The 72,089-nt window shown below is 35.3% G+C and overlaps 1 protein-coding gene and 2 long non-coding RNA genes across 3 annotated transcripts; all 3 read left to right on the top strand.

Annotated features, from left to right (window-relative positions):
• Positions 1-45,352: 45,352 nt before the first annotated feature.
• Positions 45,353-47,485, top strand: LOC149222867 (cysteine-rich receptor-like protein kinase 25). Its single transcript, XM_089387701.1, has 7 exons — positions 45,353-45,779; positions 45,900-46,019; positions 46,249-46,388; positions 46,506-46,716; positions 46,834-46,930; positions 47,134-47,361; positions 47,452-47,485. The coding sequence occupies exons 1-7, from the start codon at positions 45,353-45,355 to the stop codon at positions 47,483-47,485; spliced, it is 1,257 nt and encodes a 418-aa protein (XP_089243827.1).
• Positions 47,486-53,676: 6,191 nt separating this feature from the next.
• On the top strand, positions 53,677-54,130 carry LOC149222866 (uncharacterized). Its single transcript, XR_016249669.1, has 2 exons — positions 53,677-53,872; positions 53,956-54,130. It is a non-coding gene; the product is annotated as an uncharacterized LOC149222866 (long non-coding RNA).
• A 59-nt stretch (positions 54,131-54,189) lies between these two features.
• Positions 54,190-54,637, top strand: LOC149222865 (uncharacterized). Its single transcript, XR_016248933.1, has 2 exons — positions 54,190-54,269; positions 54,383-54,637. It is a non-coding gene; the product is annotated as an uncharacterized LOC149222865 (long non-coding RNA).
• The last annotated feature ends 17,452 nt before the right edge of the window (positions 54,638-72,089 follow it).

The following is a 72,089-nucleotide window of genomic DNA, read 5'->3' as shown; positions in this document are numbered from 1 at the left end:
AATGTATCTTCCATCCCATCTTCGTTGACAATACTATAATAGATCTTATTGAAGAGTACCTTGCTTCTGGAGAAAAGGTCTCATCGTAATCAATTCCCTCCACCTGAAAGAATCCTCTGGCCACAAATCTAACCTTGTGTTTCTCCACACTCCCATGTGTTCCTTTCTTTACCTTGTAAAGCCATCTAGAACTCACCACTGACTTGTTTTTTGGTCTTGGACCACTTCTCAAACATTGTCTCTAATAATGGAGTCATACTCCTCAACTATGGCATCAACCCATACTGGTTGTTGCATTGCTTCCTCGAATGAGGATGGCTCAATATCTACACTCTCTCTCATCAAATCCATGTAGCCAGTGTCCCAATTTGGTGACCTCCTCTTCCTGCGTTGTGATGTGGGTGCTCCCACATTCTCTCTAGAATCACGCATCAATATATTAGCCTCTCTAGTGCACTTCCTTCCATCTCTGGAAGTTTTTGCATGAGTGTATTCTTCTACTCTCTGCTCCTCTATATGTGGATGCTCCTATTCTGCATGTAATTTAAGCTCCCTCTCAAGGGAACATATCATGGCCTCCTCTTCATCGAAATTCACATCTCTACGAACCAAGATCATCCTATTGGATGCAGGTACACCTGATAGTTGTGAGGTGTATCAATGTACCCCACAAATATGCCTAACTCAATTGTTGGCTTTAGTTTTTTCTGTGCATCCTTAGTAACATGACAGTAGACGGATGAACCAAATATCCTGAAGTGTGCCACATCTCGTTTCTTACCTGGAAAAAAATTATTTTGGTGCACTCATACTGAGAATTCGATGAGGACTTATGTTCTACAAATGAATAGTTTTGTTCCATGCTTCAACCCAGAAGTACAACGATATGCCCTAATCATGTAACATTACATGTGCAACTCCCACAATACTTCTATTCTTCCTTTCAGCCACCTCATTTTTTCGTGGGTTATGAGGTGAAATTAACTCTCATCGAATGCCTTCTTATGCACAGAAGTTCTTGAATTCATTCAACACATATTCTCCATCGTTATTTCTTCTGAGAGCTTTAACTTTCCTGCCAGTATCTTGTTCCACAAATGCTTTAAATTCACAAAATTTAGCGAACATCTAATCCTTCTTCTGCATGAAGAGAATCTAGCACTTACGAGAAAAATCATCAAGAAATATTACATAATACCTGTGTTTGGCCATGGATGATGTCGAGAATGGTCCACACACATTTGAGTGAACTCTATCAAGGATCCCTTGCGTTCGAATGTCTTTATCAGGAAAGGAATCTTTGGTGTACTTCCCCAATGTACACCCTTTGTATGTGTCTCTTCTCTAGTGTAACCTTAGGAAGTCCTATAGAAATTTGTTGCATGATATTGAAAGCTCCGTGGTGCAAGTGAACCAATCTTAAATGCCGCAACTCGTCGATGTCTCGACTTTGCACCTTCTCTTCTTTTTTTCTCAAAGAAGTATTGTCTTCTACATCAAATTTGTAGAGGTTCTCACCTGAACCTCGATCCACTTCACCTGTCTAGAGGCTATGTGATGCAGGAAATCCTTTCCCTTGCTAAATATCACATCATAGCCATGGTCCTCCAACATGGCAACTGAAACAAAATTCTTCTTCAAGCCCGAAACATGCATGACATCTTTTAATGTGAGAGGAGAACCAAAGTCCCTCTGAAAGGTAACAGTATCAATGTCAGTCACCCTATACTTCCCATAATTTCCCATCTCGATGTGCATCTGGAGGTCCTTCTACTCCAAGTCACTGAAGAACTCTTTGTTGTCTGTCATATGGAATGAAGCTCCACTATCTAGGTACCACACAATACCCATCACTGATGTCACCATGCAAGTGATGAGGGTGAAATCCAGCTCGAATTATGAAGCAATAGCTTCACCTGCCGCTCCTCCCAAGGGCTTCTTACTGGCCTTCTTGTGTGGACACTTTGTAGCATATTGTCACAGCTCCTGATAGTGAAAAAAATTAATATTCAACATGTCCTTCTTCTTACCTCCTTGACTGGAATCTAATTTGGAATGGGATGACTTTCCCTCCCCTTTCTTCGACTTTCCAGCTAAGGCACAATTCTCCTCATCATCATGCTTGGATGAGGATCCATCTCTGGTGTTTCACCGAATCTCTTCTTATACCAAGTCAGACCACAATCGCTCCCACTCTAGTAGATTATCCCTCCCATTAAATGAGTCATGGTTGTTATGACAGCTCTTAGGAAGGCCTAGAAGTGTTAGGCTCACCAGATTTTCTTCAGTAACCATAACACTAATGCTTCCAAGCTCATCTCGATCTTCTCCCTTCTCCATCTTGATCTTTATGAGCTTGTCATTATGTGCCAACTTCCTGTGGTCATTGTTGTTTTGAAACAGGTCTGTCAAGACCTTCCACATTGAAAATGGAGTTTCCTTACCGTGGATTTTTGAGACAATATGATCTCAAACTCCTTCTAGGATAATCCTTCTTATCTTTGCCACACATTTTCTCCACTCTTCTAGATCTTGAGCATCATCTAGCTTAGGAATATCTTTGTATATGAATTCCTTAAGCTTGTTGTCTTCCAACACTGCCTCCATCATGTCCTTCCAAGCAATAAATTTCGAACTACCCTCAAGGGAATATTCAAGTCTCAATCCGTAGAACGACATCATGCTGGATCTGAAGTATGATACTCCAAATTCAATTTCTCCTACAAAAGACAAACTTGTATTCTCCTCTTCTATAGTGATTTCAACTCTGATACCATGTATAAATTCCTTATAGATTCAAACTGCATATTTTAATATCCTAAAACAGTTGACTTGAATCTACTCTACTCATCAGTGGAAACAATAAATGATCGATGAAATCATGAAGCATACAAGAGAAAGAATGTAATCACACATACCACAATAATTTTCTGTGGAAAACCACAACTAAAAACCTTTGTTATCTGTATATTGCATTAATCAAAAAAATATGAGAAGATTATAATGCTTTTCTCAAGCCCGAGCAACCTTTGCATTATCTCTGTCTATCTCACTGCTTCCCAAACAAGCTCAAGCCAATACTTAGCCAATTATGTTGCCTACCAAGCCCCTATTTCTTTGCGCAATTCCCTTAGGAATTAGCCCATGTTTAATTGGGAAATTCCACAATTATGATTTGCACAATCCTCATAGGTCTTCTTCTGATTGCATGCACCACCTGTACAATTCATATGATTATACAACTAATAATACATTGTCCTTGAACTCCAATTTCAACTGGGTAACTCTCATATCTGACATGCATGAGTTATTTATGAGTGAATCATTAGTTAACTGGTTGAACACATGAAGAAACACCCCACTGTCTGACCTCCTACTACTTCCTCCATTAGTTGGAACTAGTTTAACTTACTTTAACTTAGTTAAACTGAATTAATTAATTACAAATAAAAATAAACTCAATCAGGGCTCCTATAATGTAGGGTACGCTCTACATGGCTCAAGTTAGACCCTCAACTCGAATTAATTGAGCCAACTAAGTCAAATTTGTTGAGAATAGCAAAAAGAAATGCTAAAAATAGAATCGCTAAAAATAGCACTGCTATAAATAGCAGTTCAGCTAGTGTTGATCTTAGAAACAATGGATGGAAAAATGGAAGTGCTAAAAATAGAATTCTATAAATATCATTTCAGGATACCTTCCTATTTTAGTCAATCCCTAAACTAAAATAGTGAAGTAAAATTCGAATTTGATCTTAGCAGTTGTTTGTAAAATAATTAATTAATTCATATTAAGTTAATTAGTTAAAGAAAATCAAACATGAAGTCTATGTGGGGACATGCAACAGTTTCTCCATTAATTGAGGAATTTATCAATCAGTTAAAGAGATAAGGATGAGTAGTAATATTGAGTTGTAATTAGTTGGCTCAGTTAACTGAGTCAAGTCTAGTTAGATTAATTCAAATAGTTTGTTGAATTAATGTAAGTTCAGTTAGTTAATGCTTGCATGCATGTAACTATTGCACTTCAGATAACTGAGTATTCTCTCATAAATAACTCATGCATGTCAGTTCAAACAAAGACCCAGTTGAGATCAGATGGAGGGGCAGTGTACTATCAGTTGCTAGAATATTCCATTGTGAATATTCCTTGCATGCAGAAGTAATTCTTTCCTTGAGGATTGCGTAGTTACTTCTTTAGGTTTAGTGACTGTGATGAGGCCAATTCACACATGTGGCTTCACTGGACCCCAAGAAAAATTGTGCAAGGAAATAGGAGGCTTGGATGGCTTGAGGGGGACATATACTATGTCTATCCAGTCTGTGAGCTGTATTGTTTGATTGCAGAGAGAGCATGATAGCTTGAGAGCTGATTCTTTTTGTAACTTGAACAAGATTTCCACTTGTATAATAATATAGAGTTGGGGTTTTAGGCTTAGGCTTTCCTCGGGTTATTTCTTCTGTGTTATGTTGATTGATTTCTCATTCTCAATTATATGTGTTCTCTTGATCTTGCTCAATTTGATTAAGATTCCGCAAAGTGTTGTAGAAGTATATCTTGTATTGTGTTTTAGTATATTGCATAATCTGTTGATCTATAGTGGGAATTTCTACATGGTATCAGAGCAAAGGTGATCAAGGTGAAGAACAGTATACAAGAAGGAGAAGTTCGAAGTTTGTTTCCTAAAGATAGACATTGAGTTCTTATCACATCTCAATTTCACTAATGGCGTTCAGTGGTTTAAGAATCGAGTATGCCCTTAATGGCAGCTCGAATTATATAGCCTGGAAGGATCACATGGAGGCAGTATTAGAGGATGATGGTCTAAAGGACTTCATTGATCAAGAAGTCCCCAAGCAACTGATGCTACTCAACTGGCAGAATGGAAGAGATGTGTGGCTAGAGCAAGGAAAATCCTCCAGGAGGGAGTTTGAGACCACATTGTCTTGAGCCTCCATGGGAAGGAGACACCATTTTCGATGTGGAAAACATTGAAAGATTTATATCAGAACAGCAGCGATCAAAGGAAGCTAGTGTTGAAAGACAAGCTTCATAAGATCAACTGTGAAAAGAGCGACACGATCTCTACATATCTGAACAAGCTCACCACCTACAAGGATGATCTTGGAAGTGTAGGGATCACGACCCCTGATGATGGCATGGTGAGTCTTGCACTCCTCGGTCTTCCTAAGAGCTGGCATAGCTACCAAGACTCGGTTAATGGAAGAGAAAAACTGCCAGATTGGGAACGACTTTGGTCAGATCTGATGCAGGAGGAAATAAGAAGAAGCACCAGAGATGGATCCTCATCAAAGAAAGATGATGAGGAAAATCTAGCCTTAGCGAGTAAGGCAAGGAAAGGGAAAGGGAATGCGTCCCATTCCAAATCCAGTTCTTCCCATGGTGGGAAGAAGATTGACAAATCGAAAGTGCAATTCTTTCATTGTCATGAAGTGGGCCATTATGCTACAAATTGTCCACAGAAGAAATTCAAGAAGGGTTCCCCAAAGGGATCTAATGGTGAGGCACTGGCCTCACAGTTTGAGCTGGATTTCTCTCTTATCGCATGCATGGTTTCATCCATGGTGGGATGTGTGTGGTACCTGGACAGTGGAGCTTCATTCCACATGTCAGGTGACAAGAATATTTTTAGTACCTTGGAGGAGAAGGATATCCAGATGCAGATCAAGATGGGTGATGATGGAAAGTACTATGTTTCAGGTGAAGGTATGGTTGTGTTTCAGAGGGAGCATGGTGCTCCCCTCACCCTGACTGATGTAAAGTATGTACCAGGTCTGAAGAAGAACCTTGTGTATGTCGCTATGCTAGAAGATAAAGGCTGTGATGCAGTATTTAGTAAAGGAAAGGTATTCCTGAGGCATATCAGTACTGGACAGACAAAGCGAATAGGGATTCGAGTTAAGAATCTCTATAAGCTGGAGGTAGACGATTGTGCTGCTTTTAGATCCAAAGCTAAGATGGTGCAGAGCCAAGATGTTGGTGAGCTATGGCATAGAAGACTGGGCCACTTGCACCATGGAGCCCTGAAGATCATGCAGCAAATTTCTTACTGGATTACCCAATGGAAAACTTGAGCAGACGACTACATGCAAAGGTTGTACCTTGGGTAAGTATGCGAAATCTTCCTTTCCGGATGGAGACAGTAGAGCTGGAGCAATCCTGGAGTGAGTTCACTCAGATGTTTGTGGACCTTTCTCTACAACCTCCACCGCTAAACAAAGGTACTATGTTATTCTTATTGATGATTTTTCTCATAGATGCTAGATCTACTTTATGCAAAAGAAGGATCAGACCTTCTTGAGGTTTTGTGAGTTTAAAGCCTTGGCAGAGAAAGAATCTGGAAATAAAAAAAAGCCTTGTGTAATGATAATGGTGGAGAGTATGTCTCCCAACAGTTTAAAGACTTTTGCGCTACAGAAGGAATTAAAGGGGAATTGACGCCACCCCATAACCCACAGCAAAATGGGGTGGCCAAAAGGAAGAACAGATCTTTGTGGGAGCAGCTCGAGCGATGCTACACGACCAAAGCCTACCACTTCATTTGTGGGTTGAGGCATGCAATATAGCAGTATACTTGCAGAACAGAAGCCCGCACCGTATACTGGGAATGAAGACACCTGTGGAGGCCTATTCTGGGAAGCGAATTGATGTAAGTCACTTTTGAATCTTTGGATCATCAGTTTGCTGCCATGTGACCAAAGATGCCAGGAAGAAGCCAGACCCAACAGCTGAGTTGGAAATACTTGTGGGGTACACAGATACACCCCACAACTATCGAGTGTACCTGCCTTCCACTCAGAGGACTGTGGTACGCAGGGATCTGAAGTTTGACGAGTAGAAATCCATGCAAGTGTCACTTGAGAGGGAGCTCAAGTTGCATGCAGAGGAGGAACCTTCAGCTCCTAAGGAGGAGGAGCCTCAAATTGATGCGGAGCAGCCGCATGTAGAGGATCTGGGAATGGAGACATCCACTCATGCTGATACTTCGAGAGATGGGCGGAAACGCTCAAGGGAAGCTGACAGGTTGATGTTGGATGCTTGGGAGAATGTGGGACAGCCATCTTCTCAGCGCAGATAGAGGAGGTCTCTCGAGCAGTACACTGGGTACATGGCCTTGGTTGGGGAGTGTGTAGATACCGCACCTTCTTCATTTGAGGAGGTAGTGCAGCAACTAGTCTAGGTTGATGCAATGGTAGAGGATTACAACTCTATCATTCGAAACAGTGTGTGGGATGTTGTCCCAAGGCCTCAGGGCAAGTCAGTGGTGAGTTCCAGATGGCTTTACAAGGTAAAGTAGGCAGCTGATGGCAGTGTTGAGAAACATAAGGCAAGGTTTGTTGCCCGGGGTTTCTCACAGGTCGAGGGGATCAACTACGATGAGACTTTTGCTCCCGTAGCAAGGTACTCATCGATTAGATCGATGTTGGCACTATCAGCTTAGATGGGGTGGAAGATCCACCAGATGGATGTGAAGACAACATTCCTCAATGGGAAGATTGAGGAGGAGGTGTACATTGAGCAGCCAGAAGGTTTCGAAACCTTTGATCGTGAGTCGCATGTGTGCAGACTCAAGAGGGCTTTGTATGGGCTAAAGAAAGCACCCCGTGCTTGGTACACCAGGATTGACAACTATTTCACCGATTTGGGCTTCACCAAGAGTGAAGCAGATGTGAACCTTTACCACATCATGGTAGAAGGTAAACCATTGATCATTGTTCTTTATGTCGTTGATCTGTTTTTGACAGGTGATGATCAGCTAATACAGTCTTGCAGGGAGGACCTTGCAAGAGAGTTCGAGATGAAGGACATGGGCTTTATGCTCTACTTTCTAGGCATGGAGGTGTGGTAGAAATATGGTGAAGTATTTGTGTCTTAAGGCAAGTATGCCAATGAGATACTCAAGCACTTTCACATGGAGAAGTGCAAGCCCATGCAGACTCCTCTAATTGGGAACTGGAGGAAGGAGGATGCTACTTCAGGTGAGGTAGTAGCTACTACTGTTTATCGGCATCTGGTGGGTTCACTTATGTATCTGGTCAACACACAACCCGACTTATGCTTTGCGGTGAACCAACTGAGTCAAGCTATGGTTCAGCCTACCAAGCTGTTTTGGAAGGCAGTGAAGCATGTGCTGAGATACCTTAGAGGCACATCTCAGTTCAGATTGTGGTATAGATAGATAGAGGGAGTGAAGCTTCAGGGCTTCACAGATGCGGATTGGGCAGGGAGTCCATCAGATCGGAAGAGCACTTCTAGAGGAATATTCAACCTTGGTTCAGCTGCGGTTTCTTGGTACAGAAGGAAATAGAGATCAGTTGCACTTAGATCATCAGAGGCTCAATACAGGGCTGCTAGTCAAGCTGCATGTGAGGCCATTTGGATGCGAAATATTCTAGTGGGATTGTTTGGTTAGATGATGGATCCTACAGTGATCTACTGTGATAATCAAAGTTGTATCAAACTCTCTGAGAATCCAGTTTTTCATGACAGGTCCAAGCACATTGATATCCGGTATCACCATCTTCGAGACTGTGTGGTCAAGAGGATCATGTTGTTGTTGTATGTTTCGACCGAGGATAGGATGCAGATATTTTGACGAAGGCATTGTAAAAATGCAAGTTCGAGTTCCATAGAGACAGGATTGGGGTTACTGATAACCCCTTTCTTGTTGAGAGGGAGTGTTGAAAATAGCAACAAGAAATGCTAAAAATAGAATTTCTAAAAATAGCACTGCTATAAATAGCATTTAGCGAGTGTTGATCTTAGCAACAATGGATGGAAAAATGGAAGTACTAAAAATAACATTCTATAAATAACATTTCGTGATACCTTCCTATTTTAGTCAGTCCCTAAACTAAAATAGTGAAGTAAAATTCGAATTTGATCTTAGCAGTTGTTTGTAAAATATTTAATTAATTCATCTTAAGTTAATTAGTTAAGGAAAATCAAACATGAAGTCTGTGTGGGGACATGCAACAGTTTCTCCATTAATTGAGGAATTTATCCATTAGTTAAAGAGATAAGGATGAGTTGTAATTAGTTGGCTCAGTTAACTGATTCAAGTCTAGTTAGATTAATTCAAATAGTTTGTTGAATTAATGTAAGTTCAGTTAGTTAATGCTTGCATGCATGTAACTTTTGCACTTCAGATAACTGAGTATTCTCTCATAAATAACTCATGCATGTCAGTTCAGACAGAGACCCAGTTGAGATCAGATGGAGGGGCAATGTAATATCAGTTGCTAGAATATTCCATTTTGAATATTCCTTGCATGCAAAAGGAATTCTTTCCTTGAGGATTGTGCAGTTACTTCTTCAGGTTTAGTGAGTGTGATGAGGCCAATTCACACATGTGGCTTCACTGGACCCCAAAAAAAACTGCACAAGGAAATAAGAGGCTTGGAGGGCTTGAGGAGGACATATACTATGTTTGTTCAGTCTATGAGATGTATTGTTTGATTGCAAAGAGAGCAGGATAGCTTGAGAGCTGATTCTTTTTGTAACTTGAATAAGATTTCCACTTGTATGATAATACAGAGTTGGGGTTTTAGGCTGAGGCTTTTCCCGGGTTATTTCTTCGGTGTTATGTGTGATTGATTTCTCATTCCCAGTTATATGTGTTCTCTTGATCTTTCTCAATTCGATTAAGCTTCCGCAAAGTGTTGTAGAAGTAGATCTTGTATTATGTTTTAGTATATTGCATAATCTGTTGATCTACAATGGGAATTCTACAAAATTAACTTAGTTAAATATTACAAGTTGTCATGAGATGTGAAATTACAATTCAATTCCTAATTTAATTCAAGGACAAAAATAAATTAGGATTTTCTTGTTGCATTTTCAACATTATGTATGCTTTATTAATGTTTATGGCCTGCTAACTAATAGGGTCAATTTATGGAATTTGATTTAAAAAAAAAAAAAAATGTAAGGGTAATATTATAATTGGGGGTGACTAGAATTTTTCTTTGGGTCCGTCTGAATCATGGGGATTAAAAGCCAAGCCTGATCCATAGGTGGATTTCTTAAGAATCCATCTGCCTTTATTTTCTCTTGTGGATATTGAACCAATTAAATCAGCACCGACCTAGAGGAATTATTGAGTAGGGGAGGAGTGGATTGCAAAGAGAATTTATAGATTTCTAATTTTTGAAGCCCTATTGGATGTTTTACCTATGGTTAGACAATGGATTGGGGAAGGGGATAATTCTGATCATTCTCCCATTTTTTTGAGATCATAGGTTTCCCTATGAAACCTCCTTTCCTTTTCACACTGAATTATGGTTAGTTAGTTGATGAGGATTTTAAATAACAAATTAAATCATTATGGATTCATTATGACTCGTTAATGGATAATTCTATTGTGAAACATTTTGAAGTAAATTTAAAAAATACCAAACTTAAAATCAAGGAATGGGTTAAGATGAATAAATCGAAGGAGCTTGGGGATGTTGTTTTGATTGAGAAGGAACTTGAATCTATTTCCTCCTCCCCTATGGAGGGTTATATGTCCCATAGTTCCTATAATTATCTTAAATCCTTAGAAAGAAAAAGGATAGGTGTTTTAAAATCTAGAGAAGAGGAATGACACCTTAAGGGTCGAGTAATTTGGCTCAAGAATGGTGACAAGAATATGAAGTTTTTTAAAGCCTTTGTGAAGGGTAAAAAAGTTATGAACACTATATGGATTTTAAAGGATGACCAGGGTGTTGAAATTTCATCTTTTAATAGTTTAGCTAATGTGGGTAGAAGGCTTTTAAAGATCATTATAGAGCTCTCCAGACTTTTTCTATTATTGAAGTTATAAAAATCTCTCAGGTCTTTCCTCGTATGGTTGAAGATCAGGAACGAAATGTTTTAATGGATGTGTTTTCTATTGGTGACCTTAAGGTAGTGTTGCAATATTTTCAACAAGATAAAATCTTGGTCCAGATGGTTGGGGCATAATTGTTTCTTGATATTTTTGATATATTGCTACTTTTGAGCGCACAAAGCATAAGCAAGAGCTGAAGAGAAGCCCTATCCCGTGGCCAATCTCAAGGAGCCATATAGAATTTTTATATTGGATTAGGATTTGGTTTTTGTATTTTGAAGAATCTTGAAAGCAGAGTTTAATTTAACCAGCTTTCAATTTCTCCTTTACATCTCTAATTCCTAAAATTGATCATCCTTCCTCTTTTTTTTTATTTCCGTCCAATTTCCCTGAGTAATGCAGTCTATGAGGTGATTGCAAAAAATATTGCATGTAGAATTAAACATATCCTTTCTAAATATATATTAGCAGAGTAGTTTTCTTTCTTAGAAGGAAGGAAAATTCATGAAGCCATTGGTGTGGCTCAAGAAGATTTGCACAATATTAATATCAACAAGATGAAAGGGGCTATTCTCAAAATAGATTTATCAAGAACTTATGATCAGGTAAATTGGGTCTATATTAGGTTCCTTCTCAGGCACCTAGGTTTTGGCATTGAATTCATCAACTAGATAATGTCATACATTCAATATGTTTCTTACACAGTATTAATTAATGGTTCAGCTTCCTTTTTCTTTAATCCTCAGAGAGGTTTGTGTGGAGATTGACCCCTTTCTCCACTTATTTTCGTGTTGCTTATGAAAGGATTGAGTAGGCTCATATTAAATTCCAAAAGCAAAGGGTACTTTCATGGTGTGAATCTATCAAGGAATATCATTATTTCACATTTTATTTTTGTTCATGGTATTTTATTATTCAATAATGGTAATATCAAGGATGTATTATGTTGTTGGATTTATTGAATCCTTTTGGTAGTGACACCAATATGGTTATCATTTCTTCAAAATATACGATCCTTCACTACAATCTCTCTAAAGAGGAACTTAGTGAGAGGAACTTAGTCATATTGCTCAGCTTCTTCATTATAACCGCAAATCTCTAGATCAAGGTTTGAAACATTTGGGTTTTGTGCTCAAGCCTAATGATTATCACAAGGAGGACTAGGCTTGGTTGGTCTCAGAGGTGGATAAATTCCTGAACTATTGGTGTCAAAGATGGTTATCTAGGGTAGGCTATCTAATCCTTATCATGTTTTTTATGGAAGTTGTCCCGGTTTATTTGGTTTCTTTAGCATGGATCCCCAACTGTATCTTGGAGAAAATTGGAATACTTTCTTATTTTTTTGTTTGGTTTGGGAAGAAAGAGAAGGATCTTTTTCCATGGGTGAAATGGGTTGTCATTACTAAGCCTAAGGCTTTGGGTGGATGGGGATTAAAGAATTATTTAACTTCTAAAAATCCCTTACTACTAAATGTGGGCGGAGGTTAATATCTACTATGAGTCTTTGGCAATGTGTTGTTTATAATAAATGCATTTCTCCCTTATCTATTGAAGATTGGATTAGAAGATATGATGAATCTAGAAGGAATATTTCTACTATATGGCGTGTGGTACTCAAAACTTTTGATATTATCAGTTTTTTTCTTGCTTGGTGTGTTGGTAATGGTAAACAATTTTTTGTGGTAATGGACTCATGGACTATTAGTGGATATCGTCATTTGTTTCCACCTCCTTTAATTGAATGGAACACAGATCAGTGTTTCTTCAAATTATCTTATATCACAAATCCAGATCAATCCTCCATTTAGCGTCAAGGTTGGAATTCTATAAGGGACCTTGAATTGACTGAGGAATTTAGATCTCTTTGGAAAGTTTATATTGAAGCTCTGGTGGATGCTCATATTCGTCTATCTGACAAACTGAATGAGCTAATATGGAGTATCTCCCCTTCTGGCACTCATTGTCCTAAAATTGGGTATCTTTTTCTCATTATAGACTATCTAAATTATGATCTTAAGTGGTGGTGGAATGCATTTCGGAAGTCTAAATTCCTTCCAAAATAAATAAATAAATTATGTGTTGCTTGATGATGAATAAGGTGCCTAAGGGGATCTTTTGCATAAAATATTTATGTCAGGTTCGGGCTATTGTTCTATATGTCAGAATGATGGTGAATTTGTTCTACATGTTTTCATGCAATGCCTTTTTTTCGAAGTGTTTGGTTACATTGTTAGACTTCTTTTAATCACTCTATTTCCTGGATTGGTGTTGGTTTGGAGAAAGTTTGGCATTCTTGGTATCCAAATTCTTCAAATCACCAGATAAAATATCTTCCTCTCATTATATGTTAGGGGATTTGGTTGGCTCGTAATATGGCTATATTTCATGATGTAATGTCAAATCTTGATCCGATTGTTGTTGAAGTTTTGGTTATTCTTAGCCATTTTCTAAAGACAAAAAATCAAATGCTCCTAGAGTGATTACTGTGGACAGCATTGACACAACTACTCCCTGGGATTATTTGATGTTGTTGCTAGTGAAAATGGGCAGAAGTGTGGTGGGAATTTTTTGTTATACCTAAGTCCAAATCATTTTTTTAAAGTAAAGATCAACCTTGGTCTAGGCACAAATAACAAAGCACAACTTCTAACCTACAAATATCTATTATTTTTTGCAAAAGGCAAGGGATGTTCGAGGATTCAAATTTTTTGGATTCTAAAGTTGGTTGTGAATTGGATTAATGGTTCTTTTGCTTGCAGTAATATTGGTATTGAGCCCAGTGATGGATGTTTTGATCCCGTCTAAGAAAATATGTTGAAAATAGCAACAAGAAATGATAAAAATAGAATCCAGAAATTCCAGTTTAATTTGTCCTTGAATTAAACTGAGAATTAAAATCGAATTCTATTCTCTTAGCAACTTGTAATAGTTAACTATTGTGATTTGACTTATTTAACTTAGGAATTTCAAGTTGGAAGTCTTTCTGAAGTCATGTATATGTTCTCCCTATATTATAGGGGTCCAGGATGAGTTAAGTATGAGTTGTAATTAGTTAACTCAGTTTACTAAGTTAAGTCCGGTTAAATTAGTTCCAAACTATTTGAGGAACTAATATTGAGTTAATAGTTAGTTGGTGCACTAATGAATTAACTAGTGCTACTCCAGTTAACTGAAGATTCCCTCATCAGAAACTCATACATGTTGATTTTGAGAAAGACCCAGTTGAGACTAGAGTGCAGGGATAGTGTACTATTTGTTGTATAATTTTCTGAGTTGTACAGATGGTGCATGCAATCAAGAACTAAACCTTGAAGGGATTGTGCAGTTTTGGATGCACTAATTTCCATTTAAGGTGGGCTAATCAGCCATAGGAATTGTGCAATGAAATAGGGACTTGGAGAGTTGGAGAATTGGCTAAGTGTTGGCCAAGAGCTTGCTTGTGAGTTGGAGATTGATTTTATTGATTGTTGGGATTGTTCTTGTGAGAACAACCATTGTATTATCATCTTGGATTTTCGATTAATGCAATACAGATAGTGGGGTTTTGTGTTGTCGCTTTCCCTGGATACTTATTGTGTTATGTTCCATTGGTTTATCTTCTTCTTGTCGATTATTTTTTTGCTCAATCTTTATTGGTTTCCACTGTAAAGAGTAGAAGTAGATTCTTGTCTCTTGTTTTAGTAGATTACATGAGTTTGTGAATCTACAAGATTTTCTACAAAACCATCGGCTGGAGTATGGTTTTGACCTATGATGTTGGATAAAGGCTAAGTTATATAAGGTGATGAAGACAAAAGTGGTAGTAGGTGTGTGAGTGATGGAAATCTTATGAATAATTAGATCTGAAAAAAATATGCATGTAATGGACTATTGATTCTTTGCTTTATCTAAACTAAGTATGCACCTGTGAGTTTGATGATGGATCAGATCCAATAGATCTGAGATGACAATCATGATTATGAGATGATTTGATTTGTGTTGATATCATCTTAATGATAATCATGATTATGAGATGATTTGATCTATGTTGATAGCATCTTAATGAGTGATTTTCTGTGTATGTTGAGATCTAGGTATGTCTGAAGTTTTGTGTTGCAAGGAAGATTTAATTCTGAAATTGAAGATATGTATGTGGGTTTTATAGGCTGCAAGGCATGTACACATGTGAGTTTGTTTCTGGTAAGTCGCATACACACGTGTTTGTTTCTTGAAAATGGCGTACACATGTGAATATTCTTTGAGGAAAGTGCATACAGAAAGTAGGGTTTTTAATGAAAAGGATGTATGATCAGTTTAATCAGTTTTGATGTGTTTCTGTTGTCTGTCAATGAAGTCTTATTGATTATCTAGGTTTAAATAATGATGTTTTGGTTATGGATTGATTGATTAAAGAATGTTCAAGTTACTTGTTGATTGTGATTGAAGATCAGTAAAGGTTCTATGGCTCTTTTTAGAATGATGCAATAAATTTGTGTGTTTGTTTCAGAATGACAGTGGTTTAATTTTTAGGTTTCAAAAGTTTAAGATCTATACATAGGAATGCTTCATGAAAAGTGCATACACAAGAGGGTTTGCTACTGCAAAGTAGCGTACATATTTTGACAAGTGGTTGATCAGGGTTTACAATAACATAATCTAGTTTTTGTGATGTGAAATATGTTTTTTGGTATTCTGGTTACAGTGATCTGATTGTTCTGGTTGATTGGTTGAATTTTGGTTAATTCAATCATTGGGTTTCAGTGTTTGGTTGGTTTTGTTGGTTCAGTGATTGGCTGGTTCAATGGTTGAATTACAATGATAAGTTTCAGTTTCGATGATTGGTATTGAGCTTAAATGTTGGTAGTGGATCCATTCTGTAAATTTGATGAAACATGGACTATAGTTGTGTTGTGTTGTATTAGGTGGATCCAGTATGAAAATTTATGAAACGTGGGCCCCGAAGGTGTTGAGGTTTGGAGCCTTCAATGAGGGAGTTGAAGTTTCCTTCCAATGATAGTTTTCAAATCAGATCAGTGGGTTTCAGCTCCCTTGTAGTAGGAGCTAAAGAATGAGAAAGGTTGTAGCCTTTTGTTGGTGGGTTCCTGCGTACCGGTATGAGTTTACGCCAGTATAAGATTCAGGGGGTTGGAGCTCCCTTCCAGTAGGAGTTGGAGAATGAGGGAAGATTGTAGCCTTCTGTAGGTGGGTGAATGTGTACTAGTATGAGTCTGTGCCAATACAAGATTGTAAAATCTTTTCTTTATATTAAAAGTAAGATAGAGAACAGGTGATTTTTTTCCGCATTGGGTTTCCACCTTTAATCCTGGTGTTCATGTGTGTTTCTTATGTGTGATGTTTTATTTTATTCTTAATACACATAATCACTGTCTATTTAATGTTTAATGAAGTACTGATGCACTAGCCCAAGATAAAACAGAAGATGAATTATCTGAAAAATAAGTTTACTGGATATACGCTATTTGTCTTAAGAACAGTCATGTACACACACGATTTCCCTTCAATAAAGTCGCGTACATAAATTAGAATATGAAATTGAAAATTTTATGATTTGAAAACTCTGTTTCACCCCAGCCCACTCCCCCTCTCAGTATTTTTCCCAAAAATTGGTATCAGAGCAGGTCCTTTGGTAGAGACTTGATCACTTGAAGGAGATCCATCAAGACAATGGGAAAGAAGCAAAAGAAGGAAGCAACTGAAAGGAAGAAAATAGTGAATGGAAGAAGATATTCATAAGCACCCCACTTTCTATTGATCAAGAATGAAGAAGCATTAGTAGGTATGGGACTTTGTTCTAAATGTGATCCATTTCCTTATCTATGCAATAATGATAGTAATGAAGAAGATGGGCTTGATAAAGATTGTCAATTACTTATGGAATTTGAATATGAGTCTGATGATTATTTCATGGATGCCCTATAAGAAAAAAATATGTTTATTGAAGAAATATCTTAGCTTAAGATTTATTTAGAGAAGCTAAATTAGCATAAGAAACTTTGAAGAAACAAATCATAGAAAAGGAAGAGCATAATGAGAAGCTAGAATGTGAAATAGTCAGTCTAAGGAAAGAAGTTGAGAAAGAAAAAAATATTGATCTTAGATTTGCTAAAGGATCTGAAACCTTGCATGAAATCATCAAAGTGCAATGGTCACCTCTTATAAAGATAGGTCTTGGATACTATGAAGAAACATCAAATACTAAAATATCTTCTACAAAAGCAAGAAGTTATCTCAATGTAGCAAATAGAAACAGTCAACATCACTATGTCCTACAGCCAAAGAACAAAGGACCAATTTCCTCCCAGGCAAACTCTTCTCGGTTCAATCAAAATAACAACACTAGAAGGTACTATGCTCCTAGAAAATTCTACTTTAATGGATAATGTTTTTCTTGTCACAATTTTGATCATAAGGTTGCTCAATGTGTTGCTTACAAAATTATCATGACTAGGGAAGTAAGAAAACAAAAGAATGAGAAATACTCTCACAATGCATTCTCTCCTCTTCAACATGAAACTGAATGCTCCTTTTGCAATAACTTTGGGCATAAGGAATCTGAATGCAGGAGCAAAGGACGATCAATATCTCAAGATAAGCAAATGGAAATAACATATAAGGTATGGAAGAAGAAAACCATTGAATTAGAGAACTGTGGTCTAGCTTTATATGCATGGGATCAAGAAAATTTGTGTTACATTGATAGTGGATGCTCAAAACACATGACAGGTGATAAAGATAATTTATGTCTTTTGATGAAATAAAGAAAGAAAATAACGTAACCTTTGGAAACAATACACCTGCTACTATCAAAGGCAAAGGAACTGTTATGTTAAAAGAAAATGTTAAAGCTGGAAATGTTTTATTTGTTGATGGATTGAAGCATAAATTGTTAAGTGTCATCTAGATGTGTGATCAAGGGAATGAATTTGTTTTCAGATCAAAGAATTGCATTATTTGAAGTCTCGATACAAGAAAGATCATAGTAAAAGGAATAAGAACTCCAGGTAATGTCTATGTCTTGGAAGACATTCTTGAACAGTGTTACTTAAGAAAAGAAGAAGAAGGTTAGTTATGGCACAAAATATTGGGACATCTAAGCTTTAGTCAATTACATAAGTCAAGCAAGCTAGGAGCAGTTTGTGATTTGCCAAACCTCTCTCTACCAAAAAATACCATATGAAAATCATCTCAAATTGGTAAGCAAGCCCGAGTACAATTCAATGCCAAAGAAGGTTCTACAAGTAGCCCCCTAAACTTATTCATACTGATTTATGTGGGACAGTAAAGAAAAAGTCACTTGGAGGTGAACAATATTTCATCTTATTTATTGATGATTTTACTAGAATGTGTTGGATTGGTTTATTGAAGTTTAAAGATGAAGAATTGGATAAATTTAAATTCTTCAAAGCTTTATTAGAGAATGGGTCAGACTTGAAAATCAAATAGCTCAGATCTCACAGGGGAGGAGAATACATATCAAACAAAATTTTTGACTTTTGTGAACAACATGGCATCAAGAGGCAGTTTTCTATAGCAAAGACTCCTCAACAAAATGGGTAGCAGAAAGTATGAATAGAATAATTCAACAAATGGCATGTGCCATGCTTGATGGGTTTGGGACATCTCGTACCTTCTAGGGTGAAGCAACACATACAACGGTAAATATTCTTAACAAAGCTCATATCTATGTTAACAGTGATAAAATATCTTATGAACTTTGGTATGTTTAACCCCCAATTGTTAAGTACTTCAGAGTTTTTGGAAGTAAGTGTTATATAAAGAATAATAATGTTAAACTTGGAAAGTTTGAAGCTCGAGTTGATGAAGGAATTATTCTTTCTTACTCCTCTAGAAGCAAAGGATATAAATGTTACAATAAAAGGCTTAAAAATATTGTTGAATGCAATGATATTGTGATTGATGAAGCATCCATAGGGATCAAAAAAGAAGTACCAATAGATGATGAAGATCCTCTTACATCTAGCCAAAATAATGAGGAGGAAAGAATCAATGAAGCATCAAATGATAGAAGTGACAATACTGGAGAACCAGAAAAGACTCCATCAAGGTATGTTCAGAAAAACTATCCGAAATCTCAAATTATAGGTGGTAAGGAATCTGGAATACAAACTAGAAGAAATCTTGTTGGAAGTGCCAATCATCTAGTCTTACTATTCACAATTGAACCAAAAAATTTAAATCAAGCTAGAAAAGATGAATGTTGGGTTAATGTTATGCATGAAGAACATGGCCAAATAGAAAAGAACCACACTTGGGAATTAGTTCCTGGACCTCATGATAAGAATATTATTGGGACAAAATGGGTATTTAAAAATAAATTAAATGAGAATGGAGAAGTAATTAAAAATAAAGCAAGACTCATTTGCAAAGGTTATGCTCAACAAGAAGGAATAGACTTTGAAGAAACATTTGCACATGTAACCAGACTTGAAGCCATAAGAATGTTTCTTTCCTTTTCAAGCTTTCGCAACTTCAAAGTTTATCAAATGGATGTTAACTCTGCATTTCTAAATGGGGAGCTAGAAGAAGAAGTCTATATTGAACAACCTGAAGGGTTTATTCTAGGAAATGATGAAAAACTTATTTGCAAACTCAATAAGGCATTATATGGGCTAAAACAAGCCCCTCGTGCATGGTATTATCGCCTTGAAAAATATCTTCAACAACAAGGCTTCACTAAGGGGTCTGTAGATAGAAACCTATATATAAAGGTGGATGATGGTAAACTTTTAATTGTTATTGTTTATGTGGATGACATCATCTTTGGTAGTAATGAAGAATCCATGAGTCAAAGGTTTGCTTCTGTCATGCAGCAAGAATTTGAAATGTCTTTACTTGGTGAACTAACATACTTTCTTGGTTTACAAGTACAACAAGCAAAGAATGGCATCTTCCTCTCACAAACAAAGTACCTTAAGCAAATTCTAAAGAAATATGGAATGGAAGATTGCAAACTGGTCTGCACACCCATGGTGACAGGATGTAGTCTCAGTTCACATGATGATTCTCCCGCAGTCAACCAACCAAAATATAGATCCATGATAGAAAGTCTACTTTATCTTATAGGAATAAGACCACATTTCATGCATGAAGTTGGGATTTTTGGATTATTTCAAGCCAATCCAAAGGAAACTCATCTTTAGGTGGTCAAAAGAATCTTCAAATATCTACAAGGCACTCAAGACTTTGGTTTATGGTATCCCAAAGATGCAGATCTTACTCTTCATGCTTATATAGATACATATTGGGCAGGAAATGTGGATGATATAAAAAGCACTAGTGGAGAAGCACTCTATATGGGGCCCCACTTGGTATCATGGTTCAACAAGAAATAAAGCTCAAATCTACTGTAGAAGCAGAATATGTAACTATTACAACTTCTCTAGATGATGCAAACATTGCAAGATATTCAAATCAACTGTTCTCCACCCATTTCCATTCTATGTGATAATACAAGTGCAATTAGTATTTCAAAAAATCCGGTTATGCACTCCAAGACCAATCATATTTCGCTTAAATATCATTTTCTAAGAGAACACATGCTTAAACAAAAAGTTAAACTGGAATATGTTCCCTCAAAAGAACAAGTTGTTGATATTTTTACAAAACCTCTTCCACGTGATGCATTTGAATATCTCAAACATAAATTAGGAATGGTCTTTGCTTCATCACTCAGTTGATTCTTCATGTTCAAGGGGAGTAATACATATGTGACTTGATGATGACTCCCATGGTTGTTTTTTATTTTCATGTTGCTTATACTACTGATAGTGTCTCTATTGTGGTCATAATGCACAAGTACAGACAGAACAGACTCGGGGGGAGTTGAAGGTGTGGAATTTCACTATGTCACTTTTTGTATGTGGATACTATAAAGAAAATTCACGTGTATACGCGAGTTATGAATTGAACAGTTGTATATATATTGGTATGATGAAGAAACAAGCTCCATTTTTCTTGTTGGTTCAGGAATTGGTTAAGTATAGTTTGCAGTTATGACCCCGGTTCAGGGGGGAGAATTTTATATGCTTCAAATAATGCATTGTTGGAATTATGTTTGCTTGATACATAATAATGTTCATCAACATGTTGTTGTTCTTGGTGCTGACAAATGCTTATGGTACAGATCATATATGGTGTATGATAGTTGCTAATGACTATCAGGTATTTGGTCTTGGATATGCATGTCATATCTATCATTTGATGTAAAGGTCATGTAAAGACTCGTGATGTATTCATTGTAAAATTCATTCATGTATGGGCTATTGTGGTCAAGTCCTTTTTGGACATGTGATCTAATTTATAATCCCATTGTGCTTGGGAAGTTGATGTAATAATGATGTCAAATATGTAAACCCACTGTGATTGGGCAATTGATGAGTCCTTGGTGATATGACAAGTCAGATGAGTCATAGAGTCGTGTACTTCATTGTACATCCATCAGAAACTTCAGCATATGCTCAGGGGGAGCATGGTCAATGTTCATACTCAACAGTTCAGATATGGAAGTCTTCATTCAACATTGGTCAACCCTTTGCCCTTGATGTCAAAGGGGGAGAGTAACTTGGTGTTTGGAGAGTAGCTTGGCTTGGTGCTTGGCTTGATGTGTTTTACAAGTATCTATAGGTTGTGGTGACCAAACACCAAAGTGGTTTCCATCAAGTCCAAAGGGGGAGATTGTTGGCATTATGAATTATGTGTTGTCCTTGATGGCAACCTACCTGATGAATGGAAACCTACTAGTTGAAGATGTAAACAGGATGTGACAGAGTGTGTTGACAAAGGCATATTAGTTCAAAGGCAGAGGTATGATAAAGTTGAAAGTTCAAGAAGTATACGCAGGTTCTGTTAAGAAAATCCGCATACACACGTGAGTATGAAGAAGCAAAGGCGCATACAGTTTCCACACCATGGTATTCTAAATACCAAGGGTCCTTACCATGGTATTTCCCTATGGTATTGAGCCGAGTAACGGATTTTTTGATCCCGTCTAAGAAAGCCATCAGCTGGAGTATGGTTTTGACCTATGGTATTGGATAAAGGCTAAGCTATATAAGATGATGAAGATCAAAGTGGTAGTAGGTGTGCAAGTGATGGAAATCTTATAAATAGTTAGATCTGAAGAAAATATGCATGTAATGGGCTATTGATGCTTTAATTGATCTAAACGAAGTATGCACCCAGGAGTTTGATGATGGATCAGATCCAATATATCTGAGATGACCATCATGATTATGAGATGATTTGATATGTGTTTATAACGTCTTAACGCATGATTTTCTGTGTATGTTGAGATCTGGGTATGTTTGAATTTTTGTGTTGTAGCAAAGATTTAATTCTGAAATTACAAATATTTACATGGGTTTTAAACCCTGCAAGGTGCATACACATGCGAGTGTGTTTCTGGTAAGTCATGTGCACGCAGATTTGTTTCCTGAAAAGCACATACACACATGGAAATGATTTGAAAGCACGTACATAAGTATGGCTTTTATGATGTGTTTTTGTTGTCTGTCAATGAAGTATTCTTGGTGATCTGGGTTTAAACAGTGATTTTTTGGCTATGGATTGATTGATTAAAGAATGTTGAAGTTATTTACTGATTGTGATTGAATATTAGTGAAATTTTTGTGGTTCTTTTCAGAATGCTGTAGTAAATTTGTGTGTTTGTTTCAGAATGATAGTGGTTCAGTTTTTAGGCATCAAAAATTTAATATCTGTATGCATGTATGCTTCATGAAAAGTGCGTACACATGTAGGTTTGCTACTGCAAAGTAGCATACATATTTTGACAGATGGTTGATTAGGGTTTGCAGTAACAGAATCTGGTTTATGTGATGTGCAGTATGTTGTTTGGTATTCTGGTTACAATGATCTGATTGTTCTGGTTGATTGGTTGAATTTTGATTAATTTAGTGACTGGGTTTCAGTGATTGTTTGGTTCTATTGGTTCCGTGATTGGCTGGTTCAATGGTTGAATTACAGTGATAAGTTTCAGTTTTGATGATTGATATTGGGCTTAAAAGTTGGTAGTGGGTCCAGTCTAAAAATTTGATGAAACGTGGCCTACAGTTGTGTTGTGTTGTATCAATTGGATCCAGTATGAAAATTTATGAAACGTGGTCCTCGAAGGTCTTGAGGGATGGAACCTTCAATGAGGGAGTTGAAGCTTCCTTCCAACAGTAGCTAGTAAATCAGATCAGGGGTTTGGAGCTTCCTTCCAGTAGGAGCTAGATAACGAGCAATGGTTGCAGCCTTCTACAGGTGGGTGTCTGCATACTAGTATGATTTTACCCCAGTACAAGATTTAAGGGGTTGGAGTTCCCTTCCAGTAGGAGCTAGAGAATGAGTGAAGGTTGTAGCCTTCTACAGGTGGGTGTCTGCATACAGGTATGAGTTTGCACCAATACAAGATTGTAAAATATTTTCTTTATATTAAAAAGAAGATAGAGACGACAACAACAGGTGGTTTTTTTCTCGCATTGGGTTTCCATTTTAAATCTTGGTGTTCATGTGTGTTTCTTATATGTGATGGTTTATTTTATTATTACTACACATAGTTACTATCTATTTAATGTTTAATGAAGTATTGATGCACTGACTCAAGATAAACAGAAGATGAATTATCTAAAAAATAAGTTTACTGGATATACGCTAGTTGTCTTAAGAACAGTCACGTATACATGTGGGTTCCCTTCAATAAAGTAGCATAAAGAAATCAGAATATCAAATTGAAAATTTTATGATTTGAAAATACTGATTTACCCTCCCCCCTCCCCCCTCCCCCCTCCCTCCTCCCCCTCTCAGTGTTTTTCGCAATATTCCAAATCATTTCCTCAAAGTGAAGATCATCGTTGGTCCATGCACAAATAACAAAGCACAACTTCTAGCCTACAAATATCTATTATTGCTTGCAAAAGGCAAGGGATGTTCGAGGATTCAGACTTTTTGGGATTGTAAAGTTGGTTGTGAATTGGATTAATGGTTCTTTTGCTTGCAGTAATATCTGTATTCGGCCATTATTGAAGAGGTTTCTTATATTATTAGATCTTATGCATATTTTACATGTTGACATATTTTCAGGGAAAGGAACCAAGATGCAGACAACTTATCAAAGGATGGCCTTCAACTGAAAATAGATCATCGGTTGATTGAGGAACGTGACAATGATTTTCATGAGGAGCCTCATCTTTTTCTTTATGTTGCTTGAACTTTTATATCGCAAATGTCTAGTATGGAAACATTTTTCATGTCTATTGTTGTTATATTGTGTTTTTCTTATGTATATCCTTGGTGTTGTAAGATTGTTGTTTATATGGACCTTTGGGCTCATGTCTACATATATTTCGAGATGTAATGAACTATGTTTCTTCTTTTGAGCCTCTTGGTTGTAGTTAATATTTGTATACTTTCTCCAGAGCTTATGGAGATGCTGGTAGATAATACATTTTGATGTTTTTTTACTTTGGTGATCTTTATGAAATATGTTGTTATTGATGAAGAAAATCATGCTTGGAATACACTTTTTAAGTGTATATGAAAAATGTAATCTCATCACTTTATGAATAAAATTATGTTAATTTCATTCATAAAATGAAATTAAAAATTTTATGATTTGAAAATACAGATTCACCCCCCCCCCCCCTCCTCCCCCTCTCAGTGTTTTTCGCAACAGTCCAAATCATTTCTTCAAAGTAAAGATCATCGTTGGTCCATGCACAGATAACAAAGCACAACTTCTAGCCTACAAATATCTATTATCATTTGCAAAACGCAAGGGATGTTCAAGGATTCAGATTTTTTGGGGTTGTAAAGTTGGTTGTGAATTGGATTAATGGTTCTTTTGCTTGCAATAATATCTCTATTTGGCCATTATTGAAGAGGTTTCTTATATTATTAGATCTTATGCATTTTTTACATGTTAAAATATTTTCAAGGAAAGGAACCATGATGCAGAAAACTTATCAAAGGATGGCCTTCATCTGAAAATAGATCATCGGCTGATTGAGGAACATGACAATGATTTTCATGAGGAGCCTCATCTTTTTGTTTATGTTGCTTGAACTTTTATATCGCAGATGTCTGGTATGGCAACATTTTTCATGTCTATTGTTGTTATATTGTGTCTTTCTTATGTATATCCTTGGTGTTGTAAGATTGTTGTTTATATGGACCTTTGGGCTCATGTCTACATATATTTCGAGATGTAATGAATTATGTTTCTTCTTTTGAGCCTCTTGGTTGTAGTTAGTATTTGTATACTTTCTCCAGAGCTTATGGAGATTTTGGTAGATAATAATTTTTGATGTTTTTTTACTTTGGTGGTCTTTATGAAATATGTTGTTATTGATGACGAAAATCATGCTTGGAATACACTTTTTAAGTGTATATACAAAATGTAATATCATCATTTTATGAATAAAATTATGTTAATTTCATTCATAAAATGAAATTAAAATTTGAAAATATTGATTCACCCCCTCCCCCCCTCCCCCACCTCCCTCCTACCCCTCTTAGTGTTTTTCACAACAGTCCAAATCATTTCTTCAAAGTAAAGATCAGCGTTGATCCATGCACAAATAACAAAGCACAACTTCTAGCCTACAAATATCTATTATTGTTTGCAAAAGGCAAGGGATGTTCGAGGATTCAAATTTTTTGGGTTTGTAAAGTTGGTTTTGAATTGGATTAATGGTTCTTTTGCTTGCAGTAATATCTCTATTTGGCCATTATTGAAGAGGTTTCTTATATTATTAGATCTTATGCATTTTTTACATGTTGACATATTTTCAGGGAAAGGAACCATGATGCAGACAACTTATCAAAGCATGGCCTTCATCTGAAAATAGATCATCAGCTGATTGAGGAACGTGACAATGATTTTCATGAGGAGCCTCATCATTTTGTTTATGTTGCTTGAACTTTTATATCGCAAATGTCTGGTATGGCAACATTTTTCATGTCTATTGTTGCTATATTGTGTTTCTCTTATGTATATCCTTGGTGTTGTAAGATTGTTGTTTATATGGACCTTTAGGCTCATGTCTACATGTATTTCGAGTTGTAATGAATTATGTTTCTTCTTTTGAGCCTCTTGGTTGTAGTTAGTATTTGTATACTTTCTCCAGAGCTTATGGAGATGCTAGTAGATAATACTTTTTGATGTTTTTTTACTTTGGTGGTCTTTATGAAATATGTTGTTATTGATGACAAAAATCATGCTTGGAATACACTTTTTAAGTGTATATGCAAAATGTAATCTCATCATTTTATGAATGGAATTATGTTAATTTCATTCATAAAATGAAATTAAAATTTGAAAATATTGATTCACAACCCGGACCCCCGCACCCCCCCCCCCCTCCCCTCCCTCCTCCCCCTCTTAGTGTTTTTCTCAACAGTCCAAATCATTTCTTCAAAGTAAAGATCATCGTTGGTCCATGCACAAATAACAAAGCACAACTTCTAGCCTACAAATATCTATTATTGTTTGCAAAAGGCAAGGGATGTTTGAGGATTTAGATTTTTTGGGATTGTAAAGTTGGTTGTGAATTGGATTAATGGTTCTTTTGCTTGCAGTAACATCTCTATTTGGCCATTATTGAAGAGGTTTCTTATATTATTAGATCTTATGCATCTTTTACATGTTGACATATTTTCAGGGAAAGGAACCATGATGCAAACAACTTATCAAAGGATGGCCTTCATCTAAAAATAGATCATCGGCTGATTGAGGAACGTGACAATGATTTTCATGAGGAGTCTCATCTTTTTGTTTATGTTTCTTGAAATTTTATATCGCAGATGTCTGGTATGGCAACATTTTTCATGTATATTGTTGTTATATTGTGTTTTTCTTATGTATATCCTTGGTGTTGTAAGATTGTTTTTTATATGGACCTTTGGGCTCATGTCTACATATATTTCGAGATGTAATGGAATATGTTTCTTCTTTTGAGCCTCTTGGTTTTAGTTAGTATTTGTATACTTTCTCCAGAGCTTATGGAGATGCTGGTAGATAATACTTTTTGATGTTTTTTTACTTTGGTGGTCTTTATGAAATATGTTGTTATTGATGACGAAAATCATGCTTGGAATACACTTTTTAAGTGTATATGCAAAATGTAATATCATCATTTTATGAATGAAATTATGTTTTTTTTTGTGTAAATAAGCTTTTGTATTAACAAGTAAAACATATAGTACAAAACTTCTGCCGAGGCAGATTGCTGGCTGCATAGCAAGCCTTACTCAGTAGCAACAGATTGAAAAAGGAAGAGAGAGCTATAGAAGACATAAAGAAAACTAGAGCTGCCTAGGATAACACCACGCAGGGTGACTTGGTCCCAAAAAAACTGATTATCACATAGCTGAAAAACACAGTAACAGAAAATATAACAGAGTCCAACAAAGGGACAGGGAAGACTAATCATGGTTGTTGGGAGGGGTTGCATGCGCCTCTCTGTGCCTGGGGGCCTGAGCCTGGTGAATGCACGACGGACCTCCCTTCGGCAAATCAGCGGGCTTGCTGTCCTGCTCAATGACTTTCTGGAGGAGCTTGATCAGAACAGAGAGCTTTTTACTAATTGAATCCATCTCCTGATGCAGAGCGCAGAGTTTAAACTCGCTGCTCTCGACCACAGCTCTGTGTTCCTTCGTCATCGTGGCTGCAAACTGCTGGAGGGTGCGAAGTTGTTCCGCCTGTTCCCCCTGAACGTCCATTGCCTTTGCCAAGATGGTCTTTATGCGCCATGATTCGGCCTGAGTGCGGACAAATTGGGTTGCTCTAGTGCTGGGCGTACCAGGGTCATGCAACCAGTCGACTTCTTGGCTGAGTTGATGATCAGAGAGCTTGGCTTCCTCTTCCTGCGCAGAGGCCTCCAAGTCTATAATTTTCCTCTTATTCCTCTGAGATGTTCTCCGCTCAAACAATTCTCGGGCCGTCTGCAGATCTCTGTTTGCCGACTGATTTCGGCTGCTATTGCCCGCCATGAGAAACCTTTCGTGACTGATACTCTCCTGGATGCTAATGCAAAGATGGAGTCTCTGCCTCCTGAGCGCATGAAACATGATGCTCCAATGGAGAGCAGGAGAAAATATATAGAAATTGGCGGGGAGGTTTCGGGCTGGGGAGTGGATCGCGGTGTGATCCTTGCCTGTCCGATCACCATAAATGTTATTGTGCAAAAAATTGGAGGGGTTTTTCATTGATTGGGAATGTTTGCCTTCGCCGCCTCCTGCTCGATCTTGAGTGTGCCACGTGTCCCTCCGTCCAGCGCTTCTGCGTCGGGCTATGTCATCCTGGATCATGTTACTGTACAAATCCCTGTAACCTGCTATATTCATGAATGCCCTCAACCGGCTTGTCCTGCGGTAGTTGTTAGGAGTTGATGGCCCCAGTCCCGTCGGCCTATCCATGTACTTGTGTAAGATTATTAATCGGATTGCTGACCTGCCCTTTCCGCAGCCGCTAAATCTAAACGAGCGAGTTGAGAGCATCGGTCTTTTAAATGATGATTTTCCACCATTTGCCAACAGTTATCCACCATTTCAGCTGGGTGTTCGATCCCGTGGTTAGCCAAGTGGTCGGCGACCGAATTTGCCTTTCTCCTTACCGCTTGGAAGATGAGGCCTTTCATTCCTCCAAGAAAATTCCCAATATTGTCTGTGACCATGGACAGGCGCCAGTGCTTCGTTACTTTGCTTATTGGAGTGCCCCAGTATATTTTCTTGGCCACTGCTATGGCTATCTCAGAGTCGCCCTCAATTACTGCGTTTTCTGTGTGATTTCTATGAAGGATTTTTAACCCCTTTTCCATTGCTGCGAATTCCATTTCGTTATTGGTGCCCTCACCCAGAGCTTTGCTGTAAATATGGAGAATTTCGCCTGAATGGTTTCGGATGATGCCTCCTATACCAGCTGGGCCCGGGTTTCCTTTCGAGGCCCCGTCGAAATTTAACTTCAGAAAACCTTCAGGGGGCCGAGTCCATCCTTTTAGCGTGCTGTTAATGTTCTGCTGTTTGGCCTGGGGGACGAGACTTTGGCCGGTGCAAATGTTGAAAGCATTTAAGATTCTCTGTTCCTCTGGCGAGATTCGTCTGGCAGGGTCGGCTTTACTTTTTACCAGAATTAATTGGCGGATGTTCTGGAATAAGGTAATTCTCAAATGTTCAAAATTCCTGTGTTCGCTTTGAAAAATCCTTCTGTTTCTTTCTTTCCACAAAGTCCAAGTAATAAAACCTGGTAGAGCTTTCCAAATATTGTTGATTTGAGGATTTTCTGAATAATTGCTTGGCCAATTGTTAATAGTGTTGTGGATGGAGTCTAAATCTCTGCTGTTTTGCTGCATGATAGCTTCTATCTCTTGCCAAATGTGGTTCGCCCACTCACATGTATTGAATAAGTGGTTCATGGTTTCTGCGGCTTGGTTGCACATAGGGCAAAAAGAAGGGCCTTCAAATCCCTTTTTCTGCAGGTTTTCCCAAGTGAGGGTCTTTCGCCGCATGAGAAGCCAAAGAAAAGTTTGAATTTTTGGCCAAAAGAGGGGGTCCCAAACCTTGATGAACCAAGATGCATCCTCCCCCTGCTCTGTGAATTCCATCTGCCTTCTGGCTTCTTTAAGATTGAAGTTGCCATTGCCCTTCAGCCCCCATCTCAACTTGTCCTCATCTGCGGTTATTCTGATTTTTCTTTTGTTTAGGATTAGAAGCAGGTTTTGAAGGTTATTATTTTCTTCATTAGGGTTTGCTGCGTCTGGGAGGGCCCATTCTCTCCATTCCTGATCCTGGCTATCAGGGTTCCAGTAATGATGGACGGAGTGCTTTCCACTGTTCTGACAGTTAATTTTGTACGCTGCAAGATCTGGGTTTTCAAGCTTTGGGTGCTGTTGCTAGGAGTCTTCCCAAAAGAGGGCAGATTTCCCATTCCGGATCTCCCAAAAACTGTGTTCTTGAATTAGATTTTTATTCTTTTTTTCCAAATTCCAAATTGGGGAACCTTCTGGCAAAGCCTGAAGTCTTATGAGGTCCTGGTCTCTGCAGTTGGGAGTGTATTTCTCTTTCCAATGTCTGGCCCAGGGGAGGTTAGTCTCCTTCAGCCAGTGCCACCACAACTTCGCTCCGCCAGTATTGTTGCTAGTGTCGGGGTCGATTAGGTTTAAACCTCCAGCTAGTTTTGATTTACAGACCTTATCCCAGGCCACGAGAGCCCATTTCCTTTTCTCTGCGCTGCCACTCCATAGAAAGGATCTTTGAATGGATCGGATTTTCTGCAGGATTGCTTTAGGCGCCGGGAGGATAGAAAGCATATATTGAGGTATGGCCTGAAGAATAGCTTTAGTTAAAACTAGGCGTCCCGCAAAATTAAGTGCCCTGTGAGTCCAATGTTTGCATCTTTTTTCCATGTTTGCTATGAGCCTTTCCCAGTGAAGCTTTTGCCAAGGCTTGGTGGTGAGCGGGGCTCCCAGATACTTCGAGGGAAGAGAACCTTTTCGAAAGCCTAGGATGCTGGTAAGATGGTTCTGAATTGAAACATGAGTATTAAAGAAAAATATAGTCGATTTGGAGTGGTTTATGTCCATACCTGATGCCCTGCTGAATATAGATAAGATGGATTTGAAAGCCTTGGCATCTTTGATCGTTGGAGAGCCATGCAGCATAGTATCATCGGCAAACTGCTGATGAGTGGTTGCAGGGGTGGAGGGGAAAGGGCGCAATCCATTGATTTTCCCTTCCGCTTTGGCTCTGTGAATATATCTGCTGAGCCCTTCCATGACTATCACAAAAAGGAAGGGGGACAGTGGGTCTCCTTGCCTTATGCCGCGGGAAGGAGAGAAGGGGGCCGAGGGGGAACCATTAACCAGAATAGAGAAATTTGTTGACTTGACAAGAGCGAGGATCCAGTTGATCCACCGAATGTCGAATCCAAAAGCACTTAAAGTGGCCTCCAGGTAATTCCAATTTACTTTGTCGAAAGCTTTTGAAAGGTCGAGCTGAATCATCATACCAGGGATTTTTCTGGATTGTAACGTATGTATCATCTCCTGAGCCAAGAGGATGTTGTCCAGAATTTGTCTGCCTTCCACGAAGCTTGATTGCTCCTCCGAGATGATGTCAGGGAGGATTGGTTTAAGCCTGTTAGCAATGACCTTAGAAATGATTTTATAAATCACGTTGCACAGAGCTATGGGGCGAAACTTTTCCGGAGTTCGGGCTTCCTCTTCTTTGGGGATTAGGGCTAGGAAAGTAGAGTTTAGGGCTTTAAGAATTGAGCCAGATCGTCTTGAATCTTCAACTACTTCCCATACCTCTGTTCTGACAGTTTGCCAACAAGCTTTGAAGAAGTTTATAGTAAAACCATCAGGTCCCGGAGCTTTATCATTTGGCATGTCTTTAACAGCCTCCTCCACCTCCTCCATAGAGATCTTTCTTAACAAAGAGGCATTTTGTGCTGGAGTGATGATTTGGGGTATGGCCTGTATTATTTCCTCTCTGGCTTCCGAACGATCTTCTTGAGATTCCTGGGCAATTTGCTTAAAGTGGCTGGTAAGCAGAGTTGAGATCTCATTGTGGTTTTGAATGACTTCTCCAGATGCATTGGTAAGCTTAAGGATTTTATTTGGCCCCCTATAATCCATCGTCGATCTATGGAAGAACTTTGTGTTTTGCTCTCCCTCCTTCAACCATTGGATACGAGATTTTTGCTTCCAAAGGATTTCTTCCTGTTGGCAGCGGAGCTGCCATTGCTGCATAAGGATCTTTTCCTGTTCATTTGAGTCCTCCCTGTTAATCCCCGAAGCCCAGTCTTTATGAATTTGACTTAGGCGGTCTTCTATATTGTGCTTTTCCTGGAAAATATTACCAAACTCGGTTGTATTCCAATCCTTGATTTTGTGTTTGATGTACTTGAGTTTGGACTGAAGTTTAAACATTTTGGTCCCCCTTACATTTCTGGGTTCGTCCCACCATTTTTTCAACAGATCTGGAAAATTTGGGTGAGTTAGCCAGAATTTCTCAAATCTGAAAGGCCTGTTTTTGGGGGTCTCTAGAAAAGCAGCTTCCAGGGCGATGGGCCAGTGGTCTGATCCCCCACTGGGGAGGATATCAGAGTCAACGGTTGTTCCTTCCAGTAAGATGTTTTCTGAGATCAAAAAATGATCAAGGCGAGAGGCTATCCTGTTTTCTCCTCCTCTTCGGTTACTCCAAGTGTAGAGCCCATTTTTTGGGGGGATGTCGACCAGTTGGGCGGATTCCATGAAATCAATAAAGAGTTCTGAGTCTTTGTTCAGACGCCGAAGGCCTCCTTTTTTTTCCAGGAGGGAGGTAATCATGTTGAAATCCCCTCCCATTATGATCTTTGAATGTTGGTATCTTAGCTTTAACTTCATTAGCGAGTTCAGGAAAGAAATTTTATCTTCTAAACGCTGAGGCCCATAGACATTTATACAGAGGTAGGTTTCAGAATTACCTGTTAATTGAAATTCTGTGGCGATGTATGATCTGGTAGCTTCCATAGAGGTGATTTCTATTACTCTGGAGTCCCAGAGGGTTGCAATGCCTCCTTCCCATCCGTGACTGGCTATGTCTATATATTTGATAGTTTTCCCTAGCTTTTTGGTGATATTCTCCAGCTGATCAGTGGCACATTTTGTTTCCTGAATGAGCATAATATCTGGCTTTTCCTGTTGTAGCTTCCTCTTGAGAAGACGTTGTTTGACGTGGCTGTTAAGCCCTCTTGTATTCCAGGAGATGATTTTCATTGATAATGATGTGGTTATTGGTAGGACAGGAAGGCGTGTAAATCCTTCATTTTGCCTGAATTGATCATAAAGATACCCAAATCATGAAGAACCTCTCCATTCGTCCTTCGGCCTCTTTTCTTATTTTGCTTCCGTCCTAATGAATGAAGAAAAAGACTTTTGGATTGGTTACCTGTGCCTTTCATGATTCCTAATCTTTTCTTTTGCTTGTCTAGCGCCGCTTGTTGTCTTGCTATGAAGAGGTCGCTGATCTTCTTTATTTCTTCCTCCGGGATATTTTCCAGCCCTTGTGTTCTCCAGTGCTTTTCCATATCTGACAGGTTTACCCCTTCTTTTTCTAGGACTTCATTGAGTTCTAGGTCTTCGCTTCCCCCATCGCTTGTTAGCATGTCTGTGTCTTCATCTCGTTCATCTGCTACTTCATGCATTTGTATTGCTGTGTTTTCAGTGGTTTCCTCTGCATCCGTTGATCTGTGGTCTGTCTTATTTTTTTGAGGAGCTTCTGGAAGCCTTGTCTCTTTGTTGTTACCTTCTGAGTCTGCTTCTGAGTCCAGAATGCTGAAGGGATTAAGAGTTATGCTGGGATCTGTCACTGCTTTGTTTACTCTTTTCCTGTAGGTCCTTTGTCGTGATTTTGGTTTTTTGAAAACCTCCTGGTTCTTAGCTGGCTGCTCAGGCTTGGCTTCTTCCACTGGTTTGATTAATGGGCATTCCCTTACAAGGTGACCGTGTTCATGGCATTTCCTACAACGGAAGGGGATCTGTTCGTAGTCGATAGCTTGAAAGTAATCTTCGTCTCTGAACTCTAGCCACAGTCCTTCATGTAAGGCACCTGAGACATCCATTTCAACGCAGATCCTGGCACAGGAAGTGTACTTCCTTTGCATCGTTGCCTCAGAGGCTTTAATGAAGGTACCAAGTCGGTCTCCTATGCGCTTTAGAGTTGCTAGGCCCCAGTAATCTATAGGTAAAGAGAAGAGGCGAATCCATACAGGGACTTGGGTGAAGGTTTCCTTTTCAGGTACGAAGTTTGCCTTCCATGGCCTCATGTAGAGGCCTACTGATGAAAGGAAGTAAGGCCCTCCATCGAAGATCCTATCTTTGTCTTCTAGGTTAGAAAAGACAACAGTAAAGAAACCTTTAGCTCCGAGATGAAGTTTGACATCACCTTTTGGTCGCCAGTGCTGCTTGATCCATTGGCAGAGAGCTCTTTCTGTTGGCCACAGACCCATAAACTTACAAATGATTGCATGCTCCATCATGTGGTCTCTGTAGGCTTGAATGTTTGGATCTGAGAAAACCACACGGAGGGCTTCCTTCTTTTTGGGTTTGCAGACTCCTTGCAGGGTATATTTAGGGCTGAGGTTGGAAGCTTCTGTTTTATCCTCGTTTTCTATGGGGCGTTTTCCCTCCCTGTGTTCCTTTTCTTCATCTGAGGGGGCGATTATTGGGTCAGAGCTGTTTTGGCCTGCTTTCGGTTTGTTCCCATGCTTCTCCTGCCTGTTACTGACTTTTCCTGGCATCTCTGATCCGTGATTTGGATCTTTTTTCCCCTGGGTTGCTCTTCCGCTGCTTGTCCCAGAGCTGTCTTTTCGAGCTTCATACCCAGAGATATTGAAACCCTCGTGTGTTTTGAGTTTCTGCATGACTATTTCTCTGTAAGATGGGGTCCCAGTGGACCCCTCGTCTGCCATTTGTCGAGCCAGAACACGGCCTCTGAGAAGAAGATCAATTAATCAGTCTCTGTGCGCTGCCAGAACTGTTGGTGAACCTGTTCAGAACAGTATGAATGAAATTATGTTAATTTCATTCATAAAATGAAATTATGTTAATTTCATTCATAAAATGAAATTATGTTAATTTCATTCATAAAATGAAATTAAAATTTGAAAATATTGATTCACCCACTCCCCTCCCCTCCCTCCTCCCCCTCTTAGTGCTTTTCGCAACAGTCCAAATCATTTCTTCAAAGTAAAGATCATCGTTGGTCCATGCACAAATAACAAAGCACAACTTCTAGCCTACAAATATCTATTATTGTTTGCAAAATGCAAGGGATGTTCGAGGATTCAGATTTTTTGGGTTTGTAATGTTGGTTGTGAATTGGATTAATGGTTCTTTTGCTTGTAGTAATATCTCTATTTGGCCATTATTGAATAGGTTTCTTATATTATTAGATCTTATGCATCTTTTATATGTTGACATATTTTTAGGGAAAGGAACCATGATGTAGACAACTTATCAAAGGATGGCCTTCTTCTGAAAATAGATCATCGGCTGATTAAGGAACGTGACAACGATTTTCATGAGGAGCTTCATCTTTTTGTTTATGTTGCTTGAACTTTTATATCGCAGATGTCTGGTATGGCAACATTTTTCATGTCTATTGTTGCTATATTGTGTTTTTCTTATGTATATCCTTGGTGTTGTAAGATTGTTGTTTATATGGACCTTTGGGCTCATGTCTACATGTATTTCGAGTTGTAATGAATTATGTTTCTTATTTTGAGCCTCTTGGTTGTAGTTAGTATTTGTCTATTTTCTCCAGAGCTTATGGAGATGCTGGTAGATAATACTTTTTGATGTTTTTTTACTTTGGTGGTCTTTATGAAATATGTTGTTATTGATGACAAAAATCATGCTTGGAATACACTTTTTAAGTGTATATGCAAAATGTAATCTCATCATTTATGAATGGAATTATGTTAATTTCATTTCATTCATAAAATGAAATTAAAATTTGAAAATATTGATTCACCCAACAACGCCCCCCCCCCCCCCCCCCCCCCCCCCCCCCCCCCCTCCCTCCTCCCCCTCTTAGTGTTTTTCTCAATATTCCAAATCATTTCTTCAAAGATCATCGTTGGTCGATGCACAAATAACAAAGCACAACTTCTAGCCTACAAATATCTATTATCATTTGCAAAACGCAAGGGATGTTCAAGGATTCAGATTTTTTGGGGTTGTAAAGTTGGTTGTGAATTGGATTAATGGTTCTTTTGCTTGCAGTAATATCTCTATTTGGCCATTATTGAAGAGGTTTCTTATATTATTAGATCTTATGCATCTTTTACATGTTGACATATTTTCAGGGAAAGGAACCATGATGCAGACAACTTATTAAAGGATGGCCTTCATCTGAAAATAGATCATCGGCTGATTGAGGAACGTGACAATGATTTTCATGAGGAGTCTCATCTTTTTGTTTATGTTGCTTGAACTTTTATATCGCAGATGTCTGGTATGGAAACATTTTTCATGTCTATTGTTGTTATATTGTGTTTTTCTTATGTATATCCTTGGTGTTGTAAGATTGTTGTTTATATGGACCTTTGGGCTAATGTCTACATATATTTCAAGATGTAATGAACTATGTTTCTTCTTTGAGCCTCTTGGTTGTAGTTTGTATTTGTATACTTTCTCCAAAGCTTATGGAGAAGCTGGTAGATAATACTTTTTGATGTTTTTTTTACTTTGGTGGTCTTTATCAAATATGTTGTTATTGATGACGAAAATCATGCTTGGAATACACTTTTTAAGTGTATATGAAAAATGTAATTTCATCATTTTATGAATGAAATTATGTTAATTTCATTCATAAAATGAAATTAAAAATTTTAAGATTTGAAAATAGTGATTCACCCTCCCCCCTCCCTCCTCCCCCTCTCAGTGTTTTTTGCAATATTCCAAATCATTTCTTCAAAGTAAAGATCATCGTTGGTCCATGCACAAATAACAAAGCACAACTTCTAGCCTACAAATGTCTATTATTGTTTGCAAAAGGCAAGGGATGTTCTAGGATTCAGATTTTTTGGGTTTGTAAAGTTGGTTGTGAATTGGATTAATGGTTCTTTTACTTGCAGTAATATCTCTATTTGGCCATTATTGAAGAAGTTTCCTATATTATTAGATCTTATGCATCTTTTACATGTTGACATATTTTCAGGGAAAGGAACCATGATGCAGACAACTTATCAAAAGATGGCCTTCATCTGAAAATAAATCATCAGCTGATTGAGGAATGTGAGAATGATTTTAATGAGGAGTCCCATCTTTTTCTTTATGTTGCTTGAACTTTTATATAGCAAATGTCTGGTATGGCAACATTTTTCATGTCTATTGTTGTTATATTGTGTTTTTCTTATGTATATCCTTGGTGGTGTAAGATTGTTGTTTATATGGACCTTTGGGCTCATGTCTACATATATTTCAAGATGTAATGAATTGTGTTTCTTCTTTTGAGCCTCTTGGTTGTAGTTAGTATTTGTATACTTTCTCGAGAGCTTATGGAGATGCTGGTAGATAATACTTTTTGATGTTTTTTTACTTTGGTGGTCTTTATGAAATATGTTGTTATTGATGACGAAAATCATGCTTGGAATACATTTTTTAAGTGTATATGCAAAATGTAATCTCATCATTTTATGAATGAGATTATGTTAATTTTCTTCCAAAAAGAATTAATATTGTTTTCTTGATATATTCATATTTTATTTTTGTATCATTTTATTGGTGGACATAATTAAAGTCTTATACAAAAGTTTTCTGAGACCATTTTATTGGTAATGATGGAAATATGAAAGTTTTATGGAAAATTATGTGGTTTTATATTTAAATTGTTTTATTTATTTTTTGGGTTATGAGAGGTGTTTACAAGTTTAATTGGAAATTATATTTGTAGTAGTTCGAGAGCATGTAGTTTGAGGTTCAAATTTCTTATTAATGTTGTGAGTTGTAAATGGAAGCATATATAGATTAATTTAAAAGTTATAATTTCTTATTAATTTTGTGGATTGTAAATGGAAAGATATATAGACTAACTTAAAAGTTATAGTGATAATAAATTTAAAAGTTATAGTAATTGTGAATCTAATTTTCTATAGGGAGTAAAATTTAGCATAACTTAACCATGTTACTTTAAATAACCTTACTAATAATAACGAATCCTTAAAAAACTTATTTTAAATATAAAATTATATTTATATTTATAAAATGTAATTTTAAATTATATAAATAAATAATTATAATTTATTAATTAATACATTATAAATTTATTTTAACATAAATAAATATATATATATATATATATATATATATATATATATATATATATATATATATATATATATATATATATATATATATATATATATAGATATAGATATAGATATATATATATATATGAATTATTATTATGAGAAGAAAACAAACCATTAAAATATTTTGTAAAGAATTTAGTTAACTAATAATTTTTATTAAAAAGAATTGATGATTCGTTAAGCTAACAACAAAAAGATCTTAATAGAAGTTTAACAAATTAACTATACTTATAAATAAATAGGTATGAATTTGAAAAATAAAATTATTAATTAAATTTGATAATTTTGATACCATAATTTTAATGATTTTGTTGTTTTTTTTGTAATTTTAAAAGTATGTGGTTTAATTTATAAATGAATTAATTTTTTATTATTAAAATTGTAATATATTTTTAAGTAAGATTGTGATTTTTTTTTGTGTTTAAAATATATTTTTGAATCATATAGAATTAAATTTATGGAGTATCTATATTTTACAAATCAAACAACTTAAACTTAAATTTAAATTTTTAAAAATCTTTTTTGAATTTAGAAAATCAAACAAAAAATTATTCTGGAAAAAAAGTTATTTTATCTATTATTGAAAAACTCATTTTACAACCCAGTTACAATATATTTAAATAATATCAGTTCTTAAAAAAATTTACATATGAAAAAATTAAATTCCTCTAGACTCATGTTAGAACATTATTTAAAATGAATCTATACTCATTTAAACTATTCATTTAAAAAATAAAAATCAATTAAAAAATAATTAATTTTAATTAACAAATTATTTATAATAAACCATTTATTAATCAAATTTTATCCTTCATAATCATGAACTTTTTTTAATTCAACTCCCATCGAAAATGGAATGTAATGACCATCATAAGAAGTCCATCAAAAACTATCGAAGATGTTATTATATCATGGAAGTCCATCAAAAACTATCGAAGATGTTATTATATCATGGTTGGTTATTCTTGAAGATCATCTAAATTCGAACTATGTTTCATGCCCCCACTTATTTAACCAATACAAAATTACCCAAAATTGGTAAATCAAAAATATTTTCCTAAAATAAATTGAGAAAGCATTGTTAAAATATATTATTAAAATAATGATTGATAATTTACATAGTCCAAAATATATATTTTTAAGATAATGATTGATAAGTTACATTGTCGAAAATATATTATTAAGATAATGATTGAAAATTTATGTGGTTTTATATTTAAATTGTTTTATTTATTTTTTAGGTTATCTGAGGTGTTTATAAGTTTAATTGGAGATTATATTTATAGTAGTTCGAGAGCATGTAGTTTGAGGTTCAAATTTCTTATTAATGTTGTGAGTTGTAAATGGAAGCATATAGATTAACTTAAAAGTTATAATTTCTTATTAATTTTATGGGTTGTAAATGGAAACATATATAGATTAACTTAAAAGTTATAGTGATAATAAATTTAAAAGTTATAGTAATTGTGAATCTAATTTTCTGTAGGGAATAAAATTTAGCATAACTTAACCATGTTACTTTAAATAACCTTGCTAATAATAACGAATCCTAAAAAAAAAATATTTTAAATATAAAATTATATTTATATTTATAAAATTTAATTTTAAATTATATAAATAAATAATTATAATTTATAAATTAATACATTATAAATTTATTTTAACATAAATAATATATATATATATATATATATATATATATATATATATATATATATAATTTATGAATTATTATTATGAGAAGAAAACACACCATTAAAATATTTTGTAAAGAATTCAATTAACTAATAATTTTTATTAAAAAGTATTGATAATACGTTAAGCTAACAACAAAAAGAACTTATTAAAAGTTTAACAAATTAACTACACATAAATAAATAGGTATGAATTTGAAAAATGAAATTATTAATTAAATTTGATAATTTTAATACCATAATTTTAATGATTTTGTTGTTTTTTTTGTAATTTTAAAAATATGTGGTTTAATTTATAGATGAATTAATTTTATTATTATTAAAATTGTAATATATTTTTAAGTAAGATTGCGAATTTTTTTGTGTTTAAAATATATTTTTGCATCTATAGAATTAAATTTATGGAGTATTTAAATCCTACAAATTAAATAACTTAAAATTAAATTTAAATTTTTAAAAATCTTTTTTTAAATTTAGAAAATCAAACAAAAAATTATTCTGGAAAAAAAGTCATTTCATGTATTATTTAGCAGAGAGGCTCATTCTTACATGTGAAGAAATTGAATTATTGAGCAGAGAAACTCATTCTACAACCCAGTTACAATATATTTAAATAATATCAGTTCTTAAAAAAATTTACGTATGAAAAAATTAGATTCCTCTGGACTCATGTTAAAACATTATTTAAAATAAATCTATGCTCATTTAAACTATTCATTTAAAAAAATAAAAATCAATTAAAAAAATAATTAATTTTAATTAACAAATTATTTATAATAAACCATTTATTTATCAAATTTTATCCTTCATAATCATTCATGAACTTTTTTAAATTCAACTCCCATCGAAAATGGAATGAAATGACAATCATAAGAAGTCCATGAAAAACTATCGAAGATGTTATTATATCATGGTTGGTTATTCTTGAAGATCATCTAAATTTGAACTATGTTTCATGCCCCACTTATTTAACCAATACAAAATTACCCAAAATTGGTAAATCAAAGATATTCTCCTAAAATAAATTGAAAAAGCATTGTTAAAATATATTATTAAGATAATGATTGATAATTTACATAGTCCAAAATATATTTTTAAGATAATGATTGATAAGTTACATTGTCGAAAATATATTATTAATATAATGATTGAAAATTTATGTGGTTTTATATTTAAATTGTTTTATTTATTTTTTGGGTTATGAGAGGTGTTTATAAGTTTAATTGGAGATTATATTTATAGGATTTCCAGAGCATGTACTTTGAAGTTCAAATTTCTTATTAATGTTGTGAGTTGTAAATGGAAGCATATATAGATTAACTTAAAAGTTATAATTTTTTATTAATTTTGTGGGTTGTAAATGGAAACATATATAGATTAACTTAAAAGTTATAGTGATAATAAATTTAAAAGTTATAGTAATTGTGAATCTAATTTTCTATAAGAGTAAAATTTAGCATAACTTAACCATGTTACTTTAAATAACCTTGCTAATAATAACAAATCTTAAAAAAAACTTATTTTAAATATAAAATTATATTTATATTTATAAATTTTAATTTTAAATTATATAAATAAATAATTATAATTTATTAATTAATACATTATAAATTTATTTTAAAATATATATATATAGATAGATAGATAGATATAGATATAGATATAAACTTTATGAATTATTATTATGAGAAGAAAACAAACCATTAAAATATTTTGTAAAGAATTCAGTTAACTAACAATTTTTATTAAAAAGTATTGATGATACGTAATCTAACAACAAAAAGATCTTAGTAAAAGTTTAACCAATTAACTATCCTTATAAATAAATAGGTATGAATTTGAAAAATGAAATTATTAATTAAATTTGATAATTTTAATACCATACTTTTAATGATTTTGTTGTTTTTTTTGTAATTTTAAAAATATGTGGTTTAATTTATAAATGAATTAATTTTTTTATTATTAAAATTGTAATATATTTTTAAGATTGTGAATTTTTTTTGTGTTTAAAATATATTTTTGAATCTATAGAATTAAAGTTATGGAGTATTTAAATTCTATAAATTAAACCATTTAAACTTAAATTTAAATTTTTAAAAATCTTTTTTGAATTTAGAAAAACAAACAAAAAATTATTCTGGAAAAAAGGTCATTTCATCTATTATTGAGCAGAGAGGCTCATTCTTACATGCGAAGAAATTGAATTATTGAGCAGAGAAACTCATTCTACAACCCAGTTACAATATATTTAAATAATATGCATTCTTAAAAAAATTTACATATGAAAAAATTAGATTCCTCAAAACTCATATTATAACATTATTTAAAATGAATCTATGCTCATTTAAACTATTCATTTAAAAAAATAAAAATCAATTAAAAAAATAATTGATTTTAATTAACAAATTATTTATAATAAACCATCTATTAATCAAATTTTATCCTTCATAATCATTCATGAACTTTTTTTTATTTCAACTCCCATCGAAAATGAAATGAAATGACAATCATAAGAAGTTCATGAAAAACTATCAAAGATGTTATTATATCATGGTTGGTTATTCTTGAAAATCATCTAAATTCGAACTATGTTTCATGCCCCACTTATTTAACCAATACAAAATTACCCAAAATTGGTAAATCAAAGATATTTTCTTAAAATAAATTGAAAAAGCATTGTTAAAATATATTATTAAGATAATAATTGATAATTTACATAGTCTAAAATATATTTTGAAAAAGGATTGTTAAAATATATTATTAAGATAATGATTGATAATTTACATTGTCTAAAATATATTATAAAGATAATGATTGAAAATTTATGTGGTTTTATATTTAAATTGTTTTATTTATTTTTTGGTTTATGAGAGGTGTTTATAAGTTTAATTGGAGATTATATTTATAGTAGTTCCATGTAGTTTGAGGTTCAAATTTCTTATTTATGTTGTGAGTTGTAAATAGAAGCATATATAGATTAACTTAAAAGTTATAATTTCTTATTAATTTTGTGGGTTGTAAATGGAAACATATATAGATTAACTTAAAAGTTATAGTGATAATAAATTTAAAAGTTATAGTAATTGTGAATCTAATTTTCTATAGGAGTAAATTTTAGCATAACTTAACCATGTTACTTTAAGTAACTTTTCTAATAATAATGAATCATAAAAAAAACTTATTTTCAATATAAAATTATATTTATATTTATAAAATTTAATTTTAAATTATATAAATAAATAATTATAATTTATTAATTAATACATTATAAATTTATTTTAACCTAAATAATATATATATATATATATATATATATATATATAGATAAACTTTATGAATGATTATTATGAGAAGAAAACAAACCATTAAAATATTTTGTAAAGAATTCAGTTAACTAATAATTTTTATTAAAAAGTATTGATGATACGTTAAGCTAACAACAAAAAGATCTTAATAAAAATTTAACAAATTAATTACACTTATAAATAAATAGGTATGAATTTGAAAAATGAAATTATTAATTAAATTTGATAATTTTAATACCATAATTTTAATGATTTTGTTGTTTTTTTTGTAATTTTAAAAATATGTGGTTTAATTTATAAATGAATTAATTTTTATTATTAAAATTGTAATATATTTTTAAGTAAGATTGTGAATTTCTTGTGTGTTTAAAATATATTTTTGAATCTATAGAATTAAATTTCGGAGTATTTAAATTCTACAAATTAAACAACTTAAACTTAAATTCAAATTTTTAAAAATCTTTTTTGAATTTAGAAAATCAAACAAAAAAATATTTTGGAAAAAAGGTCATTTCATCTATTATTGAGCAGAGAGGCTCATTCTTACATGTGAAGAAATTGAATTATTGAACAAAGAAACTCATTCTACAACCCAGTTACAATATATTTAAATAATATCAGTTTTAAAAAAAAATTAGATTCCTCTGGACTCATGTTAGAACATTATTTAAAATGAATCTATGCTGATTTAAACTATTCATTTAAAAAAATAAAAATCAATTAAAAAAATAATTAATTTTAATTAACAAATTATTTATAATAAACCATTTATTAATCAAATTTTATCCTTCATCATCATTCATGAACTTTTTTTAATTCAACTCCCATCGAAAATAAAAGGAAATGACAATCATAAAAAGCTCATGAAAAACTATCGAAAATGTTATTATATCATGGTTGGTTATTCTTGAAAATCATCTAAATTCCAACTATGTTTCATGCCCCACTTATTTAACCAATCCAAAATTACCTCAAAATTAGCAAATCAAAGATATTTTCCAAACATAAATTAAGAAAGCATTGTTAAAATATATTATAGCATTGTTAAAATATATTATTAAGATAATGATTCATAAGACATCTGGTCCAAAATATATTTTTAAGATAACGATTGATAAGTTACATTGTCCAAAATATATTATTAAGATAATAATTGAAAATTTATATGGTCCACGTAGCAGACCATCCACCGACCATGTAAGAAACCCATGGGCCATACCAATAGAGAAAAAAGGAAAAGAACCTTAGGACAAGTAGAGAAGGCATGTCTCGTTTAGCACCAACCAACCCGTGTACGAATTTTTCAGGGTTACATGTTCGGACGGCCAGAGGTTGGCATGTCAATTTTGATTTCTCCGACTCACTGTGGACTTGGTTTATTTTGACAATTCCCCTCACCATTAATGCAAAGACAGAGCATTTCGCCTAAACATTAATGCCAATACTTGCCATGTGAATAATGTGATGTATAAAAAACCGACTTTCTCTACAGCTGTGGGCTGACTTTAACAATGTCCACATAAGGATATGGAATCCAGCTTCTTAGTTTTTAAAATAGGAAAAGAGGGTGGAAAAGAGGGTTTGAATAGTGTTTAATGGTGGAAATGTATTCAGTATTATCAAAGATGGTTAGTTTGCTAAAATTAAATCGATGTTGTCGCTCTATTGTAGCTTGATAATTGTAATCTAGATTAATCTTAATAACATAATGTCATTATTGTAACTTGATAGTTGTAATAACATGCTGTGGCTATCGTAACTTGACAATTGTAATCTAGATTAATCTTGATAACATGCCATCACTATTGTATAGTTGTAGTCTAGATTAATTTTGATCTAATTAACCATTGTAATCCATATTTCCAAAAATTTATATAGCAGGGAAATTTCCATGACTTTTGCCAGAGTCGAATGTACACAAGGTCAAATGGTCCACGCATGTTTACATCCTCTTTCGCCGAAGACTTTCGGCATTTCAATTCCAATTCTAATTACAATACTCTGCTGTAATTCGAAGCAGTGTGTCGATTTTGCAACCCTCAACCCTCGTCCATCTGACGATTTCCCTTCCCATCGATCCAGGTCGTTGCTTCTTGTGTTTCAATGATGTAATTCCACGCATGGTATCAGAATCCCATATTTATCAGAATCCTTGACAGAGCCTACTGGTTCGAACTTCTTGTTCAATATGTATATATTGTTAAACTTGGCTAATTCTAGCAAACAGGCAGCTATTCTATTTCATTTCATCGGTTTACTATTCATCACCAATTTTCCTTCTGTTACATCACAGATTAGCTCACACGCCTGCAGTAATGCCTCTACTTATGCCAATGGAAGTACTTTTTCGAGCGATTTGAATAGGTTAATGGGTGATCTAATGAAGAACGAACCTCAAACAAGGTTCAACACTTCTTCCAATGGCAAAAGTCCTAACAGAATCTATGGCCTCCTCCAGTGCACAGGTAACATATCTAGCCAAGACTGTTCAATCTGTTCACAACAAGCAAACGATAGTGTTATACAACTTTGTGGAAAAGACGTCGGCGCTCGAGTATGGTTAGAAAGCTGCTTCCTGCGATACGAGAACTTCAGCATTTTTTCAAAGTTAGACACCAATGGGACTTATGATCTTATCTGGTTATGGTAATTGAAATTAGTACAAGTAATCTATACAATTTCAAGACCAGTACTTCAAATCTGCTTTTCAACGTGTCTGATGAGGCCTGCAATTCTGCAAATAAGGGATTCACTCAATACTCAGCTACATGTTCTGCCAATGGAACCGTTTACAGTTTAGTTCAATGTTGGAGAGATTTGTCCAGAAAGGACTGCAGATCTTGCTTTCAACTACCAACAAATGACCTCCACGGATGTCGTTCACTGAATGGAGGAGCCGAGGCACTATCGGGAAGCTGCAGGGTTCGATATGAAATATATCCTTCTTTTAACACTAGTACTGCTGGGAATAGTACTAGTCCACTTCCATTCTCTAACTCCTCCGGGGCAAACCCTCCTGCCCATACGACTCAGGTGACTCAGGCGAATGGAGCTTCACACACCACGTCAAGTAATCCCTCTTGGCCACATCTAATTTTATGATTTCCGCGCGTTTGGGGATTTTACAAATTGATTGTAACTTCAATGTCTGTAAATAACAGTACAATGCATTACATGATTTGCTCTACAGAAAATTCTCTGGGGATTGTGGCAGGCGTCTTTGTGGCGTTAATGGTCTGTTTGTTTGCCCTGAGGAACAGACTGAAATCTTTCTTTTCACGGAACCCAGTAACATGTCAGGAGAATGAAGGTAGAATCAGCGGAATTTATCTCAGATTTTAAGAATAATTTACCTTATTCTTGTTTATCTTATTCTGAACTTATCTTGATGGGAGATTTTAAGAACAATTTTCAAAATATTCTAAATCTACCCTCTAGAAATAAAATTGAATCTATAACCAGGCATCTCTTTAACACAATTCAAATTTATGTTATCTAATGAAATTAGATTCTTATTTGCCTCTTCTTTTTCCATGTAGAAAAACATGTTATTGATCCAGAATCGACACTAATCGAACATGAGCAAATTCTTTTCACCTTAGAAGCACTCACAGAAGCAACGGATAATTTTCATGAAAACATGAAGCTTGCAGAGGGAGGCTTTGGCCCTGTATACAAGGTATTTACCTACCCACTATTGTTTGCAAGTTTAACGCTATTACTTTACATCATCTTTCAGATAGAGGAACAGGAAGAGGGATTTTTCCATGGCTTGTTGATGGACTGATTCTTCCAGGGAATAACGAGAGATGGAAAAGAAATAGCAGTGAAGAAGTTGTCTGTAAGGTCTGGACAGGGCAAACGAGAGTTTATGAATGAAGTGAAGCTTGTTACCCATGTCCAACACCGAAATCTGGTAAAGCTGCTCGGATGTTGTGCCGAGGGTCCCGAAAGGTTGCTTGTTTATGAGTATTTGCGAAACAAGAGCCTTGACACCTTCTTGTTTGGTATGTCATTTTGAATTTTTTTTACTGTATGAGGGAAAGATGATCAATTTTTCACAAATTAATGAGATTGATATGTAAAAGGTTTTGAAAATTAATATTCTTTGAATACAAATACAGATCCGGAGAAGAAGAGACATCTTGATTGGCAAAAACGCTATAACATCATAATGGGAATAGCTCGTGGTCTTCTTTATCTTCACGAGGATTCACAGTTGTGAATAATTCACAGAGACATTAAAGCAAACAATATTTTGCTTGATGAAAGGCTGAATCCTAAAATTGCAGACTTTGGGTTAGCAAGACTCTTTCCTGAAGACGAGACTCACATCCATACAAGAGTTGCAGGGACATAGTGAGAATATTTCCCTCTACCCTTCTCTATGCAATTTGTTTGAAGTTCATCAATTTGTTAAACAGCTTAACATTTATGCAATCATGTGCCACAATCACCCCCAACTTATTTGAAGAGTTTCTGATTGGAGTATGTAGCGGTTACATGGCGCCAGAGTATGCAATGCAGGGGCAACTATCCCTGAAAGCTGATGTGTATAGCTTTGGAGTGTTAATCCTTGAGATTGTGACGGGAATTAAAAACAGTGATATAAATTTTTCCCCAGAAATGCAAAGCCTAGCCTATCAGAATGGGTAAGACTTCAATTCATTATTTTTTTGGTATGAATAACAGTGGATTGCGATAAATCAGAATAATGATGATTTACCTTGGATGGGATGTAGGCATGGAGATTACAGAAGCAAGGGTGTCTTCTGAATATGGTTGATTCCACAGTAATGGAAACATGGCAGCAGGAGGAAGTCGTAAGATGCATTGAGGTTGCTCTTCTATGCACGCAAGCTGATTCAGGCCTCCGTCCAACCATGTCTAATGTTATATTAATGATCTCAAGCTCTCCTGTAACATTACTAAATCCAACACAGCCCGCATTTCTTAAAAATAGTGGTGAGAGTAACGTCATTACTGAATTAGAAGCTAGATGGGTCCCTTTAGGTTTGATTGTAAATAAAAATATGTAAAGTACACGGGCGGGTTAGGAGATTGAAATTATTTTATTAGAGGTTGGTTAATTAATAATTCATGGCGTCCACGGACAAGGGGAATTGGATTTTCTAGCGGTTAGCGTCTTCAGCAAAAATGTCCAATGTGTGTACATCAGTAGTGATAAGACAGCAGTCATCACCACTGATTTCATGGTAATTTGTTTCAAAATATTGGGGAATAAATTGTTTGTGTAACCTCTCATATTTTGTCGTTAGATGGTTACAGTTTTGATTTTATTTATTTTATAAATTCTTATACTCTCCTCCGTGTCAAAAAGCCACAAAATAGTTTAGAAATTCTAGCTAGATTATGAAAATTTCTGAAGAAATTTTTGAAAATCTTGGTTATAGTTGTTAAATTTCACGATTTTGGATGCCTTGGGATTTTTAATAGTACTGAATCCATTTTCACTTAAAAAATAAAAAATAAAAATAAAAATAAAATAAATAAATAAATAAAAAATGATTCAAACATTCTAACACTCCAATTATCTGATATTTTGAATTTCTTTTATTGGATTCTGATAAAAAAAACTGTCTTCTAAATTATTTTGTTGCATCCATAAACAATGATAAGCATTATATATTTTGAATTTTGATCTTATTCATTTTACTAAATTATTATATATTTGATTAGTTTAAACATTAAAATTAAAATTTCTCAAATTATGTTGTGAATGTATAATAAATACAAAACATATAGTAAATAAACATACTTTTTAAAACTGAATGTTGATATAAATATAGATTTATATATGAAACTTGTAATGCATTTGAATGAATATAAGCACGGTAAGCTAACCTCCATGTAAATGATCTATGAAATAGTTAAATTTAGGAGAAGTGTTAAGGTAATTTGGAGGTTGTAAATATGAAGAAGATAACTTATACTATATAAGTATAATTTAGGAGAATAATATATGAAATAGTCACATAATTGTAGTGTTAGGGTAATGCGGAGGTTCTAAATATGAAGAGGATAACTTATACTATATAAGTTTTACTTATGATCTAATACATGATTTAAATATTATTATGATATGTAGTAAGTGTGGTTTTTATAGGATGTATAATTTGTTTAGACGGTTTATTCAACGATATGATTTTAAGAATAGTAGTTATACAATGTTACTTTATATAGGGTGTTTACCTTAGTTATATTAGAAAGGGTGAAGGTATTACTTACTAAGTATTTTATTAGCTTTAATTTTATGAAAACGGCTGAAGGTATTTTTTACTATTTCTCTTTTAAAACCTAGAGTCTTCGAAAGGGGAAGGTTGTGTTAATGCTCCCTTAAACATGTGATGGAAACTTCCAATTACCTATTGAGGAAGCTTGGTTAGATAGTTGAAGCTTCTACTTATGGATTTTGGCATTAGGTCAATATAATTCACATTCTAGCTTAGTTCAACAAAAGAATTATAAGATATGGAACATTGAAGTAGGTTTGGGAGGAAGGATGAAAATATTCTTGGGGATTAGATGTATCATTCTTGTTTTTCTACCTGGTTCCTATTGTGTTTAGAACATTTGTTATGGTGCATTTTTCATATTTTTTTGTGTGTTGATCATTGATTGGTGATTATTGTAATTTTGTTATTGAAGATTAATAAATGATGCATTTACTTGATTTACCACCCTACATTATTTGATGTGAACATATAGCAATTATGCATTAAAGGTAGTGATTATTTTTCACTGACACGTATGCAAGTTATCTATACTACAACTACACATACATACTTTAGACATGTACACTAGTATAGTTAATTGAAGTATTGATTATTAAACTTAGTTATTAAATCTTAGCTTGATTGGACCTAATGGTTAAGAACATGTGTTTCCTTGTAAGAACCCACAGGTTCAAATCAAAAGACAAGGAGAGTATGTACACTTCCATAGACTCAAGGAGAGTATGTACACTTCCATAGACTTTAGTAATCAAATTGTTGCACAAAGGGTGTATGGGAGCATATAGTTTGAGGCACTACATTTTATGTGCAAAGTTTAAGACATTGAGGAGCTTATGCTACAACAAAGAATGTAGATCAATCAACTTACTTGCATGAAGTCAGAGAATTAGGTCACTAGGTAGTAGACCTACTGGTTCACCAAAATCCACAATAAAAAATAATCATTGGTTAGTTGTAATCTAAGGGTTTATTTGGATTTCTTCCAAGTCTCTTATTGGTTCACCAAAATCCACAATAAAAAATAATCATTGGTTAGTTGTAAGCTAAGGGTTTATGTGGATTCTTCTAAGTCTTACCTTTAGCAAATTTCACCTACTGGACAAGTTAGTAAGGAGCACTACATTCAAAGAAAATTTCTACAAAGTATCTTCTCTTCAACGTGTTTATGGAAAAGCCCCTAGTCTCTAAGCCACATCATGCATGAAGTTTCTTTAAGGAAAACCTTTGGTGGCCTAAGTAGAGTTGCAATATGCCCTAACACGTTCCCGCAAGCATGTCAAGAAGAAAGCAAACAAAAGAGTAAACCCTGAACTAGAGGAACCATTGGGCGGAGATACAAATCCCTTCCTGATCAAATCATAGCCTTTCACACCTAAAAATTGGTGAGTTCCTATAACCAAAAAAGGTTTTATTCTATCAATGTTATCCTTTAGTAAACAATTCCACTTCTGCAAGCATAAAACCAAGTTGAGACAAAGCAACAAAGTATAAAATCGAATTGTGAATAACCATAAAGCCAACACACACAATTTTTCTTATGGGGAAACTAATGAGCTATGCTTTTTCCGTGGCTGAAGGGTCAACTTCAGTTATGTAAATTCTAAACTCCATGAACTTGCTACACATTGTGTCAAATAATGTACCGACCACACAAATTCTAGTTAATAATTTGCGACATCCACAATAGATCTAAGTACAAGAACTATAGACACTCAATTCATCAAATAAATCAAGCAAGAAACAATCCACATTGTAAATGCATCACACATGATATAATACAAAAGGAAATGTGGTTGGATTGGTAGGCCCTTCCCATCGAACACACATTGCCTGTGAGAAACTTAAATCAAACTCAAATAGCACACAATTGCATATCAAAGAAATACCAATTTAGATTCATGTCACAGTTATCCTTAGATTACATTACATGCAAAGACGCCCAACAATCTTACTCGATCTTCTTTACAGATAAAATTATATCATAAGAATATTGTCAACCTTTGTTTATAGGGACTATAATCATTTATATAATTTACAATGTAAATTCTTATGGCCATAGGGTCCATTGCCACAAGTCTAACCCAAAAGCAAATAAGTGATCTAAATGGATCCCCTTTCAATTTTTAAAATGAACACGATTTCTCTAATATATATCTTATAACCATGTAGAAATTTCGCAACCCTATTATACAGGTCCACAATTTGGTGAATACTTTCCCCTCATAAACATCATCCAAGGTTTACCACTAATATGCCACTGGAATGAAATTCCTTTTGTGCCTTCTTCAATAACCATTGGTCTGGTTGAATAAGAGAGAGCTTCTCGACAATTTCAAGGAAGAAACCCATGTTTTGATTTCCATTCTGGGGATGCACAAATACACTATCCATGAAATCTTGTTACAAGAACCTGTGTAAGTTACAAGACCTATCATTTGAAAAGGAACTAAAGGTAGTGGAGTTTGTGTTGCAAGATGAAGAATCTGACCTAGTAGAGGAGCATAATTCAAAAGAAGAAGAAGAACATACTCTTGGACTGAGGAGATTAGTTTTGGAAAGAAGAGAACTAAAAAGGTATATTCCACTAGACTTTTGTTTTAGTTTTGCTTTGTCTATTCTTGATGATGATCCTAGAATTCTTAGGGAAGTAGTGAATCGAGAGTATGGTAAAATATGGAGAAAGGCCATGGTTGAGGAAATGGTATCCTTGGACAAGAATGAGGCTTCACATCTAGTTGAGTTTCTGTTTGGAAGAAATCCCATTGGTAGTAAATGGGCGTTTACAAAGAAGTTGAATTCTTAAGGTAAAGTGGAGAAATGAAAAACTTAATTAGTAACAAAAGGTTATACCTAGGATGAGGAAATTGACTTGGTGAAATTGTTTCTCATATTGCTAAGTTAAATTCTATTATATTTCTCTTATTTGTTGTTGTTTCTTTTGATCGTCAAGTAAACATACATGTGTGAAGACAACAACATATACGTGTGAAGACAACATTCATAGAGGGGGATTTGGAAGAAGAAATCTATATGAAACAAAGGTTTTACAATAAAAAGTAAGAAAAAGCTAGTTTGGAAGTTAAAAAAAATCTCTATATGAATTAAAAAAGCTCAAGGAAAAACATAATTGAATGGAAACTTTTTTTTTAAATGGAAATTTCAATAACAATGTCAAACTTAAATGTTATATACATTGAGGAGTATATGGAATTCTAGATGAAGGGCTTTTTTCTAATCACATGTGTAAATAAATAGTAGATAATTTATAGCATTTTAAAAATGTTATGTCACCCAAAATTAAATAAACAATAAGTTAATTAAAAAATAATTAATTAGAATTTGAAGTGATAATTAGAAAATGAAATAATTACATTAATTAATTACTATTACATTTTGAATAAATGAGATAATAAAAAATATAATGTCATTAGTAAAATAAAATCAAAACACATTAATTAACAATATAATGGTAATTATATTTTAAAAATGAAATGATTAATCAATCTAATTAATTAATTTAATAATAATATTAATCACTATGTAATATAATTAATCAATTATAATCAATATAATTAATAAATAATAATAATTATGATTGTAATATAATTAATCAATATAGAATTGATGTCATGGTAACTCCCGTAATTTTAAGAAAATAAAACATGAAGAAGATGTATTTGAAAGGAAATTATATATTGATGTCATGATAACTCCCCTAATTTTAAGAAAATAAAACATGAAAGAGATGTATGTGAAAGGTTCACAGTTAGTCTTAATATTTTTAATGATTTTATATATATTGATGTCATGATAACTCGGATGTATGTGAAAGGTTCACAGTTAGTCTTAATATTTTTAATGATTTTATATTAGTTTTTTTTGTTTTTAAAATGTTAATAATTATTTTAAAAAATTTAAAATAAAATAAATATTATTATTATTATTATTAAATAATATATATATAATTTTGAATCATTTTAAAATTAATATATAATTTTTGGATAGTTTAATTGGTAATGATTGTGTTTAAGAAATTTTAGGTTTATAAGTTTTTTATTTACTTTTGTTTATAGAAAATGTATATTTATAACATCTAAATGTTATAATGATAATGATTAAATTAATTTTATATCAAATCAAAAAATCAAAAGCTAACATAATTATTATTTCTTTTAAATAAAAAAACTTAAACAAATAAAATAAAATAAATTTATAAATTTATAAAAATATTATATTTATATTTATAAAAAATAAATAAATATATATATATATATATTAATATAATAAAAACTATTATAAACTATATGGTAGGTAAATAGATAGTTGTTTTATTTGCTAAAATATATTATTAGTCCCTGCCATCTGGAGGGACTATAGTAACCGTTCGGAGGGCAGATAACATTAAATCGCCGGGTTTTTTAGTGGTATTTTTAGTTATATCATAAAGTTTGCACTTCAACTTCTGTTGGCCATCTTATTTGGCCTCTTCCCGAGGCGGAAGAGGCCGGACCATATCTTAAACTGCTACTTACCTACAATCAACTGGCCTTGACGGTTTGCGGTTTCGATTTAATGCTGACATTAATTCCTTAATTTTTACTGTTAAGTGCGAATGGGTACATATCCTAAGTTGCTTGTTCTTTGAGCTATCTGAGGAGGCTGAACGTGTCACTCTGCATGCATAACAGATGCTGTATTTCTTGCCTCTTACTCGTGCTTTACATTTGGTTCATCGTCCACAGCTTGAATCCAAAGCTTATTCCTGCAACCTCTAAGCTATCATCGTCCACAGCTTGAATCCAAAGCTTATTCCTGCAACCTCTAAGCTATCGCGACTGGATTTCACCGCTACCATTCGACATGGCTGCATGTGTACACAGAGCTTCCATGGAGTCCCTCAGAGCAGGTGGACTCTCCCTTAAAACGCTTTCAGTATTGACTGTTAATTAATATTCGTAAGTTTAACCATTTTTCCCAAATTCATTACAGGGCTGTTGCGGCTCTCATGTCGTTCTTGGTGAGCAGAAATGGAGAGAGCGCTGGTTCAGCTCCTTTCATCTGCACTGCGGCTCTCATGTCGTTCTTGGTGAGCAGAAATGGAGAGAGCGCTGGTTCAGCTGCTTTCATCTGCACCTGCACCAGTACCACAGAAGACAAGGTATAAAACTTACCGTTGAATTATCCTCCATTCTGTACTCTATTTACAATAATCGTTTCACATTTAGGTCTCTAAATTTGGCTATGCATGCACGCTTATTCACCCAACAAAATGGGGTTTCTCCAGTCCCGGTGGCTGCCAACGGGTAAGTCACTCCCTCAAGGTATCGCCTTCCTTGTAGTCACGGTAACAATTTTTCCTTTTTCCTATGTGGGTATTATTTCATTCCAGTGATAATGTTTGTTTACTTGAATGTAGGTCGCAACTTCCGTTGTGGAACGAACTTCTGGTTCCAACATTTGACTCATTCACCATTCCAGGCTCCCTTGGAAAAGCCTAAATAGTTCTCAAGACTTAGCTATTGAGGGTTTGATCGATTTTACTGAGGGTTGGAGGAACTGTTGTTCCCGTAGTCTTTAATTAGATTTATTAAATCCAGAATGTATTTAAGGTTTTTTCCGCATAGGGTTTACATCTTGTAACTTAGTTACTATTAATATTGCAGTCCTAGTAGTGAATAGATATGTTACTTCATTATTATACAATGGCTTGACCACTTTTGAGCATCCTTAGCATGAATACGATCTTATTATTCAGAACTTAAAGATATAAATTTCGTGTTAAAGATTTGGGGTTTCAATGAGCAGTTTTGATTGTAATTTCTGGGTTTTTCTTTTATCAATTCCATCCCTACAGGATTGGTATTTTCATTAATGTATGGCTTTCATGGCTGACAGAGAGACCCTTGCATCCAACAGGGTTGTTTCTATGCCCATGTGTTGTTTTAATATTAGATTATTTATCACACATTTGGACTTTTTTGGGAGCACACCTCTGTGTCGTCTCGAACTAACCAATGTTACAGTCAAATAATAAATACATAACCATTTTTATTATGGCAAGGTAAATTCTTCTTTACAGGAAATTTTTATCATTACATAATTCCCTTACAGTTTGGCTCGCACTGATTTTACATGATTGTGGTTCAACATATGTTATTCTAAATGGTTAATCGACTCTGTCTATTCGAGTTTTTTCTTTGTAACTTATAGAATAGAAAAGAAATATGAATGCAAGTATCAATTAGCAATTTAGCTCTAGACCAAGCTATGTACAAATGTATCTAACTTACAGCAGTGCAGCGAAGACTCGGTGAGTACTGGAGAATTCTTCAGAGAAGATCTATCGCCTCTGCAGGTGCTCGCCTGTGGAAAAGCTGAGAAAACAAACACGTCACTTTCTACAGTGATGCGAAAGGAGTAAATTGGAGATATAACAGTTGCCAATAGCAACCTTCTGCCAAGGGTGGGCCTGTATTTGTGGAAACTTCAACTCTGGATAATTAGCATTCATGCATTTAATCTGGATCGGATGTCATCTTCATGGAGATCTGTAATAGTGACCGAAGACAGATGTTTTGGATTGTTACAATAAAGTTGCGAGCATGCAAGCCACGTGTTATATCTGTGCTGAACACGGGGCGAGGCTCAACAGACATGTTTTTAACTTGCTTTTCGAGTAATCTTTTTAAGTGAGGTTTTTATTACCTGTGTACTTGAATATGACTTATAATATGACTTGATAAAGCGTTGTCTCCGTTTCCATAAATCAATGGTCGGCAACTGGAAAACAATTTTTATTTTCTACAAACTTTGCAGTAATTATGAAATTACAGAAGGAATATAATTAAATTCTCTGTAACATGTAAACATACCTGGCACACCACGCTTCTGCGTCTTTGTTAGCTTTCCTGGCAATTGTCTCCTTGCATGCTCGCTCGCTGTACCTGAACAAGGTTTCTGGACCGAAACCCTGAGTAAATGCGAATAGAAGTATATTTATAGCTATAAAAAAAAATATTAGGTGAAATACAATATGTACATATGGGTAGTTAGGTTGAAATCGAAGGGCCAGTAAAGCGCGCATGCATTTGACTTGTTGTTAGAGGGTCTCAGCGCAGCCGAAACTCCACCTTCCAAACCGTCAAACTGTTGAGGTAGCTAGATTTTATTATCAACCGAATGGACGGCGCCCTATTCGTTATTATCGATATCTAATTTGACTTGCTTAAATATTTTAATAGTCAGTTTTCAAGGGAGCGTGGTCGCAGCAACACCCCACCTTTGAGGACGGTCTAACCTTCTACTAAAGATCGTGATGATGATAAGGCCTCCGTTTTCCACATACTCGTGAGTTCTTTTGGAGTTCACTGGTTCACCTACTACTCGTTGGTGTGTATAGTACTTTAGCGAGTATTATAAGAAATGAAGGGACCCAGTACTGGAATTTGCCGACCAAATTGTCCTATTTTAGCTATTAAATATTTATCAAAGTCTTCCATTGCCCTATGAAATCTCGGTTGGGATAAAGCTTAAGTTTCCCGTGTTAATAGAGATTTCTCTTTGAAGAAAAGCTGTGCGAAAAGGCAAATTTTTGATAAGCAGACTATAAATATACATCTAGATCTAGATTAATGCAGCTCTCTGTAGTAATATCATGCTATTACAGCAGCTTGTAGGGTCTGATTACCGGCACCGGCTTGTGAATTCACATACACACATAATTATTACATATCCTCTGATGGATACTTTCATATTCCATATTTTCTGAATGTCTTGCTGCTTATATGAACTTTTTTCATTACACTGCACTTCTCACAATTTTATATCTGTGCCGAACATAGGGCCCAGGCTCAACAGATATGTTTTTAACTTGCTTTTACTGTATTCTTTTTAAATGAGATTTTTATTATCAACGGCCCTCGTGGCGATAGGGAACGCACACGTGGAGGGTGCTGCTGCCCTTGATTTAATGATATCAGCAAGTTCTCATTCTCAACCTATAAATTCAATATTAAAAGCATCTCACTATGCCTATGTGCTATCATTATCGTTGGCGGCAATCAGTTATGGTAGGTGGAATACATGAACTCAGATAGAGCTGCGTAGGCAGAGGCAGCTGGAGCTACAGTTGACTTAGTTTTACTGGAGTCCCCTGGAGGACGCACCAGAGGAAGCAGCAGGGGCCAAGAGGAAGCAGCAGAGGCATTGGCCCCAAAGGAAGCACTACCAGCCATAATCCCTTACATCCCATTGCATCCAAGCTGGTCGTTCAACTATGGATTATGGCAGCGACTAGCTGCGTCGCAGCCCATCTTGTTAAGGTAATAAATGGTAACTTACATGCTGCATTTAGCAGAACACGAAAAAAAAAAGCGAAATATATATTAACATTTCAATTCTGCATTGTTTACAGAAGAAGGGAAAAAATTATCAAATTTTCATCTATATGTTTTTTTATTATATAAGTTTTTTTTCATCTATATATTCATGCAGCTAGTTTATAGTTTAATTCCATGATCTCACGAATCTTTTCAGAATTTTGAACAAAATTCATCAGAAAATATGCCAAAATTCACTCAAAACTAATAGATAGACTACAACTTTCCATTCGCAGAGTTACATGTTCTGACAACTGGAGGTGGAAAGAAAAAATGATAGCCGTGTGAATTGGATTTCTCCGACATGACAATGCGATGTGCAGAAAAGTAATGGCCTTTTCTCCGTAACTGCTGACTTTGTTTATTTTGATAATGTACAGTACATCCCACATACAGAGCATTTAACCTACATACATAATCCTCATCATACTTGTCATGTCATGTGATGCAAGAAAAACCAATGTCCTTCTCTCTAAAACTGTGGAATCTGGACTGGCTTCAACAACGTGTACACCAACCTATTGAGCATTTACTCTGAACTTAAACTTATTTCTGATTTGTAAGGTAAGCATTAAGGTATTCTTCAATATTTTGAATATTGAATGGAAATGAGTAAGTCAACTTTTTGACTTCAATCCAAATTTCCAAAAACACTCTGATACCTCTTTAATCGCAACGAATCTTACCCCCACATCTTCCGGTTAGTGTATGCAGATCCTTTAATTTCGATTGCATTTCCAAAGAGAAGGTCGAATGGTCCACACAATTTTACTTTATCTTTCGCCGAAGTATCACTTTCGACATTCCAATTCCAATTCAAAGCAATGTGCCGATTTTGCAACCCTCGTCCATCTGTTGATTTCCCTTCCCCGTCGATCTAGGTTGTTGCTTCTTGTGTTTCCTGATGTAATTCCACCAATGTTGCCAAAATCCCATATTTATCAGAATCCTTGACAGACCCTACCAGTTCGAATATCTTGCTCAATGTGTATATATTTTTAAACTTGGCTAATTCTAGTAAAACAAGCAGCTATTTTGTTTCAGTTTACTGTTCATCACCATTTTTCCTCCCGTTACATCACAGATTAGCTCACATGCATGGAGTAATGCTTGCCTCTACTTACGCCAATGGAAGTACATTTTCTAGCGATTTAGCTTTTTTTTAAGGAAAAAAATGTTATTTATATATATAAAAAAAATAGAGTACAATTACATAGATTTTTCTCATTTCATTTCATTGTGATTCTTAAACAAACATGAGTGTTTTCATTTCAGCTCAGTCTCACTTTTACAAAACCATTTGAATCATAAAACAAGAGTGCTACAGATATAAGTCTTGGATTTCAAACTGCTAATTAACAATCATTACTAATCCTTCATGTGTATGGTTCATCGATGGAAATAGAAAATAGAGGGCATAAAGTAATAAGAACCAAAATGCCAATGCAAAAAAACAAGAATATTGCGAGAGCTAGGAAATATGAATACTGCCTTTATTAGTCCTCGTATCATGCTTGTATATTTCACAGTGAATGACCCCAGGGGATGTTGAAACTCCTCGTTTGAAAAGCATGTCAGCAATGTTGGTCTGCTCCCTATAGATGTCCTTGTACGTGACGTGTAGGAAAGATCATTTCAATATGTGGATGTGCTTCATCCAATATGACAATAGTGGAGGATGAAAGTGAGTGAGCCCCTTGGTCCAATTTATGCACCCTTTGGAATCTCTGAAAGCCTTTGGAATCTTTGAATACCTATACATCATTGATGTTTAACCGGTTCGTTGTAAAAAGTACACCCCATAGAGCAATGATTTATGCCCTGTTGTTGGTACCCCTACCACCCTCCCACCAAAAATGGTAATAACAGTCAAGCTTGGTGACAATAAGGGCACCACATCCACATTGACTGTTGGAACAGGTTCCATAAAAGAATCCAACTGAGAGATTTTGCCACGCATCTAGCTTTATTATATTCCTCAAATTTATTACATGTTTCTTAGGACCTATTTAAAAGAAATATGTCGTAATCCCCAATATTGTGTGCCTTATATCTACTTTTTTGTGCTCAAAAATCCTTTTGTTCCTATAACACCAAATTCCCCAAGTGATATAAAAGGGTAAGGAGCATAACTCATGTTGAGTCACAAACTAGTGTCTAAAACATGCCTCCAGTGAAAGTTGGATCCAGTTTCCACCAATCTGTAAAGTTTGTAGGACAAAATTCCATATTTTAGTAGCAATAGGACAACTCAAAAAGAGACATGTCACATCCTTTGAATGTAGCATACAAAGTGAACATCTGCCTGGACAAATAAAGCCTTTGCGAGTAAGATTCTCCCAACTGAGGATTTTATCATGCAAAGCCTAATAAAATCTTCACTTGGGAGAATCTTATTCGTAGAGGCTTTATTGTCTGCGATCTAATGAAGAACACACCTCAAACAAGGTTCAACACTTCTTCCAGCCACAAAAGTCCTAATAGAATCCTCCAATGCATAGGTAACATATCCCAACAAGAATGCTCAATATGTTCATAGCAAGCAAACAATAGTGCTCTTCAACTTTGCAGAAAGGATGTCCGCGATCGAGACTAGTTAGATAGTTGCTTCCTACGGTACGAGAACTTTTGCTTCTTTTCAAAGCTAGACACCAGTGGGAGTTATCTCATTCTCATAATTGAAATTAGTGCAATTAACCTATATAATTTAAGGAACACCACTTTAAATCTGTTTTTCAACATGTCTAATGAGGCCTACAATTTTGCAAATAAGGGATTCATTGAAGGATCAGCGACATGTTTTTCCAATGTGTAAGATCCCAAACGTCAAAAAAATCAATAGATCTAGCACACTTTAGTGCTCTAAATAAAGATTTTTCAGCAAGAAACAAGAACACAAAAGGGATCTAGAAATGAAACCCTTTATTTATATTATTAATTGAAGAAAATAATGCATGTCCTTACAATAATATTGGAGCCCTTACAATGGCATGCACGGTTTCTCATCAAATGAGAAAACAAAGACACTAAAGCACAAACATGGACCTCGGATGGATCCACCAAACATATTACACCCGCAGGGTTTTCATCCCAAGGATCAAACTAGAAATGGCTTCGCCAAGTTCTCAACAAGACACATTAGGATAGACAACTCAAGATGATCTAAATGCCTAGCTCCTATCCCATCTTATAGGCTTGATGGGTTCTCTAGAAACCTTATTTTATTATTTTCCCTCGAAAAACGAAGGCAAGTACCATGGGCAAATACCATAAGAAAATACCATGGTAAATACATATGGGAAGATTCCATCCATTTTGACCATATCAATAAAATGGGATATTACAAATCCTCCTGCCCCAAGTTTGCTTGCCCTCAAGAAATCCACATATATCCATAGAAAACGCATATGTATATTGATATGAAGATCCCTTAAAAACCATTGTGCTACCCTATGCTTCCCTTTTAAGCGGGCATGAAAGGATCCTTCAATACTTGGATCCCAAACAATCCTTTGACCAATACTACCATTAATAGATCCTCCTTGATCCCAATGCCACTTAAGTCCTGGGACCTGTGGGTTATCATACCACCTCAGCTCTTCATCATTGTATATGCCCAAGGTCCCATGCTGTGATATGCCCTTGGCTAAGAGTATCCTCCTAAGAATCATCTCATCAATAGAGTACCAACCCATAATCTCTCACCAATCTATGAGTACTTGCACATGGAACAAATCTACTATGTTGATGATGCTCAATGCCCCTCTCATGCTGCTCCACTCGGTTGCTCAACATGATCCATTTGGAAAACTCTGCCCTGCTCTCCCCAATGTATAAAGGTGGGTTGGTAGTGTTGCAAGCCCTGCCTATGTACTCCTATAAAGGGTTTCTCTGGAACTCCCAACTATACTCCTCTTTCTTCCTTGTGAGGGACTGAGTCATTCCTCAATACTAGACAACTTGATTGTTGACTCAACACATACTCTTATGAGCTCCTCAATTTTCTTGTTCTCCTATAAGACAGTGCCTCAAACTGTCTAAATCCTCTGCTTCAAGATCATAAGGTCTATCTTGAAATGTTTAATATTTCCTCGGTAGTCCCCTCCTGGAAATTTTGGTGCCCCACTGAATGTATTTGCATTTGTCTACACCAGATGCCCAACTATCACAAGTTCCACTTGAGCCTTTGACCGACTCTCTGGAAATGGCTTATCCTACATACTAATTGTGTCATGTTTCCCCTCATGATCATGCTCATCATGTTGGTTTACTACTATTGGCTCCTCACTTAAGTCTCCTTGAATGTCTTCTCCCTGACCTTCTCCACCTATGGGGACAATCTGTTGTTCATCCTCTCTTGTTGTCAAACATGGATGCACTGGTGGACTGCAATCTACACTTGATTGCTCATACTCTTCATGGGTATCCTCCTGGAGATCTATGGACTCATCTATACAAGAGTTTACCACATCGTTAGGAAGAATTACCTCATTCCTTTCCCCTTATACTTTGTCATGTTGGTTGATTATAATTAGTTTGTCTTGCATTCTCTTTGAATAACATTTTGGTGTTCATCACGATTTGTACTTGACTGCTCATATCCTTCATGTGTGCTCTCTTGAAAACCGATGAACCCAACTATAGATGAATCTCCATGATATGAAGAAGTCTCCAACTGTTCTTCCCTTGTTGCCTCCTTCATATCACCTAGGCATAAATGGTTAAGTGCTTAAGGTCCCTTGCAGATAAAGCATAGTGCTCTCCTTCCTAGTTCATTCTTGCTACAGGTTTTATTTCCTTTGTTCTTGCTTCCTCCATCAATCCTTTTCATCTCCTTCTTATTCAACACCCTTCTGAGCAATTTTATGTTTTGCATGACCAACCTTTTGACAAGATCATAGGAAGCTTGTATACAACTAGTTCCTTTCTCCAAATGGTCAATAGTTTGGATCTTAATATCTTGCAAATGTCAGCATCTCCTTCTAAGAACAAGGACACAATCTTTTGCATGCTTGTTTTGACATGGTCAGGATAAGCTTATGTAATGCTAGTGTAAATTAAGGTCTGGAGCAACTGAAAGATTAAGTCATCACATTCCAAATTCATCATAAAGGCACCAAAATTGAACTCTGCCATGAGTTCTTAAATTTTGTGTTGCCTCTGAAAGGTAGGAAGCATCATTTTGTTTAACCCTTGAAGGGTTTCCACTATCAACAGCAATATCTCCTTCATGAGATCATTATTGTAAGGCGGTAAAGGCATTCTTAAAGCTATGATCCCGCTGAGACAAGAGGCAATTGTGAGATTGACCTCTTCACAAGGATGCTCCCAAAGTTTGGGTTGTATTAATGCAAGCATGGATGTCTTGAGAGCCTAACTGAGTTTCTTCCATTCTGGCTACCCCACCCTAGAAATACACGTGTTTAATTCCTCCAACTTACGAAGGTCTATGACTGACTTTTTCCATTGCAATTCAGATCCAAGTGCGAAGAGTTTATCCTCTCTTCCCTATCCTTCCTTCCCTTCTCATGGATGCTTCTGTTGCATAATGGCATAGACGCTTTTCAAAAAAATTATGTTGCTTTGACCATTATTTTGGCCTAAAAAGGTATTGTTGTATAAATGACCATCTACTTTCTTTAGTTCATCAATACATTTCTAGATATTTTCTAGATTCTCTTCAAAACCCATCTTCCCGGAAACAATATTGTGATAACCCTTAGGAAAAATACATGGGAACTTTGCCCCACAAATAAAATAAAATCCCCCCGACATAATGATAATACCACACATATTTCCCTAATAAAGTTCCCTAACACATTGATTTATTTTTTTATCTTTCATTTTTTAAATTTTTTTTGAAATGATAATTTTCCTTACTTATTTATGAAATGGCGGTAGAAGACAATCATTTGATAAAGAGGATATGAATAGTGGATTTAACTCTAGGAAGCTTCTACAATCTTGGTATGCCTTAATAACCCTCTTATTCTTTTGATAAAAACAATGTTGTTTCCCTTACCTACCGACTAAATATGATGCACCATAGAGAAATTGATCCCTTCATAGCGCTGAACTCTTGTAACTCTCTCGAGAGTCAACATCTAATTCGCCCAGCCTCTCTTACCATTAATTCAACCCATTGGTTGGGAGTTGAGCCACCTCCAACTATCAGCGTGATTGTCCAACACTGTTGCCTTCTCCCACTCGGCTACTATACGTATCGACCAGATGGGTAGTCAGACTCAACCCCGCCCCTTCCCAGTACATTCGCTTCAGCTGACTATTGCTATGCGTCCCCTTTACAGTCGTATCTGCGTTGAACCTCGTATGGCTCCATGACCAGCACTGAAATGCTAGCAGGAAGGCATATGGTCCCTACCACCTTGTGCCTCTTCCTCTGCTATCTGCATGCTACTTGACCACCTATTAGTTGATTGGATGGCGCACACCTTTGCTCCACTCTGCTCAAAAGGCCTCTTGGTCTTGGTGAACTTCGACACAGTAATTGTGAATGACAAGAGTTGGTGGTCTCGGCTCCACGCTGACCATGAACTCTGACGTGCACTACCTTGCTGAAGAATGCAATCATATAACATAATGAGACCCTGCGTTGGTCTGGAATATAAAAGTATAATTTGTCAGACTTGTATCCCTGTCTATAGTTGGTATAGCTCCGCACACAATGGTCTATCGACTTAGATATGGCTTTACGCCGTATACAATGGTATGCCCAGTGTACGGAAGGCAATCAGCATGAATTTCTCTGTTGCAACAGTTTATGCCCTCTTGGCCCGATTCTTGCATTGGGGAAGAATGGACCTGTGTGATGTGCATGGTTCCACGACATTCAATCCCTAGTGCAATATCGACCCCGCCTTCTGTATGGCGAATCCGTGTAGATGTATCGTCCCTTGTCAGTATAGTGCTCTTAAGCGATGGACTCTTACGCTATGGATGGTGGCCACTGGCCCCTAATTTCTTTGTTTCAGCTACGAATGTCCTCCCTGCGTGATCTTCATTGCTCACCAGTCATCACACATGGCCAAGATGGTCTCGACTCTCAACCAAGCCTGTTCAAACGCCAACCACTCAAATCGGCTTCATTTCTACGTTGACATTCTTCTACGTCCGCCAACTTATGAATCGATCCTCATCATAGTTTAATTATTGGAAAGACTCCAGGCTTTCCAATAATTAAGATGTTTTGCTAATAATATGGGCCTCGTTCTTGTGCGTAGTCACAGCGCCTCTTTTGTCGTGTTGTGAGCAACTAATATTATACCATGAGCATAAATGTATATGTAGGTGAGATGTGATCGTTGAAGCTCCTCGGCGATATATAGCCTGTCAGTGTCAAATCTCCTGATAGAGTATCACGTCCACGCTCTCAAACGCTGCTCCAACATTCCATGCCACTCCAACGTTCTATATTCGTCGAAGTCATTCGCTCACCTTGCGTCTTTATGGAGCGCTACTCGGCCTTCCTGTGCGACGACCTCGATCTTCTACCAAAGTCACGGATCAGATCAAAATATGCTTGATCTGTGATGGATCTGGGCCTTCGATGTTTGATAGTGATTAAGACAGTCTCAATCCAGATGAGATAAACCTGGCCCAGAAACCTAGAAAACCTAGAGACCAATACCCTTGAACCTAGAAAACAATCAAATGTTTTTTTGGTTGTTTTCTTTTCTTTTTTTCCCTGCCGTAGGAAAACTTCAGAAAGAGACCAACTGGGTGATATTAAATACCATCCAAGATGGAAATGTCTGGTTAGTGTGCGAATGAATGTTACTGAAGTTCTCTGCATGAAACTTTCAAACTGATGATGCGCAACTCTAATACCATTAGAAGATTCTAAATGTTAAAAAATTTAATAGATTTAACCCATTTTAGTTTTCTAAATTCATAATTTTCAGCAAGAAATAAGAACACAAACAAAATTTAGCAATGCAACTCTTTATTTATATTATTAACTAAAAAAAATACTACATAAAAAAAATACTACATGCTTTACAATAATATGGGAGCCTGTGCAATGGCATGCACAACTATTTATTGAATGTGAAAAAAAACACAATGAAGCACAAACATGGATCCACGAGACAGATTACACCAGTGAAGTTTTTGTCCCGAGGATCAAACTAAAACTGCTCTCGCCAAATTCTCAACAAAACACATTACGATAGAAAACTCAAAATAATCCAAATGTCTAGATCCTATCCTATTTAATAAACTTGATAGATTTTATAGAAATTTTATTTTATTGCTTTCCCTTGAAAAACAAAAACAAATACATAAATAGATAACATGAGAAAATTGTTGGAAGATATTAATTCCAACCACCCGCCATTAATGTAGCTACTAGACTGATCTGGAAGATTCGGCGGACATATTGAGAAATGGATAGCTTCCTGGAGAAGCCACCGCCCCACCGAACTCCAGAAGCTTCCTTGCTGTGTATAAAAAACCTGCTCAGCAATCAAATGAAGCAAGTTCTGAGTTTTGTGTGTTTAGTTCAGAGTTAAGCGCTCTCTGATTTGGTATTAGAGCAACGGGTTTCCGCTTAGTTTCACAGCTCAAGACTGGTCTGCGCTTGGAGGAGAAGATTGATTGTGTGTTGTGAAGACTAGTGTGGAGCGCAGGGTGGAGCGTTGTGGTGGCCATCGTGTGAGGAGATTGTGTGGAAGGGTGATCCTAGACAAAGGATTGTGTGCGAGTTTTTTTTTGTAAAGTTTCAGTCCATCTGATATATTGATTTGCTGGTTTTTGAATGAATTATTTATGATGTTTTTGTGCAAAACTAACTTAATCAGATGATTTTTGTGCCGTCTGAGATGTCTTTTGGGAATGCAGTGAAGTGTTGCAGAGGTGTTTTTTGAATAAGCGGAGAAAGGAACAAAGAAGACGTGCAGGGGACGGACCAGTGACACCGTGTGGAACGGTCGAGTGGACGATTCATGAGGCAATTCCGGCTACCAGATAATGTGAATGCGGATGGCATCTCTACAAAATTGGAAAACGGTGCTTTGACTATGAATGCTCCGAAGATTAAAGCGGTAGTTGTCTCTAATGGTGATGCCAAACATATTGAGATTTCTGCAAGTGACAAGTAAAAGAGAGCCATTGTAATTCATGATTTGGGGCTTTCTCAAGTACAGATGCGAAAAAAATAATTGTCATTATTGAGTGTACTATTTGGCTGTGATTAATAGAACACCTTCTTTTGTTCTCTTTTTAAAAAAAAAGGCAGCCATATATTGGATAAATCTTTTTTATGCTTGAGGGTTTATATTTGTGAAAAATTTGTATCTTGGTGGTTGGTACTTAAGGATTTATAAGCTTATTGAAAATAACTAATGTATTGGCAGAATCTTATTTATTTGAATCTAACAAGTTAGATGGTGAAAATTATGCAAATTGGAAGTTTAAGTTGCAGAATTTGATAGAAGGCAACAATACATGGGCGATTGTGTCTGGAGCTAAAGTTAAGCCAGTGTCCCCTCAAGCCACAGATGTTGCAATTCAAGATTGGGAACGACGGGAAAACAAAGCAAAGGTGCTTTTGAGGATGACGGTTAAGTACAACATTATTCCACACATTAGAGAGTGCAAAACATCTAAGGAGACATGGGACACTCTCAAAAATTTGTATGAGACGAAGACTACAAATCGAATATTGTATTTAGAGAGTAAGCTTCTTTCAATTAAGATGGAAGAAAATGAAAGTGTTAGTGATTTCATTTCTAGAATTAAAGATCTAAGGATAAATTAGGTAACATTGGTGAATCAATATCTAGTACAGACTTGGTTACTGTGACATTAAATGAAATGCTTAATGAATATCAAATGTTTATAACTGGTCTTTCAGCTAGAGAGAAGGCTCCTACTTTTGATGAGTTGGCAGGCATACTTATGCAGGAAGAAGAGCAAAGAAGAAGCCTTAAACAGAAATCTCCCAATTTAGATTTGGCATTGATGGCCAAAGGGAAGCAGTCCTTCAAAGGCAAACAGTGGGAGAAAAATAAAGGCAAAAAGCCGCAGGTAAAATCATTTCAAGGTACCCCTTTACCAAGGACAAATGCCAAATCAAGTAGAGAAGATGTGTGTTATTACTATGGAAAACCTGGTCATTTTGCTAAGAATTGCATAAAAAGGAGGTCTGATCAATTTAAACAAAGAATGCATTAAGGAAATTATGTTGATAGAGATGAAGCAATTAGTCAAGATGTTAGCAATCTTAAATTGTTTGTGTCCAATGCTGCTTTATCAACAGAAATTGATGATGATAATGCTTGGTTTATAGATTCTAGTGCATCACTCCATATGTCATGCAATATAAATTGGTTTGATACTTATCATGAGATTAATAATGGTGGACACATATATTTAGGAGATAATAGATCACATGAAATTAAAGGATATGGTAATATAAGTGTTATGATGCCTAATGGACAAGAAAAACAAATTCAAAATGTGGTGTATGTTCCAGGATTAAAGAAGAACTTAATTTCAGTCTCTACTATCACAGATCAGCGTTTAAAAGTTGAATTTGTGGAATTACATTGTTTGGTAAAGGATGTGCAGGACAACTACAAGGTTGTTGCAAAAGGAATGAGAGTTGGAGGCTTATACAAGTTGGATGTAATGAAGAATGGGCATCAAGCTTTGGCATCAATAGGCATGTAAACTATAGAACTTTGACATCAAAGGTATGGACACTTAAATCATAATGACCTAATGTTACTACAAAAGAAATTGATGGTAGAAGGTCTTCCAATTATTAAGGGAGAACACTTTGAATGTGAAGGTTGTGCACTAGGAAAACAACATAGGGAAGAATTTCCTGTGTATGAAAATAGAAGAAAACGTGAAATACTTGAACTAGTGCATACTGATGTATGTGGTCCAATGCAAACTAAGTCACTTGGTGGAGAATATTACTTTCTTATATTTATTGATGATAGCACTAGATACACCTGCGTATACTTTATAAGAAACAAAAGTGACGTGTTTGAATACTTTAAATAATTCAAGAATATGGTTGAAAAGAAAATAGGAAAGAGCATTAAAATTCTTCGATCAGATAAAGGTGGTGAGTAAACTTCAAGAGCTTTTATCAAATATTGCAAACAAAATGGAATTATACAACAATTTACAGTACCATATACACCTCAACAAAATGGAGTAGCTGAAAGAAAGAATAGAACATTAGTTGAATGTGCTCGAAGTATGTTAAAAAGTAAAGGACTTTCTAATAGTTTTTGGGCTGAAGCCATTAATACAGTTGTTTATCTTAAAAATAGAAGCCCTACTAAGTATCTTGAGCACAAAACACCATTTGAAGAATTTTATGGCTTTAAACCTAAAGTTGGTCATTTAAGGATATTTGGATGCAAGGCCTTTGCTCATATTCCTAAAGAGGATAGGAGAAAGTTAGATGCCAAAGCCATCAAATGTATTTTTATTGGATATTGTACTGATCAAAAGGCATATAAAATGTATGATCCAAGTACTCACAAGGTCTTTGCAAGTAGAGATGTTATATTTCATGAGCATGTAAATAAACAAATAAAAGAAGATGAACATAATACATGGCAGTCTTCTTATGAAAGCTTTAAGGAAGAAGAAGAAGTTGTGGAATCAACTCAAGAACAAGAACACATGGACATTCCAAAAGACACATCAAGGAATCAAAGTCCACAAAGAAGTGATGAAGGCACTCCACAGAGAAGAAAAGGAGAAGGTACTCCACAAAGTAATGAACCTCTAAGAAGGTCAACACAACAGATTCAAGCCCCCATCAGGTATAAATATTATGCCTTAATGTCTCAAGTAATGACTGTTTTTGAGCCCTTAAATTATGAACAAGCCAAAAATCATAAAGAATGGATGGAAGCTATGAAAGAAGAATATGATTCTATAATGAAAAATGAAACTTGGGAATTAACAGAACTACCTGAAAATAAAGTCCCTATAGGATCAAAATGGTTGTACAAGACAAAATTTAATGCAGATAGTAGCATAGAGAAGTATAAGGCAAGATTGGCTGCAAAAGGTTATTCACAAAAAGAAGGAATAGATTATGAAGATACCTTTGCTCCGGTTGCAAAAATGAATACAATCAGAATAATAATAGCATTGGCAACTAAATATGATTGGAAACTACATCAATTAGATGTAAAGTCAGCTTTTCTAAATGGTGACTTAAAAGAAGAGATTTATCTTGTATAACCAGAAGGATTTGTAAAGAAGGGTCAAGAACATCTCGTATGCAAGTTAAAAAAGGCCTTATATGGACTAAAATAGGCTCCCAGATATTAGTATGAGAAAATCGACAAATTCTTCTTTCAGCAAGGATTTAAAAAGAGTAAAAACGATCCTAATTTGTATTTCAAGACAGACAGAAATGGGAATATAGTATTACTCTCTATAGATGTTGATGATCTAATAATAACATGGAGTGCTGGTAAATTAATTACAAATATAAAAATGAAGTTATCACAGGAATTTGAGATGAAGGATCTTGGTGAGATGCATTATTGTCTAGGTCTTGAAGTATGGAGAAATGATGGAAGAACCTTAATCACACAAAGCAAATATACAAATGAAGTACTAAAGAGATTTCATATGAATGGATGTAAAGAAGTGAGTACTCCATTGGAACAAAATATCAAATTAAGAAATGATGATGGAACAAAAGAGGTGAATGGAACATTGTATCGACAATTAGTGGGAAGTCTGAATTATCTCACTACCACTAGACCAGACATTGCTTATGCAGTAAGCATACTTAGTCAATTCATGGCTAAGCATCATAAAAGCCATTGGATAGCTACAAAAAGGGTCCTTCGATACTTAAAGGAAACTATCAATTTTGGTATTGACTATACTAATGCTTGTAATGTTGAATTGATAGGTCATTCTGATTCTGACTGGGCTAGAAATCCAGATGAGAGGAAATCTACCACTGGATACATCTTCAACATAGGATCGGGAGCTATATCATGGAGCACTAAGAAATAGGAACAGTTTCCTTGTCATCAACTGAAGCAGAATATAACGCATTATGTAGTGGCACCTGTGAAGCTATATGGCTCAAAAGAATACTTGAAGATGTTGGTGAAGGTCAACAAAAACCTATAGTGATCAAATGTGACAATCAAAGCACCATCAAACTGTGGAACAATCCTATATGTCATGCAAAGACAAAACATATAGACACACAATATCATTTTGTAAGAGAAAAGGTCCAATCAAAAGAAATTTCTCTAATGTATTGTAATACAAATGAGAATGTAGCTGACATATTCACTAAGCCTCTTGGGAAGGCAAATTTGAGTTTTGTAGTATTAAGTTATGTGTTGTAGAAAATCAAGATTATATTGTAAGCCTAGCTAAGACTTAGACCAGCAGGCATGACAATTAAGAGTATGTTTACAGTGTCTTGTATATTGTGCTATAGTATATTTGTCATATGGTTGGAATTAAGGGGGAGTGTTGGAAGACATTAATTCCAACTACCCGCCATTAATGCAATTGCTACACTGATCTGGAGGATTCGGTGGATGCATTGAGAAATGAATAGCTTCTTGGAGAAGCCACTGCCCCATTGAACTCCAAAAGCTTCCTTGCTCTGTATAAAAAACCTGTTCAGCAATCAAATGAAACAAGTTCTGAGTTTTGTGTGTTAAGTTCAGAGTTAAGCGCTCTCTAATTAAAATACCACGCTAAATACTTATGGGAAAATGTCCCTTTTAACCATATATATTATGCAATAGCTTTACGGTTTAGTTTAATGTTAGAGAGATATATCCAAAAAGACTCCAGATCTTGCTTTCAACTAACAACGAATAACCTCCACGGATTTCGTTCTCTGAATGGAGGACCCAAGCACTATCGGGAAGCTGTGAGGTTCGATATGAATATACCCTTCTTTTAACATTAGTATTGTAGCAAGTAGTACTAGTCCATTTCCACTTGCATTCTCTAACTCATCAGGGAAAAACAATCCTGCCCAGATGACTCAAGCGAATGGAGCTTCACCCACCACGTCAATTAATCTCTCTCGGCCACATCTAATTTTATGATTTCTCTCTTTTGGGAATTATACAAAGTGATTGTAATTTCAATTTCTGCAAATAACAGTACGATACATTACATGATTTGCTCTACAGAAAGTTCTCTGGGGATTGTGGTAGGGGTCTTTGTAGCGTTTGTTTGCCCTCAGGAACAAACTGAAATATATCTTTTCACGGAACCAAGTAACCTGTTCATGGAATGAAGGTAGAATTGAGCAGAATTCATCCTGATTTCAGATTCTAATAATAATTTACCTTGCTCCTATTTATATTCCAAATATTTCCTAAATATACAATTTATAATCTAGAAATAAAAATAAGTCTAAATCTGTAATTTGACCTATGTTTACCACAACCCATCTAAATTTATTTTATCTAATTTTATCTAATGAAATTAGATTCTTGTTTACCTTCTCTTTTTTTTTGATGTAGAAAAACATGTTATTGATTCATAATCGACGCTAATCGAGCGTGAGCAAATTCTCTTCACCTTAGAAGCATTCACAGAAACAAGGTATTTACCTACCCACTATTGTTTGTAAGTTTCACGCTATCACTTTACATCATCAACAAGGTATTTACCTACCCACTATTGTTTGTAAGTTTCACGCTATCACTTTACATCATCTTCCAGGTAGAGGGGTTTTTCCATGGATTGTTG

The sequence above is a fragment of the Pinus tabuliformis genome, chromosome Q (genome assembly GCF_031772625.1).
Source record: "Pinus tabuliformis cultivar Carrire ecotype Pingquan chromosome Q, CPIR1, whole genome shotgun sequence".
Taxonomy (NCBI): Eukaryota; Viridiplantae; Streptophyta; class Pinopsida; order Pinales; family Pinaceae; genus Pinus; species Pinus tabuliformis.
This window is presented reverse-complemented; position numbering and strand designations above follow the sequence as displayed.

What these genes read in the sequence shown, in the direction of transcription:
- LOC149222867 (XM_089387701.1), top strand. Translation starts at nt 45,353, where the DNA reads ATGGTAATTGAAATTAGTACAAGTAATCTATACAATTTCAAGACCAGT. An exon ending in CTTCACGAGGATTCACAGTT is followed by an intron (nt 46,931 to 47,133) that starts GTGAATAATTCA and finishes TTTGTTAAACAG; the next exon opens with CTTAACATTTATGCAATCAT. An exon ending in AGCCTAGCCTATCAGAATGG is followed by an intron (nt 47,362 to 47,451) that starts GTAAGACTTCAA and finishes GATGGGATGTAG; the next exon opens with GCATGGAGATTACAGAAGCA.